Below are 72,089 nucleotides of genomic sequence, written 5' to 3'. Positions count from 1 at the left end.
CCAAGACATTCCTAGGTCATTACTGGACATACAAAGATAAAACCAAAAGAGTCCCTCTCCTGAAAGAACTTATATTCAGTTGGAGGCAGAAAGAATACTGAATCCAGAATCAAAAGACTCAGTTTCACATCTCCCTTTGGACACAAACTACCCGTGTGATCTTAAGTAAGTCAATTTCCTTACCTTAAAATGAAGATATTGAACTGTTGTCTCCTGATTCTCCTTCCAGATTCAGATCTGTAATTCTGTGCTCATATGCATGAAGTGACTGGAAAAAAAATAGGCAAAGTAAATACAGAACAGTTCTGAGAGGGATACAAGTAATTGGTGGAAGGAAGAAGTAGGTTGTGGGATGGCTTGGAATTCTTGAGCAGTCTTGAAGAAAGCTTGGAACTCTAAAAGGCAGAGGTAAGACAGGAGAGTTTTCTATATCTGAGAGCCATGCTTTACATTTCAGTCATTTCTGATAAAAAGTACATCCTAAACCTTCCATCAGCAAAAAAAGGTTGGAGCAAGACCTATTGGGCCTCAACTGATAGAAAGAAGGCCAGAGTTGCAATCATGATATCTGACAAAGCCAAAATAAAAATAGAACTGATTAAAAGGGATAGGGAAGGTAAATACATCCTGAAAAAAAGGCAGTATAGATAATGAGGAAATATCACTAATCGACATGTATGCACCAAATGGTATAGCACCCAAATTTCTAATGGAAAAACTAGTAGAATTGAAGGAGAAAATAGAGAGTAAAACTATACTAGTGGGAGACCTGAACCTACCACTATCAAATTTAGATAAATCAAATTAAAAAATAAATAATAAAGAGGTAAAAGAGGTGAATGAAATCTTAGAAAAATTTGAGTTAATAGATATATGGAGAAAAATAAATAGGGACAAAAAGTAATAGACCTTCTTTTCAGCGGCACATGGTGCATTCACAAAGATTGACCATATCCTAGGTCATAAAAACATGGCATACAAATGCAGAAAAGCAGAAATAATAAATGCAACCTTTTCAGATCACAAGGCAATAAAAATAATGATCAGTAAGGGTACATGGAGAGGCAAATCAAAAATTAATTGGAAATTAAACAATATGATTCTCCAAAATCAGATAGAGAACAAATCATAGAAACAATTAATAATTTCATTGAAGAAAATGACAATGATGAGATATCATGTCAAACTCTATGGGTTGCAGCCAAAGGAGTACTCAGGGGAAAATTTATATCCTTGAGTTCATATATTAACAAATTAGGGAGGGCAGAGGTCAATGATTTGGACATGCAAATCAAAAAACTTGAAAGCAAACAAATTAAAAATCCCCAGAAGAAAACCAAATTAGAGATCCTAACAATTTAGGGATAAATTATATAAAATCAAAAGTGATAGTACTATTGAACTAATAAATAAGACTAGAAGCTGGTATTTTGAAAAAACAAACAAAACAGACAAAGTACTGGTCAATCTAATAAAAAAAAGGAAAGAAGAAAATCAAATTAACAGTATCACAGATGAAAAGGGAGAACTCACCTCCAATGAAGAGGAAATTAAAGCAATCATTAAAACTATTTTGCCCAAATATATAACAATAAACATACCAATCTAGGTGATATGGATGAATATTAACAAAAATATAAATTGCTTAGATTAACAGAAGAAGAAATAGAATTCTTAAATAATTCCATATCAGAAAAAGAAATGGAACAGCCTATCAAAGGATTCCCTAAGAAAATATCCCCAGGGCCTGATAGATTCACAAGTGAATTCTATCAAACATTCAGAGGACAGTTAATCCCAATACTATACAAAATATTTGACATAATAGGCAAAGAGGGAGTTCTACCAAATTCCTTTTATGACACAAATATGGTACTGATTCCAAAGCCAGGCAGGTCAAAAATGGAGAAAGAAAACTACAGACCAATATCCTTAATGAACATAGATGCAAAAATCTTAAATAGGATACTAGCAAAAAGACTCCAGCAAGTGATCAGGAGAGTTATTCACTATGATTAGGTGGGGTTTATACTAGGAATGCAAGGATGGTTCAATATTAGGAAAACCATCCACATAATTGACCATATCAACAAGCAAACCAACAAAAATCACATGATTATCTCAATAGGCACAGAAAAAGCCTCTGACAAAATACTCATTCCTATTAAAAACACTAGAAAGTATAGGAATAGATGGATCTTTCCTAAAATAATGAACAGTATCTATCTAAAACCATCAGCCCAAATCATCTGCAATGGAGATAAACTATATGCCCAATGAGATCAGGAGTGAAACAAGGATGCCAATTATCACCTTTATTATTTAACATTGTACTAGAAACACCAGAAGTAGTGATTAGAGAAGAAAAAGAAATTAAAGTTATTAAAATTGCCAATGAAGAGACCAAGTTATCACACTTTGATGATGATATGATGGTCTACTTAAAAAATCCTAGAGAATCAACTAAAAAGCTAATCAAAATGATCAACAACTTTAGCAAAGTTGCAGGATACAAAATAAATCCACATAAGTCATCAGAATTTCTATTTATCTCCAACACATCTCAGCAGCAGGAATTAGAAAGAGAAATTCCATTCAAAATCAACCTAGACAATATAAAATACTTTGGAATCTATCTGCCAAGACAAATACAGGAACTATGTGAACACAACTACAAAACACTCTCCACACAACTAAAACTACATCTCAGCAATTGGAAAAACATTAACTGCTCATGGGTAGGATGAGATAATATAATAAAAATGACCATCCTACCCAAACTTATCTATTTATTTAGTGCCAAACCCATCAAGCTTCCAAAAATATTTTTTACTGAATTAGAAAAAATCAGAACAAAGTTCATTTGAAAGAACAAAAGATCAAGGATATCTAGGGAAATTATGAAAAAAAATGCAAAGGAAGGAGGAGTTGCAGTACCAGATCTCAAACTATACTATAAAGCAGTGGTCATCAAAACAATTTGGTACTGGCTAAGAGACAGAAAGGAGGATCAGTGGAATTGACCTGGTGTAAGTGACCTTAGAAAGAGAGTCTATGACAAACCCAAAGATCCCAGCTTTTGGGCCAAAAATCCACTATTTGCTAAAAACTGCTGGGAAAATTGGAAGACAGTGTGGGAGAGTTTAGGCTTGGATTAACACCTCACAGCCTACCCCAAGATAAACTCTGAATGGGCGAATGACTTGAACATAAAGAAGGAAACTATAAGCAAATTATGTGAACATTGAATAGTATACATGTCAAATCTTTGGGAATGGAAAAAATTTTAAACCAAGCAAGACTTAGAAAAAAATCACAAAATGTAAAATAAATAATTTTGACTACATCAAATTAAAAAGGTTTTGTACAAACAAAACCAATGTAACCAAAATCAGAAGGGAAATAACAAATTAGGAAACAATCTTCATAAAAACCTCTGACAAAGGTCTAATTACTCAAATTTATAAAGAACTAAATCAATTATACAAAAAATCAAGCCATTCTCCAATTGATAAATGGGCAAGGGACATGAATAGGCAGATTTTCAGACAAAGAAGTCAAAACCATTAATAAGCACATGAAAAAGTGCTCTAAATCTCTTCTAATCAGAGAGATGCAAATCAAAACAACTCTGAGGTATCACCTTCACACCTAACAGATTGGCTAACATGATAGCAAAGGAAAGTAATGAATGCTTGAGGGGATGTGGGAAAGTTGGGGCATTAAGGCATTGCTGTTGGAATTGTGAATTGATCCAACCAATATGGAGAGCAATTTGGAACTATGTCCAAAGGGAGCTAAAAGACTGTCAGACCTTTGATCCAGCCATAGCACTGCTGGGTTTGTACCCTAAAGAGATAATAAGGAAAAATACATGTACAAGAATATTCATAGCTGAGCTCTTTATGATGGCAAAAAATTGGAAAACGATGGGATGCCCTTTATTTGGAGAATGACTGAACAAATTGTGGTATATGTTAGTGATGGAATACTATTGCGCTCAAAGGAATAATAAAATGGAGGAATTCCATGAAGACTGGAACAACCTCCAGGAATTGATGCAGAGCAAAAGGAGCAGAACCAGGAGAACATTGTACACAGAGACTGATACACTGTGGTACAACTGAATGTAATGGACTTCTCTATTAGTAGCAATGCAGTGATCTTGAACAACTTGGAAGGATATATGAGAAAGAGCACTATCCACATTCAGAGGGAAAACTGTGGGAGTAGACAACTGCTTGATTGCATGGGTTGAGGGGGATAAGATTGGGGATGTAGACTCTGAATGAACATCCTAGTGCAAATACCAACAATATGGAAATAGATTTTGATCAAAGACACATATAATACCCAGTGGAATTGTGCATTGGCTATGGGAGGGGAAGGGCCGGGGGAGGTGAGGGAGGAATAGAAAATGATTTTTGTAACCAGGGAATAATGTTCGAAACTGACCAGATTAAAAAAATAATAATAAAAGCAAAGCCCTCTAGTAACAGTAAATAGTACATTTGTATGTAGACAGGTATTGTCGAAAGAGATAGAAAAGGCCATCCCAAGTTTTTCCTTCTTTTCTAGAAAATAATTAATTTCCTTTGACCAGAAAGAGTTATGTAAGACAATTAAACACAATAATATCCTGGCAAATTGAGTATCAGCTATAGAGAGAAGAAAGAACTGAACACTCATAACTTTCCTGGGAGGAACTCTTTGGTTAATGGAGGGTACTCAAGAAGGGAATTTTAACTTTCTCTTCCTAAGCACAGGCCATGGATATAATGATAGAGAATGAGGATCAACTATTCCCAAGATTCATCTCTCCTCCTTGAGTCTGAATTCATGAAGTGAACCCAATGCCTGCCTGTACCAGATAAGTTCCTCATGGCCTGAGTACTCAGCCATACAAAATAACTCAATACTGTCATCTTCACATAGAAGCAAAAAGTCCTCTGCCCTCAGAGAACTTGGGTTCAAATTTAACTTCTCTCCCTATTTTTGTCTCCTTAGACCAGTCATTTAATCCCCTTAAACTCCTTCCTCTTGTGGAAGGAGTGAGCTGGACCAGATGGCCAAAGATGTCTTTAGGCTCCAGATCAACAGTTGGTCAATCAATCAAAAACACCTACCTACCCATTTCTTAAAAAAAGATGAATGAACAAACATGATTTATGAATATATATCAAGCAGTGAGAGTCTTAATTCAGTTTTAAAATTTTAATATAAGAAAATCACACTAAGATTTTTGGGACACCCTGTACTTTCATCTATATTCTAATTAAACTCTCAATGACTTCCTTGTTTGGGAACATTACATTTTGATGTGCTGTTCATCAGATAGCTTATAAGAATTGCCCCTGTCTCCTCCCCCCACACCCACTGCACCAGAGATCCATCCCTGAGAGACCTAGGAGCCACCAATGCCAGTTTCTCACAAGCATACTGGCCCCAACCCTAACCACTGATTTAGCCCCAACTAGAACACATTCCTGTTGTTTTAGATTTAATTCCGTGAGTCACTCAACCTCAATGCACTTAAAACCGAAGAAAACTCCCGACCTCAGCCATGCCCCCAGTAGAGACTTGCTGGGGCTCCTTCCCTGCCATTATCAAAGCTTGGTAATTCCTGCCACGAGATGCTAAACCCAGGACCCTGGAAATGAAGGGCAACTACTGCTGAGCTCAATTGCACCTCAGGAGGGACCAGTGGTCATCTGAAAAGCTGGGACCAGTTGGCACATTGTTGTTTCCAAATAAACCCTTCAGGAAGCTGAGCTTCCTAAAATTCAGTTTAAAGCCCTCAGAACAGGAAACTATTTACCATGGATGTTAGATCTCTCTAATGACTGACTAACTGGAAACAGGCTATCTTAATTCTCTGCCCCAAGCAATTACAGACGGCTTTGTTTCCAGACTTCATTAGAATATTTACTGGGATTTGGATGGAAGACTTTTGACACTGCAGTCATAAACTTTACAGGGGACCTTCCCCTCCTCCTCCTCCCCCACCAACATTTTTGGGGAAAAAGTTTGATAGGAGACAGAATGTTGGGGGGAGGGAATCCCCCAACTCCCCCATGCCACAAAATCCATTCATTAGTGGTGTTAGTGCCTTTTGATGTTTCTGGATCACAAAATAAATAACGTTGGGACGTCCATTGAATTGCCTAAAATGGGGCTTCCCTGGGGATTTACCTCTTTTTGCAAGCTAAAATTATGTTTTGCTCCTTTCTAATATAGTACAACTGGAGGAATTGGACAGGACCTTGGGTGGGTGTATGAGTGGGGTAGAGATCAATTGATAAGGAAGTGTCTGGAGAGATTCTCTTCCCAAGTTGCCTTACAATCCTTAACATTGCCCATGGCTTTAATGAAGCCATACCGTAGAAAGATTCAAAGTCCTATGGTAGAGGAGCATTACCTCCCCTTTCCCCTGGCATTCTTTTTAATTGCATGAGAATGCCACTTGGGTGGTGAAATGAAAGAAGCTAACCAGACCCTTGGAGAAAGCTCAGATCAATGATCAGGGAAGACTATACTAGAATGAACCTAGACTGACCACATGGGGAGTCAAGGTGCTATGGACAGGCCAAATTCTAAAGGATTAGCAAAACTGAATTCTAGTCCTACCTTTATCACATAATGGGATTTTCATTGATTGATCCCTTTTGCTCCCATCTATAAGCTCTCTCTGTCTCTTTCTCTGTCTCTCTCTCTCTCTCTGCCTGTCTATCTGCATCTATCAATTTCTCTCTCTCTCTCTCTCTCTCTCTCTCTCTCTCTCTCTCTCTCTCTCTCTCTCTCTCTCTCTCTCTCTCTCTCTCTCTCTCTCTCTCTCTCTCTCTCCTCTCTCCCTCCCTCTCTCCCTTCCTCCCCCTCTCTCCTCTATTGATTATCTGAAACAAGACTTCTAAATTTCAACTTCTAAATTTCAAAGTCCAACAACTTCCAGAAAATCTTGGGCTGCTCTGATCTACATTGACTCCTTCCTTTTCAGAATTTCTAGGGCACTTGTGGTCTGCATCACACAATTCTCACACTTGATTATATATCAGTTTATACTGTTCTGTCTTTTATATATGGTAATTTTATCTCTTCCACAAGACCAGTAGTTTCTCAAGGGTATGAGCCTTGCCTCTTAACTTCAGAATTTCTATGCCTAAGACAATTCTGAACAAAGAATAATCATTCTCCAAACAATGCTTAATACTAAGATAATTTCATTTAAAGCTAGTAAGTGTACATATGCATGTTTATATATATATATATATATGTGTGTGTGTGTGTGTGTGTGTGTGTGTGTATATGTGACTATATATTTTATGGGTATGAATGTACCTATATATATTCCATATACCTGCCCCACAGTACAAGACTGAGTTGCATTTTACTGGAAAAATAAAGTAATACTATAACTGATAGCTTATAGTATGCAGATAAGTCCAAAAACATTTTATGTAAGAATACCATTGTCGTATGACATGTGGCACACTGTGAAAAGAAACTAGCATGTCATGTTGCAAACTGAAATTATTTTTTGCTCCCTTTCATCTCCCATGCCATGATCATGGGAGAGGGAGGAAAAAGCAATGACCTTGTATTCAGAAGATGTAAATCTGAACCCATTTTTTACTAGTGAGAAAGAAAAGGAGAAAAGAGAGAGGGAGGAAAATGAAGAGAAGGAGGAGGACGAGAAGGAGGGGAAGGAGGAAAAGAAGGACAAGAACAAAACTAACAATAATCCACAACTCTGTGTTGTGTGCCAGGCATTAGGCTAAGGACTAAAAAAAAGTCATTCTCTGCTCTCTAGGAACTTAAAATCCTGTGGAGGAGACCATATGCACATAAATATATATAGCACAGCCAAATATCAGATAAATAGGAAAGAATTGATAGACAGAAACACTGAAATTAAGAGAAGTGGAGGGAATCTTCTCGTAGGAGCTTGGATTTTAGCTGGGACTTAAAGGAAATCTGGGAGACTAAAAGTCTCAGTACTTCTTCACTAGCTGTGGACTCTTGAGAATAAAGTTTATCTTTTTTTCCCCTTTCTTTGTATCTTCCACATTTAGCACAGTGCCTGGCACAAAGCAGCTGCTAGTTGATGTTAGACTGACAGTTATATAATATTCTGTGGATTACAAAGTGTTCTATATAGATGATCTCCTTTGATCTTCTTCTTCATGACAAACTCTGGAAGTTGGTTGCTACAACTATAACAGAGGATTCTGAAATTGGAGAGGTTGTGCCTCCTCCATGGTAACAAAGATTGTAAACAGCAGACATGAAATCTGAACACAGGTCTTCCATACTGTTCACAACACTTTGAAACCCCCTAAACCCTCTACATAATTTTTGTACTTAATTTCCTGGTACCTCAGTTTCAATATCTGTAAAATCCCGCTTCCATTGTCTACCATGCAGGGTTGTTGTGAGGAAAGCAATTTGTAAACCACAACATCCTACAGAAATGTGAGTTGTTAAGTTCGTTTTCCTTCTCCCCTCCAGGAAATAACTTCATGTCTATTTTACATTTACTAATGTCTATCCATGACATTCCCCTCCAGTAGAATATAGTTTCCTAGAGGACAAAGACTGATTTGTTTGTGCCTTTATATCCCCCAGTCTCCAGTGTAAATTGAAAGGTCTGTACTGATGTAGATGAACACCTTGCTGAATTTAAATCCTTCTACATTTGTTAATCTTATCAAGTTTGTGTTTCACATGAAATATATTCTCTTTCTTAAAAAAAAAAACAACACAACAAAAATCAACCCTTACCTTCAGTCTTAGAATCAATATGATTCCAAGGCAGAAGAGCGGCAAGGGTGAGGCAATGGGGCTTAAGTGACTTGTCCAGGATCACACAGCTAAGAAGTGTCTGAAAGCCAAATTTGGACCTAGGACCTCCCTTCTCTAGGCCTGGCTCTCAATCCACTGAGTCACCTACCTAAAGATTAAACAAACAAAAAGAGTTCCTAGAGCACTGAGAGGTAAATGACTTGCCCAAGGGAACACTGACATTCGGTGTCAGGAGCTGACCTGGTCAACCCTCAAACAACTATCAAACACTGCTTCTCTCTCCATGGTTAATCTATTTCATTGTTCCTTGACAAAGTCACACTATGTTCCCTTGGTTGTACTCTGATACTTTCTATCCTTGTCCTCTGACTTGCTACATATCTCCTGGACTTGATCTGAACTCTATCCTAACCTTAAAGGAAGGAGAATAGGGATGATTGAAATAAAAATACAGGCTAGGGTACCCAATGCTGGGGTGATCCCTATCGTGGTCTTTTTAAAGTAGCTTTTATTTGTGTGATTTATTCTCTGGGAATAAAACTCAGCCAACAAATCTCTGATTCAGCAGACCTTCCTAGCTAACCTTATCTCTTGAAACCCTATTATCTCTGCAATGATTATTATGTTCTGACCCAGTGAGATTCTTTGCATCCAATGCTAGCATTAGCTAAGATCTCTTCAACTCCTGCTCTTTAGATCCAACAGGAAATCTTTCATTAAAGGTATCAAGCAATTCTTGTAACAGTTGGATCTTCCCTATCTCTGCTCCCTGGGTGGGGGGTTTTAGATCTTGATTGAATTTGCTTGGGGTTATTTAGGTCCAAAGTTTCAAGACTGGTAACTCTGATTCCTGTTTGTCATTTTCTTCAGAAATGTTTGATCCCTCTTACTCCTGTACTTTTGATAACAGACTCAATAACACTCTAAGCAAACAAACAAAACCAAAAATTCAATAAATCCCTTCAATTCTGAGTAATGTTAAAAATCCAAAATCCATGCCTTCTGACCCATTAATTGATGATACTCCCAGTGCTGCTCTCTGAAGGAAAAAAAAAAGACAAACAGAAACACCAGAAAGGAAAATTTGCAGCCAAAACCTGGGTTGTGCCCCTTTCTCTAAGCTAGGAAAGAAACTGTCTTCCCAAAGCTATGTTTGGAAATGGGCATGTATGGACAAGGATAGATCTATAAAGCAGCTGTGATGGCAGGCTCTTCTCTGGAACGTTAGGCCTTATCGCTTTTGCCCATTTGTTTTTGAAGCAAAAACTCAATCGATAAAAAAAGACTATTAAGTTGTTTTTTTTTTTTATTATTTCCTTTGCCTTTCTTCTAGGTCTTACCCAAAACTTGAATTTGATACTGGTCAGAAAAAAAGGGGAAAAAGTATACATTACATTATAGAAGTCATCTTCACACATATGTGATGCACATTGATTACCTGACTATAAATAAAAAGAACCTGATTCTCCACAGAGAATTCTATGCCAGACTCATTGAACCCCAGGATTTAGAGGTGGAAAGGACCCAAGGGGTAAATTAGTCTTTTAGGAGTAGAAAGTGAGGTCTGATCACATAGACAGTAGGCAACAGGCAGAATACGAACTCAGTCTTCTAACTTCAGATTCAGTGTGTACTCTTCCCCCTGAATCACAAGACCTCTTACTCAAGAGCCCTTGTTCTGAGGACATAGAAATGTATGTGCAAAGGAGCCTCTAGAAACTCCCTTCCCTAGTCAGATTCCTAAATTAGATGAGCCTCTATTTTCCATTCTATCATGATCTGCACTGTAGTAAACTTCAAGGTCCCCTTCAAGCCACAGATTTTCTCTTCTTAAATTTCACCAAGATTTATGATGGGATGTAGCATGATCAATGAGAGACATTAGCTACATTTTTTTCCTCTCTCCAGGACTAGAAAGAGCCCTGCAACCAAAACTCATTTCTGACTGTGAAGAGAAAACCTTACTTTTCCTCCTCAGATTTTTTACATGCTTCCTTTTCTCAAGTTCTTTTTTCCCTCTTGAATAGAATTCATTTCAATTCAATTCAACATTTATTAAATGCTAATTATGTGCACTGAGTTTACATTATACTCAGTGAATCTAATATATACATAGGTAAGGAAATACAATGTATATATAAAGTTGTAAGAAAAATCAGGGTTGGTGGTGGGGTTAGGGGAAAGTCTCAGATTGAAGGTGCCCCTAACATGTGCTTTGAAGGAAACTAATAGTTTTAAGAATCAAAGATGAGCTGAGAAATAGTCCAGGAGTAGGGGTGAGAGGGGGAGTGAAAGGTAAACAGCTTGTACAAAGGCACAGAGGTGGGGAATGGTCCATTATATGTAAGGAATTGTAAATAAGTCAGTTTTTTGACTTGCAAAAGTATATAAAAGAGAATTATATGAAAAAATGAAAGAAAGGTGGTGGGGATTCATATTATGGAGGGCCTTAAATGCCAGGCTGAGATTTTATATTTTATCTTGCAAACAATAGGAAACCACTGAATTTTTTTATATGTGAGGAAAATGTCATCGGACCATTATTCCTACCTTATTTGAATTCTACCCATCACTCAAGATCCAGCTCATCTCCCACCTCTTTTAGCTACCTTCCCAGTTTATTCCGGGCCACACTTACCCTTCTTCACTTTGATTTTTTTAATTTGAAAATTTTTATTTAATTAATTTAATTCCATGATTGGTCTTGATCAAAGACATTTTTTTTCCATGGTTACATGATTCATGTTCTTTCCCTTCCCTCCTCCCAACCCCCTCCCATAGCCAATGAACAATTCCACTGGGTTTTACATGTGTCATTGATGAAGAACTATTTCCATATTATTGATAATTGCACTAGGGTAATAATTTAGAGTCTACATCCCCAATCATATCCCCACTGAATCATGTGATCAAGCAGTTGTTTTTCTTCTGCGTTTCTGCTCCCACAGTTCTTTCTCTGGATGTGGATAGTGTTCTTTCTCATAAGTCCCTCAGAATTGTCCTGGATCATTGCATTGCTGCTAGTAGAGAATTCCATTATATTCGATTGTGCCACAGTGTATCAGTCTCTGTGCACAATGTTCTCCTGGTTCTGCTCCTCTCATTCTGCATCAATTCCTGGAGGTTGTTCCAGTTTCCATGGAATTCCTCCAGTTCATTATTCCTTTGAGCACAATAGTATTCCATCACCAACAGATACCACAATTTGTTCAGCCATTCCCCAATTGAAGGGCATCCCCTCATTTTCCAATTTTTTTGCCATTGAATTTTTGGTTTTGTTTGTTTAGAGCATGGCTATAAATATTTTTCCACAATTATTTTTCCTTATTATCTCTTTGGGGTATAAACCCAGCAGTGGTATGGCTGGATCAAAAGGCAGACACTAACTGATTTCTTGTAGTGTTTAATTCCTAGACTCAGGGATTCAGATTAAAATAAATATATGTATATATACATACAAATATATGTAAATATATTCATATTTTATATGTATACAATAGAAATATACAATATTTCTACATTTGCTTGTCTGTGTATTTTATAGTCTTTTCTCCTCAATGAGACATGAGGGAGAAAGTGTAGTTAGGTAGTAAGGGAGAAGGGAGAAAGTGTGGCTTGAGTTTGCATCTTGGGTCTACCAACCATTTGCTCTGTGACCTTGAGGCGAGTCATTTTACTTTTCCAAATTTGTTTCCTTATCTGAAAAATAAGCATGCAAATACTTGGTGTTGTGAGGAGAAACCTTAAAGCAAGGTCTCTTCCATAATTTCTATGATGTCTAATGCAGTAGTGAATCAACAATACTCATAAAGGAAACCAATATCTTATGATGTAAGGTTTCCAGAAGTAATAAATATTTTCAATATGTCTCCTAACTTGGGTAGGGGAAGGTGTATGCATGTTTGTGTGTGTGTGTGTGTGTGTGTGTGTGTGTAGGGATCAGAGGCTGATGGAGAAAATGTCCATTTCTTTTTCTCCAGTTTTATTCCCATGTCAAATGATTACATGCTTTTTCATGGAATCATAGGTGTACAGCTTATAGATAACTTATGGAATATCTGAAGCAACTATCACATTTTAAAAATGGAAATACTGAGGCTTAGAAAAGATAACTACCTTGTCCAAGAAAGGAAGGAAAACATTTATGAGCCCTTCTTACATTCCCAACACCATAGTAAGTGTTTTACAAACATCATTTCATTTACTCTTCATAACAACTCTTGGAGATAGTTGCTATTATTAATCTCCATTATACAATAGAGGACACTGAAACACATAGGGATTAAGTGACTTGCTTAGGATCACACATCTAGTAAGGGTCTAAGGCTGGATATGAATTCAAGATCTTCCTGTCTCCTGTCCCAGTTCTTAATAATAATAATAATAATAATTGTCATTATTATTATTATTAACATTTATAAAGGGCTTACTATGTGTCCAGAGCAGTGCTAAGCTCTTTACAGTTGTGATCTCATTTGATCCTCACAATAGCTCTAGAAGGTAGACACTATTATTATCACCATTTTATAGATGAGGAATTTGAGGTAAACAAGTAGTAGGTATCCGAGACTGGGGTAGAGCTTAAGTATTCCTGATTCAACCCAGGGCTCTATCCACAAGAAAAAGAGCTGGAATTTGAACCAAGACCTTCTGCCTCATAGACTAGCACTCCTTCCACTCTACACCTAACTGCTACATCATACTCTCATTACACTCCACTTCCTTCTACTCTTGTCCCTATTTTCTAGATAGGCTGGTAAGTCTCTCAAATCTTCTATTTACTGCATTATCCTTCCAGAATTCATTCATTCCCTTAAAGGAAGAAGGGAGAAAGGAGTAATGTTAATGACCAAATATAAAGCAAGGCTTCTGTTTTGATTTACTCTGTTTTTTTTTGGGGGGGGGGATGGGTAGAGTGGTGGCAAGTTTTTTACAGCAGTTACCATAATCTTTTGCTAAAAGAAACTACTAATTTTACTTGCCTCAAGTTAAATTCCAGTTAACTGGCCAGTGGGATTAAAAACATGCATATGTAGTGAGAATTTAATGGGCTCACACCTTACTTGCCATAAAGCCTTTACTCCATGCCTGTCTGTATCCTTTAAAATGTTTCAGAGCAATTTACTAATGTAACCAATTAGAGTACAAAAGAGATGAGATTTCAGGAACCTATTTAGAGTGATCCTCCTTTCTTTGGCCAACTACAGATACAATGACCAAGCTAAAATTTGCAAGAAGCACCCAAATACACACCTACAAGTACACATACAAACATATACACACATGACTGACCTTAATTCCATTAGGAACTTCCAAATGGTGAGTTTGAGCATCCACTAGCACTGAGAATGTTACCAGACTAGCATACCACCCAGCACCTTCCTCTACTTTTCTCATGTGTGTCTGGTTACCTTCAACAGAGCATGGGGCATTCACTGTTAAGCTATACATCTCTTGGCAGGGGCCAGGAGTGGCAAGCAACACAACGTTTCAAATGTTTTCTTTATAAATGAAAAGCAAACAACAACATGGTATTTAAGTGTTTCCCATTCTTCAGATCCATTAGTATTTTTAATTAAGGATAAAGACCTCAATCCTACTTTTATATGATTTAGCTTAGACATTTTCATTGCAAGTACCAATCAGGAAATGTATAAAATTCCTAACAGTTCTATCAAGGAGAAACTGTCAAATATTGTATTGACTGATCCCCCAGTAACTGCTCCCTACATACTATTTTTTTTTTTACATTTTAGGTCACTCTTTCCTGGGAGGTGGAGGATACTAGAGGACTATTGCAATAGCCTGATGGTTATTCTTCCTTCCTACCAGTCAGTCTATCCCATTCCACTCTATCCTCTACTCATCTGTCAAAGAGATATCTCTAAGGGGGCAGCTGGGTAGCTCAGTGGATTGAGAGCTATCCCAAGAGATGGGAGGTCCTAGGTTCAAATCTGGCCTCAGACACTTCCCAGCTGTGTGACCCTGGGCAAGTCACTTGACCCCCATTGCCTAGCCCTTACCACTCTTCTGCCTTGGAGCCAATACACAGTATTGACTCCAAGATGGAAGGTAAGGGTTTAAAAAAAAAAAGAGATATCTCTAAGAACAGAACTGATTGTATCCTCACCCTCTTTACCCTTTGCCCCACTATTCAATGAATTCCAGAGACTCCCTATCACCTCTGAGATCAACTACAAAATCCTCTGGCATTCAAAATCTTTCATAAGCTGACACCCACCCTACCTCCCATTTCTGATATAAAACATTCTGATTCAATGACAATAACATTCAATGGCATATTTTCTACTCTGCAAACAAGCCCCTGGATTACTTGGCTCCTGCCACCTTTTCTGACTGTTCCCCATGCTCAGAATGATCTCCCTCCTTATCTCTGCCTCCTGCCTTCCCTAGTTCCTTCAAATTCTAACTAAAATTCCCCCTTCTAGTGTCCATCAATTGGGCAATAGCTGAAAAAATTGTGGTAACTGATGGTGATGAAATGTTTTTGTGCTGAAAGGAATAATGAACTGGAGGAATTCCATGTGAACTGGAAAGACCTCCAGGAATTGATGCAGAGTGAAAGGAGCAGAATCAGTAAAACATTGTACACAGAAACTGATACATTATGGTATAATCGAATGTAACAGACTTCTTTACTAGTAGCAATGCAATGATCCAGGACAATCCAGAGGAAATTATGAGAAAGAACATTATCCGCATCCAGAGAAAGAACTGTGGAAACAGAAACAGAAACAGAAACAGAAATAGATGCTTACATATCGTCTCTTCCTTTAGACTGTGAGCACTTGAGATCTGGGACAATTTTTTGCCTTTATTTGTAGCTCCAGCACTTAGCACAGTGCCTGGTACATAGTAGCCACTTAATAGATGTGTACTATTGACTAGTTAGTTTGCTGTGGGTAGAAGCCAGTCAGTTGTTCATTAAGTATTTATTATGTTCCAGTCACCGTGCTAAGTACTGAGGCTACAAAGAAATAAAAAACCTATGCCAAATCATAAGAATCTCACATTCTGAAAGGAGAAATAATGCATAAACCACTACATGTATATGAAATACATACGGAGTATAAGGAAGTTAATCTTAAAGAGATGGCACCAGCAGTGAGCAGAGTGGAGGGGATTGGGAAAAGGCTATATAAAGTACCATTTGAACTCAATCAATTAACAAATATTTGCTAACTACTTACTATGTGCCAGACACTGTGGCAAGCCCCAGTGATACAAAAATAGGCAAAAGACATACCCTGCCCTCTAGGACCTTAAATCTAATAGAGGAGATAACATGTGAATATATATTATATATATATATATATATGGATATATTTGTTATTTTTGTTCAGTCATTTTAGTTATGTATGATTCTTTGTGATCCCATTTGGGGTTTCCTTAGAAAAGATTCTGAAACGATTAGACATTTTCTTCTCTAGCTCATTTTCTAGATGAGGAAACTCAGGAAAACAGGGTTAAGTGACTTACCCAGGGTCATACAACCAGTAAGTATCTGAGGCTGGATTTGAACTTGGGTTTTCCTGACTCAGGACATGGTACTCTATCTACTGTGCAACCTAGCTGCCCTTATACAGAAAATATTCCCTTATATAGAAAATGATTAATAGAGAAAAAGGCACCAAAACTAAGGGGGTTGGGGAAGACTTCCAGTAAAAGATGGGATTTTAGTTTTGACTTGAAGGCAAGGTCTGAAGGAGGGAGAACATTCCAGGAATGGGAAATGGCCAGAGAAAAATAACTGAAATTGAAAGATGGAGTATCTTGTTGGTGGAACAGAAAGAAGGCCACTGTCACTAGATTCTTCGAAGAGTGAGTCAGGGAGTAAAAAGAAAGAAGACTGGAATGATAGGAGAGGGATAGAAATGAATGAAGGGCTATGAATACAAAACAGAGCATTTTGTATTTAATCCTAAAGGCAAATAGTCATTGGAATTTATTGAATAAAGGGGTGGATGGGACCTATACTTTAAGATAATCACTTTAGTGGCTGATTTGAAGGATGAATTGGAATGGACAATGTTTTTTTAAAAAATCAACAGAGGAAGGGATGTACCCCGAGAGGGAGGTCTGAGCTTTTGGTATGGAGAGAGGGAAAGAAAGAAGAAAGAACCCCCCTTCCACAAAGTGGGGTTCAGGGGAGACAACAGCTATAACAAGTTAACTTGGAGAGAGGAGAGGGGGTTTGAAGATTTTCCCTCCTTCTGCCTTCCCTCCTTAGCTAAAGATGCTCTCCCCAATTTGCTCTTATCCCTCTTGTTCCCCCCACTACTCGAGACCCAAAAGGTCTCCCCTTGATACATTCACTCATACTCAGCTTGGAGAACAGATAACTTTAATGTTAATTCAATCAGATAATACAAAAGGAATTACAGGCAGGGAAGAATGGGAAAAGTAAAGTGGGAAAAAGGGGTCCCTGTCTCTATCTAAACCTTTTTCCTCCCTCCTTGAATCTGAGGGAACTCAGGCCTTGGCAGCCTGAGCCCCCCAAGAGAAAGTCAGGTTGACTCACCCCTGGGCAATAGGAGCTGAGGTAAAGTCTGTTCAAGTTTCTCTTCAGAAAGTCTCTTCACTTGGGAAGTGTTGGGGGGAAAGATTTCCAGTCACCAGCAGGAAAAATGGGTAACCCTCAGGAGAAAGTCTTTATCCACCTTCTCTTTTCGATGTCTCAAGACCAAGAGAGACCCTCACTGCTCTCCCATCCAGAGTCTTCTCTCCTCAGGAAATTCACTCCTGGGGCCCCTCCCCTGTTGAGGTGATCAATTTCACATACTCTTCAGTCTGGCACTTTTTCTCTAGTGCCAGCCTCTATCACAACAATGACTTGAGACAGGCAGACCCACCATTAGGCTACTGCAATAATCAAGGTTGGTGTCAACGGAGAGAAGGAAGAGTATTCAAGAGATGTTGAAAAGGTGAAATTTAAAGACCTTGGTAACAAATTGTATACGAAGGGTAGGAATTAGTGAGGGATCCCTACTGTTTCCTAGGTTATAAACCTGAGGGACTGGGAGGATGGTATTGACTTAGGATGTAGGGTGAAAGACAATTATTCTGCTTTGAACATAGTAAGCTGAAAATGTCTACTGGGCCATCCAGTTTGAGATGTCTGAAAGGCAGTTGGAGATGTAAGATTGAAGGTCAGTAGAGAGACTTGGGTAAGATAGTTAGATTTGAGAATTATCAACATAGTGGTGGTAATTAAATTCATTGGAGTTCATGAGATCACTAAGTAAAATAGTGAAGAAGAAAAGAAGGCCCAGGATCAAACCCTAAGGGTTTGTGGATATGATCTGGAGGATCCAACAGAGGTAACAGAGAAGAAATGGTCAGATAGATAAGAGGACAATCAAGACAGTGTAGAGTCTTGATTACTTAGAAAGAAAAGAATTATCAAGGAGAAAAAAAATGATAAATAGCATCAAAAACTGCAGAGAAGTAAAAGAGAATAAGGATGAGAAACAACAATTAGATCTGATGACTGAGAGACCTTTACTGATTTTTGAGCTGGGCATTGAAGAAAACTAGAGAAACGAAGAGGTCAAAAAGTCATCAAACATACTCTAGGAAAGGGAGAAGGTCCTTTTCAGATTAAGGTGATCCCTGATTTTTAGAGGTAGTGTGACATGAAAGAGGGAAAACTAAACTTAACAGCTAAAGCCCTGAATTCAAGCTCTACCTTTTCCATTTGATAATATTATGTCAGATAAGCCACCTACCCCTAGAAAGTCGTTTCCTACCCTATAAAATGAGGAAAATCAAATTACTGACCTCTTTCTCTTTCTCTTACTCTAAGACTGTTGTCCTTAGGCATATGCAACAAGGAGAAGAAAGATTTTTATAAATTTCCAAATACATCAAATATTGATACTGGCACTTTTTGTAACAGCAAAGAATTAGAAACAAAGAAAATATCCATCAGTTGGATTGATGACAAAACAAGACATATATGTTAGAATATTGTTGCACATAAGAAACAGCAAACATGATTAATACCAAAAAAAAACAGAGACATATGAAATAATACAAAAAAAGTCAGAAGAAAAATAAAAAATAATATGCACAATTCCTATAAAAAGGTAAATGGAAAGAATGAAATGAACAAAATCAAGGCTGTATACAGGGCAATAGAATTAGACTTGAGTCTAAGGAAGAGATATATGAATATACTTCTCCTCATTTCCTATTAGAGGAATGATGATTGCAAAAAATCCTACATTTACTATCAGACCTAACATGTTGATTAGTTTTGATGTACTGCCTTTTTCCCTCTCCTTTCAAAAATTCTCTTCTATAAGTGATGACAGTGGTGGTGGAGGGAGAAGAATATATTAGGAAATTAAAATCATGTAAAAACAAAATGCCTATAACATTTTTCCTATGTCTTATTCCTGATAGCTCTTACAGTTTCTCATTCTTAGGAGTTATTTTTAAAAAGTAGGTACATAAACATAGTTCTGTGATTCTCTAAAAGCATAAGTACTAATATTCTGTCAGAGCTAGTCATCCTTTTGACATCTCACATATATTTAATAATGAAAGAATATGTTCAATAAGGACAAGATGATAGAGTAGCAAAAAAAAAGTATACCCTTGCTTTTATATTACAATTCCTCCACAAAAATATAGGAAATTCAGCACCTCCTAATTAGGAAATTCAAGGAAAAAAATCACAGTGAGTCATTTTTTTTTCAGTCCAAGCTGATATAGGCAGACAAACAGAAAGTTCAGTGGACACTTAAGGATGGCAAATACAGGAGTGCCTAAGGACTGAAAAAAGGCGAAGGGTTTGCTCAAGGTCAAATCAATGTCACAAACCCATATCAGGTCACCAAAATCAGTGATGGGAGCAAAAACAGGTGCAAACCTACAGCTCTGTTACTTATTACCCTAGTGTTGGGTCTCAGATTCTGGTTAGATTACAGAGAGTACCTATGCCCAAAGTGTTGATATGTGGTAGAGAGTGATAGGGTTATGTACTGAGCAAGGAACAAGTTCCAAAACAAACAGCAGCTGTGAGGTTCTGATCCCAGGAGCAGAGTAGAGTCTCAGCTCTAGCCTTTAAATAATCCAAAGCCTTTGGTGAAATAACCAGGATCAAAATCCCAGAACAAAGTAGGACTTGTAATTCTGCTACTTTGAACATTCAGAACTTCCCAACTAATAACATTTCCAAACAGGAAGAGGACCATAGCATTCAGACTTAAATCTAGGTCAAGAACTTTCTGATCTCAGCCCAGAGGACAGAGATCAGACTTTCCCCAGATTACATAACTTTGGGAGTACTGAAAGCTAGGAGATAAATAGAATGAACTATTTCAAAGATCCTACCATAATACAATCCTTAATACTATAAGAAGATGGCAGAAGGATATAAAAGGACAAAAGTTCAGCCCAGACGTTGCTCCTAGAAGTATGCAGAGCCTAGCCCAACATAAATTCTAAAGAGTTAGGTTAGAAGGACAAGCAAATAAATAAGAATCTTAAAAAGAAGCTATTCATGATTGTAGACAGGCTCAAGATATAAAGCCAGAAGCAGAGAATGAGAACATAACATTCACAGGCAAAACCTCAAAGAAAAACACAGGTTGGGCATAAGCCCAACCAGAATCTTAGAAAGGATGAAACAAGAGTTTAAAAAATTAACTAAAATTTATTATAAAAACCAAGTATTAGTGCTACAGAAAATGAAAAAAGTAAAAACTATTTTCAAAATTGGAGATAGAATTAATTTAATATAATTTAAATATTGAAAGAATGCCTGCAACTCACTCACATACCCTCCAGAAACTCAAGTCATCTATGATGCTAATGGAAAGCCTTATGCAATACCATATCAACATCCATATCCAGGATCTTATGGACAGCAGCCTGCCAACCATGTCATCATTAGGGAGCGTTACCAGGACAACAATGGAGACTTGGCTCTGGGCATGCTGGCTGGAACAGCCACTGGCATAGCCTTGGGATCTTTGTTCTGAGCCTTCTAAGTTTCTCTAGATCTTTGTATTTGTAGATTCCAAAACCTTTGTTTATTTTCTGTATGCAACAATAATATATTTTGCAAGGTATTCCTGTTTTACTGTAAAGATTTCAAAGCCTTTACAATAGTACTTTTTAAATAGTACATGTTAATTATAATTAGTATAAATTTCACAAGGCAGGATTGAAAACATGCTATTCAATTGAAATGCAAAATTAAAAAGGTTATTTAATCATTCCAAGAGCTCTTTTATGGAACATAGTTGTATAAGAAGGACTTATATGAGCTCATTCATTTTGAAGAACATTATCACTGCAGTGTTAAATGCAGAGTATAAGAGATATAGCTTTGTCATCCATATTAGAAGCATGCTGCTCACATAATGACCCTCAAATAGGTGATTATTTCTGGCAGGGAAAAACCCAATTAATCCAGTTGCTAACTCAACTTAACTCAAGAATTAACCATGGAATAGTCTGGGTGTTGGTGTTGGCATGGCAGGTGGTAAACTATGCATGAGAAAGCAATATAGACTTTTTGCACTACACATTCCAAAGAATAGTTCCCAAGGCAGTGGTGACACTCCATATACCTCTGTAGTAGACCCTGTACTTATCCACTGGTACCTATTTTCTTTGCTGTGAATGGATTCATTGAATCTTAGAGATTGGAATTGGTAAAATTTTTTGTAGCCAACTGCCAGTCAGGGCAACTACTGTACACCATAGACCAAAATCCTATAGTTCTCTGAAATAGTTCTCAACCGTGGAGAGTTGTAAAAGGAGTTCAGAGGCTGAAGTGATTGGGGTTTTTGTTTTGTTTGTTTTTTTGTTTGTTTGTTTTTGGAAGTTGGTACTATCCATACATTTAGAAGATGACAGACATGACTTTTTCATTCTTAATTTTTATTTAACATGGTGAAAACAGATTCAAAGGTCAGACCTCCACTGAGTACAGTTTTATATTGTGTATCTGAACCATCTCCTCTTCTCTCACCTTGTTTTGAAAAATGAATACAAAATACCAGGTTATGAGCAGTGCCTTTGGTTTTATTTGGCTGGCCTGCTACAAAATATTATCGTAAGCATGGAATAGGCTGAAGGTATTTTTAGGCATTAAAAGTAAGGAGAAAGAATTAAGATAAAATTGAAAGTTATTAATATGAGTGTTGACATATTGATCATTTTGTAGAGTTTTGAGATAGGTGGGAGGGATGAGGCTAATGGGAAGAATTATTAATAGGAGAAAATGATTATAGAAATTAGTACAGGGGTCTGCTTGAGCACATATGCAGCAAAATCTATATATCTATATATTCAGTAAACTTATAATTGATTTAATCTATTTTGTGTAGCTTTCCACTATATAAAACCCTTAAAAAAAACCCTTTAAAAAACCCTTAAAACAAAAACCCTTAATATATGTATATATGTATATATATGTATGTATATATGTATATAAATATATGTATATATACATATAAGTCTATGTGTGTGTACATGTGTGTACGTGTGTGTATGTGTGTATAAATGTATGTACTCTTCAATTCCAGTTTAGTTTTTGTGATAAAACTGTTAGGAGAGTTAGTCTCATCCTCATGGAAAATATAATCTTTTTTCATGGACCAGTTGATAAAATTTGTTTTCCTTTACTTGAAAAACCAAAATGTTTTATCCTCCAAAACTATACTTATTCAAAGGGAGAAGGCAATCGTAGGTAAAGAAAGACCCAGGGAGAAAATGAAGTTTACATTTTTAGTGAGCATACATTCCAGAATTTGTAATAATGGTGGATTTGCCTTATACTTAGACTGTATCTGTTTTGTTTGTTTGTTAGTTAGTTTCTTGTGTTTTCTATAGTTCGGGCATTTTTGCTGCTTCCTATTGTTTTAGCTGCATTTTACTTGAAGTCTACTAGTTAAGAAAACTATATTTAAGGAGTCAGGGAAATAGGATGAGAGCCATGTTTTTATTATTTAATTAACTTAAGATTGTCTTAGGTTTTTTAAAAGGTCGCTCTGTGCAAATGATGCTATTATCCATTTCTCTGAAAGACACAAAAAGTTGATGATTATTACCTCTGATGACTAAGCAAATTATGTTAAGTGTATGTAAGGTAATTTAATATACATATAGATATCAATTGTATTGGACCAAATAGACAGACACATTTGTTTTCATTAATTCTCTCCCAAAGCTAACAATGTGTGGAAAAAATGAAAACATGCTTCTTGTAACTCAGAGAAATTATATAGAAGAATAAATAAAACAAGCAAAGTCTAAAAGGTAAACCCTAAACACAGTAGGCAGCTAACACTATATAGTGATTTAATCTTTAATTCATTAAACAAATATTTATGGAATGCCTGCCATTTGCAAGACAAATCTGTAGTCTTGTATTATTTCCTAATTTATATAACTTTCCCTTTTTCTATGATGTATGATTTTTAATGAGTTTTGGAATTTGATATTTTCCCCTGTCATGGTGTAGTAATAATACCCATAAAGTCCATTCTTTGTCATATTAATTCTGTTTTGTGTTTTGGATGACTAATTATATATCAATTTTTTCTCCCAGTAACTAGTTCTTTGGTGAAATTTAACACTCCATGCCAAATTGAAAGCCAAACCAGCTTTATAATGACCCCTTGGATTTTTGGCAGTTTCTATAGTCTTTTTCTCACTGGAAATATCTGCTTTATTAGACAGGAAATATTACATGAGTGCCATTTCAATTGATATTTGACAGTTTGGGGAAAAAATAATCACATAAGGTCTGACTATATAATGTCAGTGCTTTAAAAGCATTGCTGTTAAAACTTTGAATCTTTTGTAATAAGAATATGTTAAAATTATAATGATTTAGAAAATGTAGTTTATGTGAATCCTCTAGCACTGTGAATTGAAGGGATATAGTTGCAATAAAACAATAAATTTTGCAGTAGGTTGCTAATATTAAACTCAATGAAAGCAAAAAATAAAAAATAAAAATAAATAAATATTGAAAGAAGAAAGACAAAAATTTACCCAAATGGGAAAAAAGTAACTGAAAATTAGAATTGATCAAACATTGCAAATGACTTTATTAAGCAATTAGAAATGTTAAAACAAAATCAAAAGATGAAAAACAGAGACTACAATATATTTCATAACAAAAACAATTGAGCCATAAAAGAGATAGAAGACAGAGGGCATTTGTTATGGTTTTATGATAGAAAAGAAAAATGGAAATGGAAATGAAGATGAATACACTGTGGGAGAGAAAAAATAGATGGACACAGAAATACATTTGACTTAATAGGGAAAAAGGAGGGTAAGGAGAGAAGGGAGAAGTGGTAATTAAAGAGAGGGTAGACTAAGGAAAGGATTAATCCTAAGGAAAACAAAGGGTATAAAAATGTATGTCTCTTTTTGAGATGAGAAAAATAGGAATCTGAGGGTGATGCCCACCTATTAGGGAATGGCTGAACAAGTTATAGTTTATGAATATTTTGGAATAAGAAGAAGATGTAAGAAACGATTATGGGAAAGTTTAGGAAAAAACTAGGAAAACTTGTATGTCCTGATACAGAGTGAAGTAAACAGAATTAGGAAAACAATTCAATTCAGGACAACAATGTAGTAAAGACAAGAAATGTTGAAACACCAAGAAGCTGTGATCAACAAGAAGAAACAGAATAATTTCTTCTGGTAGAGATGATAGATACAGAGAATGGATTGAATTTTTTTTTAGTCATACTCTAAACTGTGCTTTGCTCTTTGCTTGATTATATATGTTTGTGAGTGAAGAGAAAAGATAGGGCAGGGGAGGTATATAATGTAGGTCTAAAAATAAAATATTTAATTTTAAAACAAGCATTATAAAACATATGTGTAATATTATTAGAATACAATTATGTACATACATATAATTTAAATACACACACACACATACACACACACACATACACACACACACATACACACACACACACACACACACACACACACACACATATATATATATATATATATATATATATATATATATATATATATATCCTCAATGGAGCCAGGTAACTCTACATAAGTTGCCAAACAGCTACTAGTCTACATTGTTGGCTAAGTTTTCTCATTGGCAAATGTCTATATCAATGAAATTATGGGTCTGATTAAAAATAACAACATATACCTATCAAAATTATAATTATTAAATTACTAGTCCTCAGTCTATGTATTCACTGCCAAAAAAGAATTCCATTACTGCATCACCTATTGCCTATTGACCAACTCTAACTGGATGATCCAAAGGCATCTCAAACTCAATACATTCAAAATAAATTATTTTCTTCTTCCTCTCCACAGCACATTCCTCCTCTTCCATTGTTTTGGTTCTCTTTTTTGTTGAAGGCACCACCATCTTTCCAGTAACCCAGCAATATAACCCCACTTTTCACATTCTCCCCAGTATGCACTCTATAGCAGGGACAAAGATTGGACCTATGACTACTAATTAAATATGAAGTGGAATGAATGGATTGGATTAAAAACAAAATTCATCACTATTGATGAAGACACAAGGAACAGAAAGAGCAGAGGCTAGACTAGGCTGTAGGGAACCAAATTTTGGCTAGAGGAAAGAAAAGTCCTCTGAACCATCAGAGTTGTCTAAAAACAGAATGAGTTGCTTCAGGACATAGAAATCATTACTAGAATACTTTAAGTAAAGTTTGTATGACATCTTAGGTTCATAGGAGTATAGAATCAAGAGACTGGTGTTCAAGAGGATTTGGACTAGGTGCCCTTTGGTTTCATTCCCAACTCTGAAGTTCTCTGTTTCAATCATCTCATGACTATGAAGTGATATTATGTGAAATGAGACCTGCTCTCAAAGTCAGAAGACCTGGGTGGTTGTATAACCCTGATAAATCATTTAATATCTCAGTCTAGGAATTTATTAAGATTATAAATTGCAGAGAAGGTGATGACCATTGACAGTAAGAGTTTCCTCATTCAGAACATTCCTATATCAATGAAGCCACAGTTCCTATCTCTATTCTCTCTATTGAACAAACGTGTACTTGTACATATTGTCTCCTCTGGTAGAATGTAAGGACCTGGAGGGTTTGGACTGTATCATCTTTGACGCTGGGTCCCCAGTACTTAACATAGTACCTGGCACATAATAGGCATTTAAGTTCATGCTAATTAGCTGATGGAAATAGTCACTTATAGGTACCTTAAGTAGTTAAAAGAGGTTTGTACCTTGTGAAATCACTGTTCTCTCAAGAACCCTATTTATTAACATTCTACAGAAATAACATAGCAAACTTTTTCAGAGATAATAATTAAATAAAATAAGGGCCTAACCCATGCCTCACTTCAGGAAATTATGTAACTTATAGAAAACATTTCACAAACTGGAATCAGCAATACTATAATTCTTGGTATGACTGCAAGCAAAAACATCTCAAAAATGTTTCACATATAGAACAGATTTGCAGAAAGGGATTTAAGCTGGTCAATTATCTTTTATTTTTGGTTGTTTTTGTTTGCTTGTGAAAAATGAAAACTCAGTATTAGTTGCACTTAAGCTGACTTCAGTATTATATCCCCCAGAAGAATTTTGAAGATTAACATTAAAAAAAGATCTTTTACACACCCTTTCAAAATGTCCTGGGAAAAGAAAATAAATGCAGGTGACGTGCTGATCGGATTTCACTGTCCTATTGAGAACTATCGAAAATTATACTATGTAGAAAATAGTTTTCCATAAAGAGAATTCTGAACAAATTTGAGCATCTAATTATATATGAAAACAAATTAATTTGGACTGCTGCTCTATGAGTCTGGGTAATCTGAATCATTTCTCATCTTGTTTATTCTATTCTGGCACTTTGAGAAAATACACACACACATGTACACACAAGAATGCTCATTGCCTTACCTTGAAACTCTGGGGGCTTGTGGGAAATTCCAGCAATGGCATAATTTTTCAATATTGACATTAACCTCATAAGTTGGTATAACATAGTTGGAAATTTGATACTGTACTAGGCTCTACTAAATAACAAAGTAATAGTTAGGTTAGTAAAGGGAGTATGAGGTTGAAAGGACATATGGGACTAGTGGGATTTGTTTTCATATATAAAGGGCATAGTCAAAAAGGACTGAGTAGTTTTTTAGGGGCCCAAGTATCAGAAAGACCTTTGGTAAAATAAGGAATAGAAAAATGACAAAATGATTAAAGAATGAAATTAGATGTTGGTTGTTAAAAATAAAAATATGTAACTATAATTAATTTTAAGAGAAAAAATATGGAGATGTAGCCTTCTAAAGATAAGTTGTATAACATTTATTACTTAAGCTATATTTATATCTTTAAAAGTGGTTATAAAAATTACACATATCATTTTATCTTCCATTCATTATAGAGCTCTGGACTTAAATATATCAGCTTAATCTTGGAGTATTATAATTACCTCTTTGGATCATGCTGCCACCTAAGGATTCCCCTAGGAATATCAGAATTTGGCAACTTTCAAATTCTCTTATAAGGATCTATACTTCCTTTACAAGTACTACACTAATTATACATGGAACAAGATTGTTATACATAACAAAGAATAGAGAAAAGCACTTAGGTCTGAGGCCATAGAAAAAACTCCTTTCCGCTAAGTCTCAACTTCCTCAGAGAATTAAATGGTTACTTCAAGTTGAAAGTACTACTCTGGGCCTAGTACTACTTCCCTACCTTTTTACCTGACTTTTGCCCCAAAAGATAGAAGTTGCTAGACTCAAACCATTCATATATTTTAGTGAGACCCACTTTCTCTAGAAATCTATATAGTAATGAAAGATGTTGCACCATCCATGGGTTAAATGACACTACCTTCAATCCCTCCAAGAAGAGAAAGAAATGAAGAGTATTAGAAGAGCTGTTACTAGAAATCTTGCTGCAACAACAAATGTATGTTATAGTCATGTCTTGGCTGTGATGAAAGTAGTGTTAAGTACTATTATTTGCTATTATTTCCATTTTGCAGAGAAGAAAAGTGAAACTTTAAAAGGTTAAATGATTTCCCAAGGTCATCCATTTTCTAAGTATCTGTGATTAAAATCAAATTCAGCTTTTCTAATTTCAAGTTCAGTCCTCTTTCCACTATAATTGGAATTCAAGCTCAGCCAAAACTATCATTTGCCAAATTTGTAATGCAGTCAAAATATCTTTCATAAGCTAATACCTGGTAATCCTTCATATAAAATGTTAACTATAGAGACAACAGAGATGAATTGTAGGAAGTTTTTTTGCCCTTCTAATACCTCCCCACAAACAACAGAATCAAAACACATGAGTGGAAAAAACAGACAGGATTTGGGAGTGAAGCTGAACAGCCTGAGATAATTAGGAAGGAAGCTCTCTGACTTCCTTAACCTCAGTCTCACCACTGTAGGCTCTGGGAATAGGAACAGAGCAAACAGAATTGAATCAACAAGGTAACCCCCTGGGAGCAAGATTAGCAACCTTACCTGGTTTGTTGCTCTCCAGAGCCTATATTCCAGAAGATACCACTGCAAAGCAATAATAAAGGCAACCTGAGGAAGGAATAAGCACCTATGAGTGATTACTGAGGGACTGGGGTTCCATCAGCAACAGTCCTTTCCAGGAGAGTGGAGTCCCTGGTTTCTGCTATAGGAGATGGTAGATTGGCTACTTGTAATAGCAATGGCATAACTGCCCCTGGGTTCTGGTCAGAACACCTGAGGTCAATCATGAATTGGAGTATGAGGGGAGACCCAGGATTACATCAGACTCTGGATTATAAAAACTGCAATAAGGACTCAGGTAGAAAAAAACAAAAACAAAAAATTCTGAAACCTGAGGTAACATACCCAGCACACTAGGAAGCCTGGGAGTCCAGTAAAAAAACAATAATTAAATCTATTGACCTGGCTTCTAAAGTTAAATGAATAAATGAAATAAAAAATGAGCAAGCAAAGGAGAAAGAACCCAACTATTGATAACTATGATGGGAACAGGGAAGACCTCAGCTCAAACTCAGAGGACAGTGAATTATAAACACCTACTTCAGAAACAGCAAAGAAATACAACAAATGGCCAAGAGCTCAAAACAAGCTTTTGGGAGAACTTTAAAAAAGATCCTAAAAACTAAAAGAGAAAGGTGAAAAAATTTTGGGAAAAAAAGGAATGCAAGAAAATAAAAAAAAAATTATGAGAGATCACCCAAATGGAAAATAGAGATCCAGAAAGTCATAGAAGGAAATATTGTATTAAAAACTATAATTGGACAAGGAGAAGATAATGATTTCCTAAGGCAATAAGAAATAATAAATCAAAATCGAAAGAATAAAATAATATAAGAGATATGAAATATCTTCTCATAAAAACATCTGACCTGGAAAATAAATCAAGGAGAGACAGTATAAAAACAGTTGGACTCTCAGACAGTTATTTAAAAAAAAAGTTTAAATACAAGACTCTAAGAAATCATTAAAGAACACTGCTTAAAACTTTTAGAATCCAAGGATAACATAGAAATTGAGAGGATCCACCAATTACTACTTCAAAGAGAAACTGCACAGTAATATCATTGCTAAAATCCTTAGCTCTCAGGTTAAGAAGAAAATACTACAAACAAGAGAAAAAACCCTTAAATACTGTGGAGATATAGTCAGAATAATCACAACGCTCAGCAGCCACAACATTAAAAGAATGCAGGACATGGAATACCACATTTCATAGAGCAAAAGAACTGGAATTGCAACCAAGAATAACATATCCAGCAAAGATGAACACAATTATAAAAGGTAAAGATTGGATATTAATGAACTAAAGAAGTTTCAGCTATTCCTGAAGGAAAACCTAGAACTCAGCAGAAAATTTGCTTTATAAGAAATATACAAAGATAATGAAAGACTAATCACAAGCAACCAAAAAGGTCATTGTTTCAACCCTGTATGGAAAAAAATATCATCTATGGCCCTTGGGAATGCTATCATTGCCTTAGTATTTTGAAGGGGCATGTAGGGAAGACTTGAGAACCAGGTGAATACAATGGAATGAGCAAAATGATAGTGGAATAGAGTAGGAAGAGGGAGGGTAGGATGACTGTCTCATATAGAGGAGGAATGGGTACAGAAACTGCTATAGGAAAAGGGAAGAAGGTATGGAGGGCTGGTAATACTACAACTCTCTTCTGATCAGAGCTGGGATAAAGAAAGAACAATACACATAATTAGAAGAGTAAACATTTTTTAATAAGCAGAGATACAGGAAGAACAAGAAACAGGGACAAGAGAGGGACAGAGAGGGGTGTATGTGTGAAGACGTAGGGAGATAAGGTGAAGGGATAGAAAAACACTATCTATCTAAAATTGAACTCATATCAAGAAGCAAGAGAGCATGGTTATGGGGACAAGGAAGGGACTTTTGGAAAGGTGGATAGACCAAGAATTAAAAGGGAAGGAGGAAGAGATAAGGGAGATATCTTTGGAAAGAAGGGGCAATTTGTAAATAGAAGGGCAAAAGGGAAGAATGTGGGAGGATTTTTGAGAAGGGGTGTGAATTGGAGAGGTATTATTTAAAGGCAATTGGACACATGAGGAGAGATATGTTAGAAAGGAAGAGTGGAAAAACAGTGAGAAAGAACAGAGTATATGGAAATGCATATCTATTAACTATGATATTGAATGTAATTGTTTTCAAGAAACACACCGAAAATGAGAAACATACATAGAGTAAAGGTGAGGGGCCAGAACAGACTGATGATGTAGCAGTCAGGTTTTCTCTGACAGAGTTGAGGCTAAAATGGATATAATTGGAAGGGATGAACAGGGTAATTACATTATATTGTGTGTGGGGGGGTAGTAATTATGATGAAACATTACCAATATTGATCTGTATACATCAAGAGTTATAGTATCCAGATTTTAAGAGGAAAAACTAAATGTGATAGATATTGAAATAGATAAAATAATAATAGCAAGGACTTTAATTTTCTCCTCTCAGAAATAGGCAAATCTAGTCAAAAAATAAATAAGAATTTAAGATGTATAGAACCTTAGATAAGTTAAAGGGAATTCAAAAGCAGAGAATATATGTTAGTAAGTATATAATTTACATATTTTAAATGAATTATAAACAATGTGAAGTTTATGGTTTTGCACATAATTTAATTTGTTTATTGAGTTAAATGTTTTTTGGGTGGTGGTGGTTATTAAATATATAATTAATAAATTCTTAAATTAAAAAAAATATCAATCTGAAAAAATCTGTAGTAGCAACTTGGTGGCTCAGTGGAAAAGACTCAGGCCTAGGAACAGGAAGTTCTGGGTTCAAATATTGCCTCAGACACTACCTTGCTTGTTGACCCTGGGCAAGTCACTTGATCCTGATTTATAATGAATTCTCAATTCAAGAAAATTTTTGCCTATACTTCCCAGCTATTTATATTCCATATTGTGTCAACAAATATTTATTAAGTACTTACTGAGTTCTAGGCAATATGCTAAGTACTGGGAATACAAATAAAGGAAAAAACAATTCCTGCTCTCAGGAAGTTTACAGGGAGAGTCAACATGCTAACTAACACATGTATAAGCTAATTATATTATGATTTTGATAGAAATGAATAATAAAATAAATTTGAAATAATCAACAGAGAGAAGGAACTAGCATTGAAGGGGATTGGGAAAGGCTTCTTCTAAAAGGTGGGATTTTAGCTAAGAGTGGAAGCCAGGAAGAGAAGATGTGAAAAAAAAGCATTCTAGACTTCAGTGACAGCCAGTAAAAATTTACAAAGGTAAGAGATATAGTACCCTCTTTGGGAAACATCCAGGAGATGAAAGTCATTGGATCATAGGATGTATGGAAGGCAGTTAAGGATAAGAAAACTAGACAGCTAATATATGTGCCTGAGTGTGTTCATGAAAAGGCATGTATATCTTTACATGTATCATTTTATCTATCCATCTGTCTATATTGGTCTATATTTACTTCAAAGGAGCTTGATCTCACCAATATGTATACTCCTTCTAGTGGCACAGATTACAACCCATTAATTGAAATAAATATCTGCAAGATCTATGGATATTTTAGTCATGTTATTCCATAAACTGTAGACAGGAATTTCACCCAATATTTTGGGTGTTAGATTTCTTGACATTTCAAGGAGATCAATGGAATATGTGGACTGGTCTTCCATTATCCCTCAATCTTGTTGCATATGGCTGTATGGCAGTCATACACTTCTCTTTCCAGCTTGAGCATATCTAGTGGCATTTTTATTCTAATGACTCAGAAATAAAGGATTACCTCCACAGTATGATGAGTGTTAAAGAAAGGCTTTTGCAAGAATTTATATTCTCTAAACCATTGTTGTCAAACTAGAAATATGTTTGGATTATGTGTTTGCTCAGACTTAGGCCTACTACTAACTAAAGGCAGGTATGTGGGTACTCTCTTGATATCTATCATATTTAAATTATCTAAGGTTCTATTCAGCTCCTTAACTTATTTATTTATTTCTTGGTTAGATTTATCTAGTTCTGAGAGGAGAAAAGTAAAGTCCACTATCATTATTTCGTTATCTATTTCCATCTCTATTTCATTTAGTTAGCCAAGATATGGGAAGAGATGGACCACGTCTCTGTGTTGTCCTTCCAAATGGTTATAATCTGAATAGGTATTCCTCACCCACTTCCCTTCTCTTAGGCTTATTAATTATGGATTTCACTTAGGAATCTCCCCAAAGTTCCAGGTTTTGATGCAATCAGAACAATGTCACCTGCAAATTAAAGTATCAAGAAAGCCTCACCATCTACAAGGATTCACCCTTCCATTTAGATTATATTCTAGTCATTCTACAGGAGAGAAAAAAATTACTTTTTTAATGTTTTTTTTTTTAAGTTTGGCTGTCTTCATCTCAAGCAAGGACTCCCTAGGGTCCAAATTCTATTAATGATTGTCATGATCTTTTACTTTCATTTCCAAGCTGGTTTGGCTCACTCCTCCTTAGGTAGCCTGGTCCTGATGGCCCCATAAGTCCCAGGAACTCAACATATGTATGTCAAACAATGCAAATACATGATCAATTTAATCCAGAGAAACTCAGAACTCCTGAGCTCAAGCTGAGCTTCCTCATTAGGAAGGATTATACAGTTGTATATCACACCACTACACTCAGTCAAATCACCTTTGATAAACTTACAACTCTGTTTTATGACTCACATTTAACTGAAATTCTTTATATCTTTTGCCCATATTAGTTCTAATCTTCCATCATCACTACAGAGGTGGAAATGAGCAGCATAGACTATAAACTTCTGTTGGATTTTGTTTGAGAGCTTGGCATATCTTCAAGTGGCCAAACTTTTGATAATGCACCTCTACTCTGTTAAGCTTGCTCACCAACTAAACAGACCTGATCTTTTGCTAGAAATACACACTTAGTATTCAGGGATTTTCTAGCTTCTTCAGAGAGGAATTGAAGCATGTCTCTTCTCTTTTCTCCTTTTCTTTCCTTCTTTCCTCTTCTTTTTCTTCTTCTGTTTTCCTTCCTCCTTTCTTCCTTTCTCTTATCTTGTCCCTTTTCCTCTCCTTTCCCTTCTTCTCATCCATTCCCTTTCCCCCCTTTCATTCTCTCCTCTTTTCTCCCCTTATTTCTCCTCCTCTATTGTCACATTCTTCAAGAAACCCAGCTCACCCACATGCCACAGTGAGGCATTCAAATAAGAAGTTAGACATAGACTCAGATATATAGACATTGACATAAATGTAAACATAAGTATAGATGTATAGGGGTAGATAGATGAGAGACAGAGACAGAGATGATAGAGATATGGATATAGATATAGATAGATATTTTAGATATAGATGCCATATAGAGATGGTTATGAGCATAGATACACACAAACATACGCACACATATAGACAATTTGTATAATAATTGCTCAAAAGAAGAAATGAAGCATATAACCAGAGTCAAAGAAATGGCAATATCATTTAGGAGATGTGAAGTTTTTTAAGTAGAAACATACTATTATAATAAAGATACTAAGTATAATAATAATAGTAATATGGCATTAATATGTAGTAATAAGAAGCATCCTTGATATAATTTTAACTTTCAAAGCACTTTTATATGCAATATATTTGTGCTCCTGACACAACCCTAGAAATATATGATAGATATTAAATCTATTTTGCAGATGGGGAAACTGAACCTCAGAAAAGTTAAATGAGTTGCCCATTGATAAAAAAAGTTAACATTGAATCCAATGCTGCAACCAAGGTTTTATAATTAGATAATATTCTAAGAGAAGCTATGTAGAAGTGATTATTAGACTGTTATTTTTCTACTTTGAAAAGAACATGTTAAAACAGCTTCCCAAAGTATAAGCAGATTCTAAAGCTAGGGAGGCACTTACGAATTATATTAGCAAAGGGTTCATGAAAGAATGGCATGGATCATTGGTTAAACTTTTCCCAATTATAAGCAATTTAACTTACCCTTGCATCTATAATTAGGAGATTTTTATAAACTCAATAGATAGATTGTTGATTTCTAACCACATGCATATTTCTGAAAATACCAGCCTGGAGGAAAATGATCTCCTTTTTAAACCTTTAAAGGATTATTCCTTAGTCTTTTGTGCATGAAGATATACCCAAATATTAGTGGGATTTCATCAGAACATCAGGACGTTCATGAGTTCCTTTTTCCCCTTGCTTGGTGTAGATTGCAAGCCTTCAAAGCCTCCTTAGGAGGGATGACTCCTGTTTATATACTGGGTATTAAAATAGGAAAGGAGAGGGGGAGAGAGAGAGAGAGAGAGAGAGAGAGAGAGAGAGAGAGAGAGAGAGAGAGAGAGAGAGAGAGAGAGAGAGAGAGAGAGAGAGAGGAAGGAGGGAAGAAGGAGGAGAAAATTATTTAAACTTTTTTTTCTGGCTCTACTAGTATCAAAATTATTTGCAGCTTCTGTAGATAAACAATGGCATATGAGTTTTCTCATATTTAATGAATTATCCCTCAAACACTGTGTGCTTTAAGTCACTGAGTGGAATTAAATTTTATCTCTTCTACTTAAAAGACAACACTTCATACCTTGAGTTGTTAAGGTGGATTCAGAGCACTAGACCTGAAATCAGGAAGACCTATGTTCAAATCCAGCCTCAGATAATTAGTAGTTGCCACCCTGAGTAAGTCCTTTAACCTCTCTGAGTTTCTGCTTCATCATCTGTAAAATGAGGTAATAATAGAACCTACCTTTCAGAGTTGTTATGAAGATCAAAGGAGATAAATGTAAAAATTGTAAAGTTCTTTGCAAACCTTTTAGTAATCGATAAATGTCAGCTATTATTATTTTGAATATTAGTTGGAGCTTATCCAAAAGATGGAAACCTTCTGGCTAGAAAAATGGGAACAAATTCAGAAAGAGGTCTTCAGCCTGACAGACAAAAACTCAAAGTGGGGAAAGAGCTGGAAGCCTCTAAGAGAAGGGCAGACCAAACTGAAAAGCAAAACCAATCCTTAAAGGCCAGAATTAAGCAACTGGAAGACAGTGATCTTGCAAAACTGCAAGAATTAATAAAGCAAAGTAAAAAAATTAATGAATTAGAAGAAAACATAAAATATCTCACTGACAAGGTGACAGACCAGGAAAACAAAGGAAGGAGAGACAATTTGAGAATCATTGGTCTACCTGAAAAACCAGAGATTAACAAAAACCTCGATGCCATACTACAAAAAATCATCAAAGAGAATTTCCCTGATGTTCTCAAACAAAGCGGCAAAATAGAAATCAAAAGAGTTCATAGAACACCCTCTATACTAAATCCCCAAAAGACAACTCCCAGGAATATAAACACCAAATTCAAGAACTTCCAAGCTTTTACAAGAAGCTAGGAAGAGAAACTTCAGATACAGAGGCGCATCAATAAGGATCACACATGACCTAGCAGCAAACATGCTAAAAGACCATAAAGCCTGGAACATGATATTCAGAAAGGTAAGAGAACTGGGTCTTCAACCAAGAATCAGCTACCCATCAAAACTGACTATATACTTTCAGGGGAAAGTGTGGGCATTCAACAAAATAGAAGATTTCCAAATTTTCATAAAGAAAAGACCAGAATTCAGTGGAAAGTTTGACATCCAAACACAAAGAGCAAGAGAAACATGAAAAGGTAAATATGAAAAAAAGGGAAAAGGAGAAAAGTGCTTTTTTCCCCCTTTTATTCAAACTCTCTTCTATAAGGGCCACAATTAGAGCAAATTATATATACTAACATATGGGGGAAATGTTATGTGTGACTTTCAAAAATTGTATGCCTTAATAGAGTAATCAGAAGAATCACTCATAGGGAAAGATTGGGGCATTAACATGATTTGGAGGGGAGGGAGAAAAAAAGAAAGAAAAAGGAAGGGGGAATCAATAATGGTACTAAGATATACTTGAAGAAATAGAAATAAATTAAATAGAACAATCTTTGTCACACAAAGATATACACGGGGAAGGGAGGGGAAGAATTCTCTTATAAGAAGGAGAGGAAGAGAGATAATTGGTATTACTTAAACCTTACTCTCAGTGAAACCAACTCTGATAGGGAACAGCATCTAGATCCATTGGGATCCTGAATTCTACTTTATCCAACAGGATAAGGGAGAAGGGAAAACCAAGGGGGGACGGGGGAAGGGAACACAAAAAGGGAGGGAAGGAGAGGGGGGAGAGGAAGGGAACAAAAAGGGAAGGGCTAGAAAGGGAAGCATAACAAGGGAGGGGACTAGGGGGACTGATTTAAAATAAACCACAGGTTTCAAAGGTAATAGAAAAAGAAGAAAGGTCAGAATTAGAGGAGGATATCAAAATGCTGGGGAATTCACAAATGACAATCATAACATTGAACATAAATGGGATGAACACACCCATAAAACGTAGACAAATAGCAGAATGGATTAGAATCCCAAACCCTACCATATGTTGTCTTCAGGAAACACACATGAGGCGGGTAGATACTCACAAGGTCAGAATTGAAGGTTGGAGTATGACCTATTGGGCCTCAATTGACAGAAAGAAGGCAGGAGTAGCAATCATGATATCTGACAAAGCCAAAGCAAAAATAGACCTGATTAAAAGGGATAGGGAAGTTAAATACATCCTGAAAAAAAGGCAGTATAGATAATGAGGAAATATCACTAAACAACATGTATGCACCAAATGGTATAGCACCCAAATTTCTAATGGAAAAACTAGTAGAATTGAAGGAGGAAATAGATAACAAAACTATACTAGTGGAAGATCTGAACAAACCACTATCAAATTTAGATAAATCAAACCAAAAATAAATAAAAAAGAGGTAAAAGAGGTGAATGAAATCTTAGAAACATTAGAGTTGACAGATATATGGAGAAAAATAAATAGGGACAGAAAGGAATACACCTTCTTTTCAGCAGCACATGGCACATTCACAAAGATTGACCATACACTAGGTCATAAAAACATGGCATACAAATGTAGAAAAGCAGAAATAATTAATGCAAACTTTTCAGATCATAAGGCAATAAAAATAATGATCAGTAAGGGTACATAGAGAGCAAAATGAAAAATCAATTGGAAATTAAAATCGGTTAGTTAGAGAACAAATCAGAGAAAAAATTAATAATTTCATTGAAAAAAATGACAATGGTGAGACATTCTTTCAAACCTTATGGGATGCAACCAAAGCAGTACTCAGAGGAAAATTCATATCCCTGAGTGCATATATTAACAAATTTGGGAGGGCAGAGGCCAATGATTTAGACATACAAATCAAAAAACTTGAAAGTGAACAAATTAAAAATCCCCAGAAGAAAACCAAATTAGAGATCCTAAAAATTAAGGGAGAAATTAATAAAATCAAAAGTGATAGTACTATTGAACTAATAAATAAGACTAGAAGCTGGTATTTTGAAAAAACAAACAAAACAGACAAAGTAATGGTCAATTTAATAAAAAAAGGCAAGAAGAAAATCAAATTAACAGTATGACAGATAAAAAGGGAGAACTCACCTCCAATGAAGAGGAAATTAAGGCAATCATTAAAACTATTTTGCCCAATTATATGACAATAAACATGCCAATCTAGGTGATATGGATGAATATTTACAAAAAAACATAAATTGCCTGGATTAACAGAAGAAGAAATGGTATTCTTAAATAATCCCATATCAGAAAAAGAAATGGAACAGGCTATCAAAGGACTCCCTAAGAAAATATCCCCAGGGCCTGATGGATTCACAAGTGAATTATATCAAACATTCAAAGAACAGCTAAACCAAATACTGTACAAACTTTTTGACATAATAAGTATAGAGGGAGTGCTACCAAACTCCTTTTATGACACAAATATGGTACTGATTCCAAAGCCAGGTAGATAAAAAATGGAGAAAGAAAACTATAGACCAATCTCCCTAATGAACATAGATGCAAAAATATTAAACAGAGTACTAACCAAAAGACTTCAGCAAGTGATTAGGAGAGTCATTCACTATGATCAAGTAGGATTCATACCAGGAATGCAGGGTTGGTGCAATATTAGAAAAAACTATCCATATAATTGACCATATCAACAAGCAAAGCAACAAAAACCACATGATTATCTCAATAGACACAGAAAAAGGCTTTGATAAAATACAACACCCATTCCTGGAAAAGTATAGGAATAGAAGGATGGAAATGGAAAGTATAGGAATAGAAGAGTCTTTCCTAAAAATAATAAACAGTATCTATCTAAACCCATCAGCTAACATCATCTGCAATGGGGATAAACTAGATGCATTCCCAATAAGATCAGGAGTGAAACAAAGATGCCCATTATCACCTCTATTATTTGACATTGTACAAGAAACACTAGCAGTAGCAATTGGAGAAGGAAAAAGAAATTGAAGGCATTAAAATAAGCAAGGAGGAGACCAAGTTATCACTCTTTGCGGATGATATGATGGTCTACTTAAAGAATCCTAGAGAATCAACTAAAAGCTAATCGAAATAAACAACTTTAGCAAAGTTGCAGGATACAAAATAAATCCACATAAGTCATCAGCATTCCTATATATTTCCAAAGCATCTCAGCAGCAAGAATTAGACAGAGAAATTCCATTCAAAATCACCTTAGACAAAATAAAATACTTAGGAATCTATCTCCCTAGAAAAACACAGGAACTATATGAACACAACTACAAAAGACTCTCACACAATTAAAACTAGACTTGAGCAATTGGAAAAAACATTAACTGTTCATGGGTAGGATGAGCCAATATAATAAAAATGAACATCCTACCCAAACTTATCTATTTAGCGCCATACCCATTGAACTTCCAAAAAAAATTTTTTTTTACTGAATTAGAAAAAACCATAACAAAGTTCATTTGGAAGGACAAAAGATCAAGGATATACAGGGAAATAATGGAAAAAATACAATGGAAGGTGGCTTTGCAGTCCCAGATCTCAAACTATACTATAAAGTAGTAGTCATCAAAACAATTTGGTGCTGGCTAAGAGACAGAAAGGAAGATTAGTAGAATAGACTTGGGGTAAGTGACCTCAGCAAGACAGTCTATGACAAACCCAAAGATCCCAGCTTTTGGGACAAAAGTCCACTATTTGACAAAAACTGCTGGGAAAACTGGAAGACAGTGTGGGAGCGATTAGGTCTGGATCAACACCTCACACCCTACACCAATATAAACTCAAAATGGGTGAATGACTTGAACATAAAGAAGGAAACTATAAGTAAATTAGGTGAACACAGAATAGTATACATGTCAGACCTTTGGGAAGGGAAAGACTTTAAAACCAAGCAAGACATAGAAAGAGTATCAAAATGTAAAATAAATAATTTTGATTACATTAAATTAAAAAGTTTTTGTACAAACAAAACCAATGTAACCAAAATCAGAAGGGAAACAACAAATTGGGAAACAATCTTCATAACAAAAACCTCTGACAAAGGTCTAATTACTCAAATTTATAGAGCTAAAGTAATTGTACAAAAAATCAAGCCATTCTCTAATTTATAAATGAGCAAGGGACATGAATAGGCAGTTTTCAGCCAAAGAAATCAAAACTATTAATAAGCACATGAAAAAGTGCTCTAAATCTCTGATAATCAGAGATGCAAATCAAAACAACTCTGAGGAATCACCTCACACCTAACAGATTGGCTAACATGACAGCAATGGAAACTAATGAATGCTGGAGGGGATGTGGCAAAGTGGGGACACTAATTCATTGCTGGTGGAGTTGTGAATTGATCCAACCATTCTGGAGGGCAATTTGGAACTATGTCCAAAGGGTGATAAAAGACTGCCTTCCCTTTGATCCAGCCATAGCACTACTGGTTTTGTACCCCAAAGAGTTAATAAGTAAAAAGACTTGTATAAGAATATTCATAGCTGCACTCTTTGTGGTGGCAAAAAACTGGAAAATGAGGGGATGCCCTTCAATTGGGGAATGGCTGAACAAATTGTGGTATATGTTGGTGATGGAATACTATTGTGCTCAAAGGAATAACAAAGTAGAGGAATTCCATGAAATCTGGAAGGACCTCCAGGAAGTGATGCAGAGTGAGAGGAGCAGAACCAGGAAAACATTGTACACAGAGACTAGAACACTGGTACAATCAAAAGTAATGGACTTCTCCATTAGTCTCAATGCAATGTCCCTGAACAACCTGCAGGGATCATGGAGAAAAGAAAAAAAAAAAACATTACCCACAAGCAGAGGACATAAGGTGGGAGTAAAAATAATTAGGAAGGACAACATCTTGACTACAGCCATGGATGGGGATGTGATTGAGGAGAGACTCTGAATGAACACCTTCTATGGAAACCATTAGCATGGAAATGGGCTGGGGTTGAGAATGCATGTGACACCCAGAGGAATCAAGCATCCCCAATGGGAGGGGTGGGGTTGGGGGAAGGAAAAAAAAGGTGATCTTTGTTTCTAATGAATAACTTTTGAAAATGACCAAATAAAATAATGTTTAAACCAAAAAAAAAAAAGATTTTACCTGTTTTCTGAAAGCCTCAAAAGGTCATTGTAAGCAAATGAATCAACATATATACATTGTTTTGTAATTCTTAAGGCACTCTAGAAATGTGAGGTATTGTTTTTGTTGCAACATAATATGAGAACATTCCAGAGTTCCCTTTAGGATCAAGGGCCACCATCTCCTTTGAGTCAGACCTGATTTCCCCAATTTAAATTGTTGCCTCCCTCTTAAAATGTTCCTAAAGAACTTTATTTAATCTCTCTTTTTCACTTAAGCTGTGCTACTTTGAGCCACTCTGGTTTATGCATGTCTCTCATCTCATTCCACTCTTTGAGAGTAAACTTTGTGTCACTTGCTATAGTTATCTCCACTACCACCACCAAGCACAGCTGTGTCTTGCACAGAGTATGTACTTAATACAAGTTTGCTAAATTGGATTAAATTGAATGAACTAAATCAAATGACTAGGTGTTTGGTCCTATATCACATATGACTAATGATCGACATTACACCTGTTCCCTTTGGGTTTAAAGGGCTATGGGACAAATTAAGTGTAAGGTTCACAGGAACTAAAGCACTAACTTTGGCTCTTGGTAAAAAGGAAGATGATTCAAATAGTCCAACTGACTCCTTAAGAAAAGCTAGTCAGCTAGCCTAGTGAACAGTTCTTAATCTGATGCATCTTGGGGCTTATGCCAGGAAAGAATATGAATGTACTATGTTGATGTTAGCAACTGTGGAGGGTGGTTCCCCTACAGCCAGGAAATTCTGAAGTATTTAAGTAGAAGGGTTTGGGGAGGATGCTTCACAACTCATGTTTTGTTTTGTTTTTTTTTTCTTCCCATTGAATCAGAAACCAATCGTCTAACACCCATAAATGGCAGAGCTCTCAAAATTAAAGGATGTCTCTGAGGGTTGTTATAAGATTTTAGATTTATAGTTGGAAGGGACCTTAAAGATAGTGAGTCCAAATATTTAATTTAAGAGATTAGGTGGGATTTGAACCCAGGTCTCCTTAATTCCAAATGCAGTGCTCTATTCACTCCTCTAAGCTGCCTCTCTTTTATGCCCCAGAAGCTGTGATTCAACACCACATTTTTCCTCTCCTTTCCAAACAGCCTCCATTTCTCATGACAGATTTAATGGTGTGATTTACAGCACTAAGAGACCTTTGTCAGGGCCAGAAAAATGACAAACAATAAATATATGGAGCATTATGTTAACAGCCGCCACACAATACCTTGTCAGTTACAGCTTGATAGCGATACATTTTAATTTTGTCTTTCATAAAAATCTTGGCATGTATACCTCATTTGAACACAGGCTTGGAAGTCAAGTGTGTCATCGAAGCATGCAGTTTATCACCCTCTATATTTTCTGTCCTTTTCATTTAATGTCATTCCTATGGCAACAGACATCGCCCTGGAAATCATTTTCAAAACAGCTTATTTGTTGAAAGGGACTGGGTGAGGCTAAAATATGTGTTTGGCTGAGAAGAATGTCAGAGTGTGAATATAGCTTAGTTACATTAATAATATTCCTCAAGAAGTTTGTGTAACCAGATATTGAATTAGAAGGAGGGGTATTGTTGAGATTTCTCTCCATATTGGAACTTGACATCACCCCCTCCCCCTTCACCTTCCAGTAAAACACATATATAGATACACACACACACACACACACACACACACACACACACACACTTTATGTATCTCTGCATTTCATAAAGATAGAAATAGCAGTAACCCCCATTTCTGGGTATTGGAGACCAGGTATAGATCTGACTGAAAGGGAAGATGAGCACACAGTCGAAACTTGTATGTCATTCAGTGCCCTACATGTATAGTACTATGGCCACTTTGGGGCACCATGTTTTAAGAGGGATATTGACATTAGAGGACATTAAGAAGGAGGTAATCATGATGGTGAAGGGGTCTCAGAACCATATTATTTGAGGATTTATTTATGGAACTACTCATAGAAGCTTTGGGAGGGGATTTCATAGTTGTCTTCAAATATTTGAAGACTTGTCATGTGGATGGGGGAATTAGATTTACTCTGTGCAGTGTAGAAGGGAGAAATATAGCCAATGGGAATAAGCTACTGGGAGGCATATATTGGGCCAATCTAGGGCAAAACTGAATAAGAATTAAAAATTTCTTGTGTGGTAACGAGTTCCCTGTAACTTTCAGTTTTCAATCAGAAGCCTTCTTAGACTCTGACTTGTCAGGAAAACAGAGAATAATTATGTTTGTAGTAAAGATGAGGTGATATATCATTCTATCTAATTTTATCATTCTCTAAAATACAGTCTGTCAGTATATACTCATTTAGTACTGGTAATATGACAGGTCCAATGTTATTCTATCAATAATGCTTCACTGCTTGTCATATATGAAGATGGCATGGCACTTTGAGGTATTTTTTCAGTGGATATGCATCAAATCATCTATACTCTCTTATCTCTTGCCCTTTCTAACCAATGACACACATTTGCAATTTGGCTGCCAGGAGTTCAGATATTCACATCATGTGCACATGTGCACACATATATACATTTATGTATTCATACATAGCCTTATATGGAGTGTGCACGCATGTATATTGTGTATATACATGGTGTTGGCATTGTGTGTATATGTGTGTAAACATAAAAATGCCTACATAGTAATCAATTCCTTCATGTATACCTGTATGTGCATATATACATGTAAAATATGTACGTGCATACACATCCTCTAGGCAGCTAACTACTGCCAAATAATATCTTGTCAGTTAAGTTCGACATTTGTATCATGTGTTTCCTAAAAACCTGGGCATGTATACCTCATTTGAACAGTCTTAGACATCAAAATAATAATAATAATTCATATGTATGTAATATTTAAAATATATTAAGTACTTTCCTCCTAAACATAGGTGGTACAAGTGTTATAATCTGCATGATACAGAAGAAGAAACTGCAGCCTGGAGAGGTGCCCTGACTAGTCCAAGCTCACATAGCTTGTAAGTTGCGGAAGAGACTTGAACCCAGCTCTCCCCACATGAGGGCCAAGGCTACATATCTGCACTCTTGGTTATCTAAGAGCACTTCCTAGTTTGTCCAGTAAGAGAAGCTCCTTTCTATGCCAGTCTCTGGAGGATTGGAGATTTGCTGTCTCCATTGCCATGTCTGAAATAGACACACTGTTTGAGTCCCTGAGTAACCATTTGTTTGAAAAAACAACAACAACAACAACAACAAAACTCTCTACACTGAAAACAAATTCGTCTGAAGTCAAACCACAAATATCCAGAGTGCCACAGGGTTCCAGAGGTTCTTGCTAAACCCTGGCTCTCTATCAAGTTTCAGTTATAGTCATCCCCCTCCATATACTCTACAAACTGGGTCTGTTATCAAAAAGTCCGATTGACAAGACTGACTTCCTTTTGAAATACAAAGTCTGCTTTTATCGCTGTGTTTTGGTGCTCATTCTAACTTTAGCCCCTTGGAAGTTCGATCTGGAGAGGGAAGGTTGGTAAATGATAGAAAGAATAAAGAAGGAAGGGAGGGAGGGAAGGGGGAAGGAGGAAGGAGAGAGGGAGAAAGAGAAGGATGAAGGGAAAAGGGGAGGGAAGAGAGTGGAAGTGAGGGGAGGGGAAGGGAAGAAAGGGGAAGGAAAGGATGGGAAGGAAAGGGAAGGGAAGTGGAGAGTAGGAAAGGTAATGAATAGGAGGGAAAGGACAGGGAAGATAGGGAAGGGGAGGGAAGGGAAGGCCCTCTATCCATTGAACCACCTAGCTATTTCAGGAAGGAAGGAAGGAAGGAAGGAAGGAAGGAAGGAAGGAAGGAAGGAAGGAAGGAAGGAAGGAAGGAAGGAAGGAAGGAAGGAAGGAAGGAAGGAAGGAAGGAAGGAAGGAAATATATGACTGTGAAAGAAAGACAAAGAGACAGAGACAGAGGCAGAGAGACAGGGAGACCTTGAATTGTGGGAGGTGGGGCGGGGCGTGAGTTTCCTTTGTTTTTCTTTCCATTTAAGAAAGTGATTTTGCAGTCTGGAGCAGCAACCTTTCTGTAGATCGTCCCAACAGAAGAGGTGGCAGCCATCTGTAATCAGGTGCTACAATCTTGTAAAGTATCAGACTTGCACAAACATGGATTATAAGCCCCCATAATAACCATTAAACCAGTTCCCAAACTTCTAAATGTTATCTTTGCAAAAACAAATTTCATCAAAGAAATGCCCTGGAGGTCTCTTTGATTGTTTCCCTTCATCAAATGCCTATAGCCTACTGACTAGTGTGACTCTAGTAGTGAGGAGCATGAGAAATGTGTGCTTCTTTTACCAATTAATTAGTGGCCAGGCTGCCGAAAGAATTAAGGGGAACTAAAGGGCTCTTGCCAAAGGCAGTGGGCAGACCTCTCCTATTGAGTACATCAACACTAAGTTTCCATTTCTCCACAGCACCTGATGAAAGGAACTTGCCTCCAAACCATATAGCACATGAATGTGGCAAACAACAGATGAAAGGAATTACAGTAATTTTCCACCATCGTCTGGACTGATGGCTGGCGTCACATTGGCTCTCCTATGGGGTACTTCAGTACAAGTGAGTTAGGTAGAACAAAAAGATAAATGGTGAAGTCAATGGAAGGTGTATCAGTCCATTGAGCTATACTTTTTGGTTCCTTAACATTATTCTCTCATTGTCAATCTTCTTGGACATACACCCCCACCTTCACCTTGAGCCACATCACACCCACATTAAGACTCAGTAACTTTCTTTGGAGAAAATAGAGGTTGCAATGTTTGGCATATTAACTCAGAGCATATGGTCAAAAATATTATTTGCAATGGCTTGTGGGCTTATGATATTTAATTTAAAATAGATTTTCCTAAATAAAAATGAGACTTTAGAGCAGACGACCATTAAAACTGTACCATTCTGTTCCTTAACATTGTTAAAACTTAATGTTTCTAAGTGTTTTATACCACCTTGAATTTTGGCAGGCTTTCATCCCTTCATCAAATCTGAGACTTGGCACATTGACCAGGAAGCAAAAGATGACACCAGTGGGACAGACGACAATTCTATTGCAAAGAGATTGTGGGTGGGGATGGGGAGGAAGAATGTCATCACTATAATATCATTTAAAATATGGGACATATTTTGAATTTCTTTTTTGAATCATAAGGTCTCAGTTTAATCCTGAGTAAGTCCAACTCTTGAGATCAATGAGTTGAAGTGATGGCAGTGAATGCTTTATGATGTCAACTCTCATAAAATGGGAACAGATTGTTTCCACAGCAAACATCTAGCAAATACAAGTCCAGGTGCTCTCTCGTTTTCCAATTCTCTATTCCTATTAGAGAACTTTGTGGGAGGAGGGCAATGGTTTTATTTTGTTTTGCTGCTCTTCTCCTTCAAACTAAAAATATTTTCTGTTTTAACAACTAGAAGACCTCCATGCACTGTGCTGATGGAATTGACTCAAATCTTTAAAAGAACTCTAAACACAATGCAAGAACAGGATATTGCTCTTCTTGTATACTGTTATGCATTGTGACAGAAGTTACTCAGAAATACTGTAAAATTATATCTCCATTGAGGTAGTTAAATGGAGCCACAAATAGAGTGCCAGACCAGGACTCAGGAAGACCTGAGTTAAAATCCAGTCTCAAAATACTTGCTTTTGAATGAAACTGGGCAAGTCACTTAGCAACAATTTGTCTCAGTTTCCTCATCTATAAAATGGATATAATAAAGGTATTTATCTCTCAGGTCAATGTGATGATTAAATGAGATAATATTTTAAGCATTTAACATAGTACTAACCTCCAAATAAATATTATATAAATGGTATTATTAAAATTATTATTATTATAAAGCCAAGATTTTATTTATTTATTTATTTTTATTTAGAATATTTTTCCATGATGACTTGATTCATGTTCCCCACCTCCCCACTCTCTGCTTCCCCCCCTCCTGAAACTGACAAGCAGTTCAACTGGGTTATACATGTATCATTATTCAAAACAGATTTCCAAATTAATCATAGTTGCAATAAAGTGATCTTATAACATCAAAACCCTAATCATATCCATATCAAGCTATGTGATTGATCACATGTTTTTCTTCTGTGTTCCTGCTCCCACAGTTCTTTCTCTGAATGTGAATATCATTCTTTCTCATAATTTCCTTTTGATTGTCCTGGATCATTGCATTGCTGCTAGTAGAAAAGTCTGTTATATTCATTTGCAACATAATGTATCAGTCTCTGTGTACAATGTTCTCCTGGTTCTGCTCCTTTCACTCTGCATCAATTCCTGGAGGTCTTTCCAGTTCACATAGAATTCATCCAGTTCATTATTTCTTAAAACACAATAATATTCCATTACCATCATATACCACAATTTATTCAACTATTCCCAATCAATGGACACTCCCTCACTTTCCTTTTTTTTTTTTGGAAAGAGCAGAGTTATAAATATTCTTGTACAAGTCTTTTTCTTTATTATCTCTTTGGAGTATCAACCCAGCAGTGCTATGGCTGGGTCATAGTTCCAAATTGCCCAACAGAATGGTTGGACCAATTCACAACTCCACCAACAGTGTATTAGTGTCCCAATTTTGCCACATCCCCTCCAACATTTATTACTTTCCTTTGCTGCCATATTGTCCAGTCTGCTAGGTGTGAGGTGATACCTCAGAGTTGTTTTAATTTGCGTTTTTCTAATCAGGAGGGATTTAGAATACTTTTTCATGTGCTTATTGATAGTTTTTTATTTCATCCTGTGAAAACTAGAAGGCCAAGATTTTAATTGCATCAGTCTTCTCTAGTCCATCCCATCTTAATCATAAAATAAATTTTAAACATATAAAAATTGATTCTAGATAATAATAGCTCATATAGTATTCCAAGATGATGAGTGGAAACACATATAATTACTGATTTCACTCATGACTTTTTAAGAAACTACTGAGGGATTTGTAAATGTTTTGCATCCATTTTTTATAAAGGAAAAATTGTGTATCAACTGTGCACCTTAATGTTTCTATAGCAGAAAATCAAATAATCTAATGTGATCCACCTTAAAAAAAGTTGAGTTCACAATGTTGCATATCTGGTGAAGAAAAATAGGAATATAGGAATTAAAACTGGAAAGGAAAGGAAGGAAGGAAGGAAGCATATTTATTAAGTATTTACTATGTGCCAAGCATTGTGCTAAGTGCTGGAGATACAAATATAAGTGAAAGGAAAGATAGCCCTTGCCTTCAATGAGTTCACATTCTAATGAGGGGACATAACATGAAAGGAAAACTGATGGAGCTAAGGAGAGGATGAGGAGGAAAGCATTGAGAGCAAAGACATTTTTTTTTAATGACCAGAAAGTCAGGCACAGGGTCAAGAAAAAATGAAGGAAGGTTGATCTGGACCATTCTACAAAATGGAGAAGGGGAGCTTTTTGGGTGGAATATTCCAGACACAGAGATGGTAAGCTGTTCTAGGAAAGGAGACCCCTGATGATAAGGGATATTTTAGAATGAACCAGAAACAAAGAAGTTATAATATTGAAGTCCAGAATAAGGGCCAGGAAAAAAATGAACCTTAGAGATCCCCTATTCCTTTTGAATTAAGGCATGAAGAAATGAAATTTTTGCCCTAGGTTTTGGGCAGTTAAGTGTCAGGATCAGACTCTCTGGAACCATATCCAATGCTTGTTCCACTGCACCATTCTCTATCGTAGCTAGAAGGAGGAGTTGGATAATATGGTATTACCTTGTGGGGCCCTTAAACAGAACAAGAATATTTTGAATAAATCTGAGGCCCCAACATTTACAAACCTTTCTTTGGTACCATGAACAGCTGATACTCTTTGGTGGAACCTGATCAGAAGAGAGAGTACATACCTTGTGGTCAAGGCCGTGAGTTTGTTTTTATGATGCAATGGTAGTAGTTAATAACTTTTGTTGGAAAACCTGATACTTGAGAAATGGTTTTGTCTCAGTTCAGAGCAGAGAAGAAAGTTGAGAGCAGTTTCTAGCTTGTCAGTAATCCTTTCATATGAGTGACCAAAGAAAAACCATTCCACTTCCTGATGGTGGCTTAGAAACAAGAAGGCATAAAAACAATTGTCCCAGAATGCACTCACGCCTGTAATGAGGAATGCAAAAACCATAGCAGGGTTTGTTTTTCTAGTTCAGTGACCTTTAACAACACTTGTGATCAATTTGGTTTAAAAAGTAATCATAAAGATGGAAAAAAAAATGAGTTTCATTACACTTGAGTGCTTCAGAGTTCCAACGTTCCTAAAGGACAGATATGGCTATACAAACACAATTCAGTGCCTCAGTTGGCTATTTGGTATCTTTATTAATAGGTAGGAAAACAAAATTTAGGTAAATGGAGAAAGGGCTAAAATTCCCTGGAGAAGTTGTACAAGAACAAAATTGTTTTTGTTCCTCTGATGAATGATTGAGTTGGTAAGTAAAGCAGGAGGTGGTGGTACAACTTAGATGGCAGCTCCACATTTAAAAAGATTTCTGGGACAGTACTTATCTTTACAACTGGTTATCTGTTTCTAGAATATGTAACAGCCCAGGGCTAACAAAATTTTCAAAATGTATGCATCAATATGGCATGGATCACTGACCATTTATCCAGCTTTAACTTAAGAGATAAAGTTTAGAATGTGACCTAAGACTCAAATGACTTGGCTATGAACATATAGCTGTTACCTAGTAAGACTTTCATTGTAGCCCCAGAACTAAGTAGATTACCTGGTACATTGTAAATATACAGTATCAATGGGACAGTGGATAGAGTGCAAATCCCGGAGTCAGGAAGACTCATTTTCTTGAATTTGATTTGACCACTGACACTTACTAGCTGTTGTGACTGTGACCAAGTCACTTCACTTGTTTGCCTCAATTTCCTAATTTAAAAAATGAGCTGGAGAAGGAAATGGCGAATCACTCCAGTATCTTTACCAAGAAAACCCCAAATAGGGGCATAATGAGTTGGGCATGACTGAAAAATGATAGAACAACAACAAAGTAATAAATGCTGTTTGGTTGATTGACTGACTTGAGGTCATAGAATTTGTACTCAAGTCTTCCCAGCTCTGTATGCACTATACAATACTGCCTTTCTGAATAACTGAATGTATAAGCAGAATAAATTAAAATGGTCAAAAGTAATCATAATGAACATTTCTATAACATTTAAGGTTTCCAGGATACTCTAATTTGTTACTTCATGTGATAGAATGATTTTTATTTGGAATCAGAGGGACTGTTGATTTAGATCTGGAAGAGATTTCAGAGATAATTTAGTCCAAATCTCTCATTTTGCAGAGAAGAAACTAAAGTCCAAAGAGGTGTAATGATTTCCCCAAGGTAAGAAGCAGAAAAGCAACAGCTGGCAACCAGGTCCTCTAACTTTCAATCCAATTTCCTTTCTCTTAGGCCATCACTAAAATGATCAAGAATCTGTTAAGATTTTCCTAATTCAGGACTTCCGGTTAAGATGGCGGCTTAGAGAAAGCTGAAGTTCAGATCTCCGGAAAACCCTTCCCGACCGATCTCAAACTAGAAGCTCCTAAGGCGCCGAAATTCAAAACGATCAACAGCACAGACCCTGGGAACCCTCCTCCTGGACCTGGACCCGGTTCAAAAGGTACGGCTCCCCTTAAAAGCCAGAACCCGAGATCCCTCGGACCTCAGGGGTAGGAGCGCAGAGTCCAAGGCTCCCGGAAGCGGCAGCCGTGCCGGGCTCAGAGAGCAGGGTCTGAGGAACAACAACCCTCAGGGTCTTCTACCCAAGTCCCAGTCCGGGTGAAAGTTACTGCCTGGGGCTTCCGCTGCAGAGAGCCGGTTGGTCCGGGTGAAAGTTACTGCCTGGGGCCTCCGCTGCAAAGAGCTGGTCGGTCCGGGTGAAAGTTACTGCCTGGGGCCTCCGCTGCAAAGAGCTGGTCAAAACAACAGCAACCCTCAGGGCGGGCAAGACAGCCTCACGGGCTGGATCTTGCTATCCAAGTCTCAGTGAAAGTCTGTGCTCTCGGAGCTTGGGGAAGCGGCAGCCCATCCCCCCCGCAGGCCGAGGAAACAGCCTCACGGCCAGGGATTCTGAAGGCAACTTCCGGAAATCGAGCCAGGGGGAGAGTGTGGCCTCGTGGTCCGACCCTTCCATTCCAGTTCCAGTGAGGCATATTCAGTTTAACCCAGGGAAAGCTCATAGAACCATCTGCCCAGGACTGCCTCTGAACACCAGACAAAGACAAGAAAAGCCAATCCTCCACGTTCAGAGATGACAAACTCCACAGAAGCACAGAAGCCCCAAAATACCAAGAAAAATAAGAAGAAAGGGGCGACTCTGGACACATTCTATGGAGCCAAAATACAAAATACAGAGCAGATAGAAGAAGATATACAAGAAAATTCTCCAAAATCTTCCAAAGGAAATAGAAACTCTCCACAAACCCATGAAGAATTTGAATCAGAAAGGACCAAAAAGATGGAAGCCCTCTGGGAGGAAAAGTGGGAAATGATGCAAAAGAAATTCACGCATCTACAAAACCAGTTTGACCAAACTGTAAAAGAAAACCAGGCTTTAAAGCAAGAACTAATAAAGCAAAGCCAAAACACCAAGAAATTAGAAGAGAACATAAAATATCTCACCGACAAGGTGATAGATCTGGAAAACAGGGGGAGAAGAGAAAATTTAAGAATAATTGGACTCCCAGAAAAGCCAGAAATAAACACCAAACTGGACATGGTGATACAAGATATAATCAAAGAAAATTGCCCAGAGATTCTAGAACAAGGGGGCAATACAGCCACTGACAGAGCTCACAGAACACCTTCTACACTAAACCCCCAAAAGACAACTCCCAGGAATGTAATTGCCAAATTCCAAAGCTATCAAACAAAAGAAAAATCCTACAGGAAGCCAGAAAAAGACAATTTAGATATAAAGGAATGCCAATCAGGGTCACACAAGACCTTGCAAGTTCTACGCTGAATGATCGTAAGGCATGGAACATGATCTTCAGAAAGGCAAGAGAGCTGGGTCTCCAACCAAGAATCAGCTACCCAGCAAAACTGACTATATACTTCCAAGGGAAAGTATGGGCATTCAACAAAATAGAAGACTTCCAACTTTTTGCAAAGAAAAGACCAGAGCTCTGTGGAAAGTTTGATACCGAAAATCAAAGAGCAAGGAATACCTGAAAAGGTAAATATTAAGGAAAGGGGAAAAATGTTATCTTCTTTTACTCAAACTCTCTTCTATAAGGACTACATTTATATCAACCTATGTATACTAATATGTGGGGAAAATGTAATGTATAAATAGGGGGTAAAGAAAGACCAAATAGAATAATGGTTCTCACACAAAGATTCACAGGGGAAGGGGAGGGGAAGAAAACTCCTATAAGAAGGAGAGGAAGAGAGGGGGGGGGGTTTACTTAAACCTCAATCTCAGGGAAATCAACTCTGAGAGGGAAAAACATCCAGATCCATTGGGATCTTGAATTCTATCTTACCCAACAAGGGTAAGGAGAAGGGAAAACCAAGGGGGGGAGGGGGAGAGGGAGAACAAAAAGGGAGGGAAAGAGAGGGGGGAGGGGGAGGGAACAAAAAGGGAGGGACTAAAAAGGGAAACATCAAGGGAGGGGACAAGGGGGACTGATTCAAAGTAAATCACTGGACTAAAAGGTAGAGCCGAAGAAGAAAAGGTTAGAATTAGGGAAGGCAATCAAAATGCCAGGGAGTCCACAAATGACAATCATAACTTTGAACGTGAATGGGATGAACTCACCCATAAAACGTAGACGAATAGCAGAATGGATTAGAATCCAAAACCCTACCATATGTTGTCTTCAAGAAACACACATGAGGCGGGTTGACACCCACAAGGTCAGAATTAAAGGATGGAGTAAGACCTTCTGGGCCTCAACTGATAGAAAGAAGGCAGGAGTGGTAATCATGATATCTGATAAAGCCAATGCAAAAATAGACCTGATCAAAAGGGATAGGGAAGGTAATTATATTTTGTTAAAAGGGACTCTAGACAATGAGGAAATATCATTAATCAACATGTATGCACCAAATAATATAGCACCCAAATTTCTAATGGAGAAACTAGGAGAATTGAAGGAAGAAATAGACAATAAAACCATACTAGTGGGAGACTTAAACCAACCATTATCAAATTTAGATAAATCAAATCAAAAAATAAATAAGAAAGAGGTAAAAGAAGTGAATGAAATCTTAGAAAAATTAGAATTAATAGACATATGGAGAAAAATAAATAGGGATAAAAAGGAATACACCTTCTTCTCAGCACCACATGGCACATTCACAAAAATTGACCATACATTAGGTCACAGAAACATAGCACACAAATGCAAAAAAGCAGAAATAATGAATGCAGCCTTCTCAGATCACAAGGCAATAAAAATAATGATTAGTAATGGTACATGGAAAACCAAATCTAAAACCAATTGGAAATTAAACAATATGATACTCCAAAACCGTTTAGCTAAAGAAGAAATCATAGAAACAATTAATAATTTCATCAAGGAAAATGACAATGGCGAAACATCCTTTCAAACCTTTTGGGATGCAGCCAAAGCGGTAATCAGAGGCAAATTCATATCCCTGAAAGCTCATATTAACAAACAAGGGAGAGCAGAGATCAATCAATTGGAAATGCAATTGAAAAAACTCGAAAGCGATCAAATTAAAAACCCCCAGCAGAAAACCAAATTAGAAATCCTAAAAATTAAGGGAGAAATTAATAAAATCGAAACTGATAGAACTATTGATTTAATAAATAAGACAAGAAGCTGGTACTTTGAAAAAACAAACAAAATAGACAAAGTACTGGTCAATCTAATTAAAAAAAGGAAGGAAGAAAAGCAAATTCACAGCATTAAAGATGAAAAGGGGGACAGCACCTCCAATGAGGAGGAAATTAAGGCAATCATTAGAAATTACTTTGCCCAATTATATGGCAATAAATACACCAATTTAGGAGAAATGGATGAATATATACAAAAATACAAACTGCCTAGACTAACAGAAGAGGAAATAGAATTCTTAAATAATCCCATATCAGAAATTGAAATCCATCAAGCCATCAAAGAACTTCCTAAGAAAAAATCCCCAGGGCCTGATGGATTCACCTGTGAATTCTATCAAACATTCAGAGAACAGTTAACCCCAATACTATACAAACTATTTGACATAATAAGCAAAGAGGGAGTTCTACCAAACTCCTTTTACGACACAAACATGGTACTGATTCCAAAACCAGGCAGGTCAAAAACAGAGAAAGAAAACTATAGACCAATCTCCCTAATGAATATAGATGCAAAAATTTTAAATAGGATACTAGCAAAAAGACTCCAGCAAGTGATCAGAAGGATCATTCACCATGATCAAGTAGGATTCATACCAGGGATGCAGGGCTGGTTCAACATTAGGAAAACCATCCACATAATTGACCACATCAACAAGCAAACTAGCAAGAACCACATGATTATCTCAATAGATGCAGAAAAAGCCTTTGATAAAATACAACACCCATTCCTATTAAAAACACTAGAAAGCATAGGAATAGAAGGGTCATTCCTAAAAATAATAAACAGTATATATCTAAAACCAACAGCTAATATCATCTGCAATGGGGATAAACTAGATGCATTCCCAATAAGATCAGGAGCGAAACAAGGATGCCCATTATCACCTCTACTATTTGACATTGTACTAGAAACACTAGCAGTAGCAATTAGAGAAGATAAAGAAATTGAAGGCATCAGAATAGGCAAGGAGGAGACCAAGTTATCACTCTTTGCGGATGACATGATGGTCTACTTAAAGAATCCTAGAGATTCAACCAAAAAGCTAATTGAAATAATCAACAACTTTAGCAAAGTTGCAGGATACAAAATAAACCCACATAAATCATCAGCTTTTCTATATATCTCCAACACAGCTCAGCAGCAAGAACTAGAAAGAGAAATCCCATTCAAAATCACCTTAGACAAAATAAAATACCTAGGAATCTATCTCCCAAGACAAACACAGGAACTATATGAACACAACTACAAAACACTCGCCACACAACTAAAACTAGACTTGAACAATTGGAAAAACATTAACTGCTCATGGATAGGACGAGCCAATATAATAAAAATGACCATCCTACCCAAACTTATTTATCTATTTAGTGCCATACCCATGGAACTACCAAAATACTTCTTCACTGATTTAGAAAAAACCATAACAAAGTTCATTTGGAAGAATAAAAGATCAAGGATATCCAGGGAAATAATGAAAAAAAACACATATGATGGGGGCCTTGCAGTCCCAGACCTCAAACTATATTACAAAGCAGCAGTCATCAAAACAATTTGGTACTGGCTAAGAAACAGAAAGGAAGATCAGTGGAATAGACTGGGGGAAAACGACCTCAGCAAGACAGTATACGATAAACCCAAAGATCCCAGCTTTTGGGACAAAAATCCACTATTCGATAAAAACTGCTGGGAAAATTGGAAGACAGTGTGGGAGAGACTAGGAATAGATCAACACCTCACACCCTACACCAAGATAAATTCAAAATGGATGAGTGACTTAAACATAAAGAAGGAAACCATAAGTAAATTGGGTAAACACAGAATAGTATACATGTCAGACCTTTGGGAGGGGAAAGGCTTTAAAACCAAGCAAGATATAGAAAGAATCACAAAATGTAAAATAAATAATTTTGACTACATCAAACTAAAAAGCTTTTGTACAAACAAAACCAATATAACTAAAATCAGAAGGGAAACAACAAATTGGGAAAAAATCTTCATAGAAACCTCTGACAAAGGTTTAATTACTCATATTTATAATGAGCTAAATCAATTGTACAAAAAATCAAGCCATTCTCCAATTGATAAATGGGCAAGGGAAATGGATAGGCAGTTCTCAGATAAAGAAATCAAAACTATTAACAAGCACATGAAGAAGTGTTCTACATCTCTTATAATCAGAGAGATGCAAATCAAAACAACTCTGAGGTATCACCTCACACCTAGCAGATTGGCTAACATAACAGCAAAGGAAAGTAATGAATGCTGGAGGGGATGTGGCAAAGTAGGGACATTAATTCATTGCTGGTGGAGTTGTGAACTGATCCAACCATTCTGGAGGGCAATTTGGAGCTATGCCCAAAGGGCGACAAAAGAATATCTACCCTTTGACCCAGCCATAGCACTGCTGGGTCTGTACCCCAAAGAGATAATGGACACAAAGACTTGTACAAAAATATTCATAGCTGCGCTCTTTGTGGTGGCCCAAAACTGGAAAACGAGGGGATGCCCATCAATTGGGGAATGGCTGAACAAACTGTGGTATATGTTGGTGATGGAATACTATTGTGCTCAAAGGAATAATAAAGTGGAGAAGTTCCATGGAGACTGGAACAACCTCCAGGAAGTGATGCAGAGCGAGAGGAGCAGAACCAGGAGAACATTGTACACAGAGACTAATACACTGTGGTATAATCGAACGTAATGGACTTCTCCATTAGGGGCGGTGTAATGTCCCTGAACAACTTGCAGGGATCCAGGAGAAAAAAAACACCATTCATAAGCAAAGGATAAACTATGGGAGTGGAAACACCGAGAAAAAGCAACTGCCTGAATACAGAGGTTGAGGGGACATGACAGAGGATAGACTTTAAATGAACACTCTAATGCAAATACTATCAACAAAGCAATGGGTTCAAATCAAGAAAACATCTAATGCCCAGTGGACTTACGCGTCGGCTATGGGGGGTGGGGGGGAGGAAAAGAAAATGATCTATGTCTTTAACGAATAATGCTTGGAAATGATCAAATAAAATATATTTAAAAAAAAAAAAAAGATTTTCCTAATTCAAACTTGATCAAGGCAGGTTACCATCTCTGGTACCAGTTTCTTCATCTGTAAAATGAAGGAGCTGAACTCAAATGTCACTTCTAGGTTTAAATCTTATGATCATCTGAAAACCAGAACTTACTTCAGAGCCTAGTCTATGAATTCATGCTGCCAAATTCAGAAACAGAGTTCTAATTAGCATCATTTTCACCAATGGCAAGCCAGTGGGAGTTGAAGTAGAATGGAAAACATTAGGCATGGACTAGAGGTATCACTCCCAATGTGGAAAAAAAAAACGCCTCCATTACAGTGACTTAAGATAGAACCAAAGAAGGGAAGAAGGACATCAGTAAAGGTTTTGTTTCTAAATTTTCTCCCCTAAAGCTGAGACCTATCTGCCTGCTTTTTAACTATCCAATTCCAACTCTGTAGAAGGAAGATTTTTGTTTGTAAAAAATGTCTACTTCCCCAGGAATAAGTAAATTTAGGTGTAGCATGAGCTACAGAATAAGGAGATAAAGATGTGCTCATGTTTTTTTTTTCCTTTGTTAAAAAAAAGAAGAAGAAGAAGTACCTGGGATGGTAGAAAGGATAATTTGGAAAAGTTTAAGACAATCAAGATGTTGATTCTAAGGTAGTTCTCAGATGAAGAAATCAAAATTATCAATAATCACATGAAAAAGCATTCTAGGGGGCAGCTGGGTAGCTCAGTGGATTGAGAGCCAGCCCTAGAGATGGGAGGTCCTAGGTTCAAATCTGACCTCAGACACTTCCCAGCTGTGTGACCCTGGGCAAGTCACTTGACCCCCATTGCCTAGCCCTTACCACTCTTCTGCCTTGGAGCCAATACACAGTATTGACTCCAAGATGGAAGGTAAGGGTTTAAAAAAAAGCGTTCTAAATCACTCCTGATTAGAGAAATCTAAATAAAAACAATTGTGAGGTACCACCTGACCCCAGTATATCAGCCAGTATGACAGCAAAGGAGAATGATAATGTTGGAGGGGATATGGAAAAATTGGGACACTAATACACTGTTGGGTGGAGCTGTGAATTCATCCAACTATTATGGAGGACAATTTGGAACTATGCCAAAAGGGCTTTAAAAGAATGCTTGCCCTTTGATCCAGCACTGCTGGGTTTGCACCCCAAAGAGAAAATAAGGAAAAAGACTTGTACAAGAATATTCATAGCTGCACTCTTTGTGGTGGCAAAAAATTGGAAAATGTGGGGGTGTCCCTTGATTGGGGAAGGGCTGAACAAATTGTGGTATATGTTGGTGATGGAATACTATTGCACTGAAAGGAATAATGAACTGGAGGAATTCCATATGAACTGGAATGACCACCAAGATGCGATGCAAAGTGAAAGGAGAAGAACCAGGAGAACATTGTACACAGAGACAGATACACTGTGGCACAAATGATTGCAATGGACTTCTCTACCAGCAGCAATTCAATGGGGACATGGTATAAGTCACATTCCTAATTTGACCTTCACCTTTCTTGTCTATAAAATGAGGGAATTAGAAGAGATGATTTCTAAGTTGCTTTCCAGTTCTGATGGTCTGTATTCAGTTTTCTAAAAATCATTTGAGCTTAGACATTCGACTTTTCCAAGTCCAGATTAAGTTCTTATCCCCTTACCCCTCAAATGTTCTCTATTCTGAGATCTCTTCCAGTTGTGATATTCCAAGATTCTATGATCCTATGAACTTGTTGACCTAGGAGCAAACAGGAAATGGGAAAGGGAAACAGGTCATTTAAGCAAGTGGAGAACTGTTCACCAGGTGTTTGAAAGTCACCAGTTTAACATATATTTTCCTGGATATTGTTGAAAGCAGTAGATTTCAACCTCATATCTTCTCTAATCACAATGGAATGGGTTTAATCACTGCTGCCCCATTGCAAGTTGGAGGGTCCTGGGGACAGCTATAATCATGGCAAGTTGTGAGTGCTCATTATTTCTTGGTGTGAATCACTTCCTTCCTTTTAATTCCCATGAGGCAACATGAAAACTTATTCTAAGGTTCACTTTGTGGATGAAATAACCCACAACAGCCTGGCCTCTCTGTCTTCCAGCCTGAGACAACATTTGTCACAGTCGCAACTCACCCTTTCCCATCCCTGTGACACGCTCATTAGTCCTGAGTGCACACTCTGTGTGAGGCCCGGATCAGTGCAGATTCTGCCCTCAGGGAAAAGACAGCACAGCAATTTTTAGGAATCAGCCCCTCTAAGCCTGACTTTGGTGAGTCATGCACCAGAGCTTCACAAAGAGAGAAAGGAGGCCATCTGCCTGTTTTCTGGAAAAGGAAACAAATTCACAGGGATGCTAGGGCCCTTTCCACCACAGGGAGAGACTTAGGAGCAAGCAGGGAAACTGAGGGATAATAATAATCATGTCCATTGTAAGAGCCCTTTAAGGCTTACAAAGGATTTCTGTTGATGACATGCCTGCAAAGTTAAGAAAGGCAAATATTATCACTCCCACTTTATAAATGAGAAAAATGACAGTCAGAGAAGTGATACACTAACTGTTAGTAAGCAGAATCCAAGGGGTTTAAGTAGAATATGAGGAGCAGCAAGTCAGCAGGGTATAGAGCATCAGGACTGGATTCAGAAAGACCTGAGTTCAAATATGGTCTCAGGCACTTAGAAGCTATGTGACCCTGGGCAAGTCAGTTAACTATCTTTGCCTCAGTTTCCTCATTTGTAAAGTGAACAACTAGAGAAAGAAATGGCAAACCCATTTCTTTGCCAAAGAAACCACAAATGGGGTTGTAAAGAGTTGGATACAATTGATACAAATGAACAAGAAATTAGTAGAAAGATTATTAGATTTGGCAGCAAGAACTTTTCACTTATTTCCTGTGTGACTTTGGACAAATTAACTTTTCTGGGCCTCAGGCTCTTCCTCTATAAAATGAGACAATGTCCTTTCATATATTCAATCTTAGGATTCTACAAGAGGCACAGTTTAAATTCAAACTATTTTTAATTACAAGTCCCCTTTTCTATTCTATGTCATTAACAAGGGATGTCAATGCCTCATGATGATTGGCCAAAAGATATCATAAACTTAGTATGGGTAAAGGGATTCAGTTCTTCTATACCAACTTATTCACTTTCCCTATTCCCCTTTTCCAACTTTCTATGTTGATCCACAAAATGAAAGCTTGTGAGATCTCACCCAGTTTTGATTTCTGCTAGAGAAAAATGTAGTCAAATTACTTAAAAGAACATTAAACTTGCAATTCTGGACCTAACTCTATTAGTAACTAGTGATGTGACCTTGTACAAGTCCTTTTGCCTGCTTAAGCCTCATTTTCCTCATCTCTCCACTACAGAGAGGGAATAGAGTAGACTTCTAAAGATGTCTAAGTCTTTTCTGGCCCCCGAATTTGTGATTCCTATGTTTCTTTCCACAACCATTCTATTTCCTCCTTCTTTGGACTGACTTATGGGGTGGTGTGGTGGAAAGAGCTCTGGGTTTGGCATTGAGGGACCCCGGCTTGATCCTAACTTTGCTCTATAGCCTCCAGCAAATTCCTGAATATCTCTAGGCCAACACAATTTAGGATGTGGGGCCAGATGATCTTCAAGGTTCCTTCTAACTCTAAATCTATGATCCCCTGACAATGGCAGGACTTCCAAATCCAATTCTGTTAATCAAATGTCTCTTTTGAGTTACTACAAGAAATGTGCTATTCACTAAGTGGGTTACTATAATCATAGCTCCGGTCTTGAATTTGAGTGATTTTTGTGTAGCATTAGTTTTGGCTTCTAAAGTTAAGGACCAAAAGCACTTTGAATGGAGGCATCAATGTAAGAGTCCGCACCCTTTCTAACAATCCAGAAGTTTTTCAAGTGGGGAGTGTTCTCTGCTTCACACATTGTATCAATCAAGAATGATAAAACAGCAAACGATATGTATGACAAGAGTACAGAGAGCAGAGAACACCAACAATCAAAAGACCATGAGTTATCATCCTGTGCCTGAGGCAAGCAGAACAAACCATGCCTTGGGCAAACAGTAAATGGGGTATCCTCACACAACTATAGGCTACACTGAGATGCCCAGATGTGGGACCCTATGGACCTTGGGATACAGTGAGATTTGCCTTTGGGAAGAAGGGCTCTGGGGGTGGTGATAAAAGTGGGAATGTATATTAGAATTAATTACTCTTGTTAATTAAGTACTAAGGTCTGTTCTTTTTATGTTGCTAATGACAGAATGGTACAATGGAAAGGGTCCTGAATTTGGAATCAGAAGGTCCAAAGCCTGGCTATTATACTGAGTACCTGTGTGCTCTTGGTAGATCACTGCAGGTATCTATCTGGACCTCAGTTTTCATTTGTGTAAGATGAGTGTTTTAGACAAGAAAACATCTAAGATTCCTTAATATTCCAAATCTTTCATCCTATGATCTATGATCTTATTACTTCATCTGCTGCCAGCATCCTCTTATTTCAGAGTTCTGGGATCAAGAACCAATAATTCTACCCTAATTATATCTCTGACAAATTTTTCTAAACTTCAGGAATGTGGAGACTGACAATGATGTCAGCTGAAAGAGCCAGTTGGGCAGTCCAGATCAGAAATGACAATCATGCTCCCTGAGTTACCCATTCTCTAACCAGGCTTCTTGGCAGACACATCCATCTTTTGCCAAATAAACTCACAAAATAGACACCAGTTTTATGTGTTTTCATCCTTCCCCACCAAATTCATTATTCAAGTTAAAGTCTTCATCAGAATCAAGCAAGTTAGGTCTTAAATTGAAGATTAATTTGTTAGACACTCATTATCATTAATGTTCACAGATGTGATTTTACAGCAGGGGGATCTTGGAACTAAGAATGCCCACCCGAAACCCTATAGGCAAGATTAAAGCATTAAAGAGAATTGACTATTGTTTGTCTTTCAAAAGAAAATTAGTCATTTTCATCAAGTAGAAATTACCCTTCATCATGGTCAGTTAACTTGCAAGAAATATTATTTCTGCCCCTGCTGGTGTCCTCTATTTAGGAGTGACTTACTTTAATAATGACACTCAGAATGGTCCTCAGACTAGTCTTCCCACCCATTTCCAGGAAAAAGCAGGGGAAAGAAGAGACTTGACTGGGCTGCAACTCAGTTCTTGACTTGCAGAATTTCTTTTAAAAGGCTTCTTGAGGGTGAGTTTGTGTCTACTTTGATGTAGTTTCCCAGATGTGATCCCCTTCTCACAAAGAAATTGGTTTGTAAAGGACTCATAGGATAATAGTATTGGGGGATCCCACTTCATAAAGTAATTACAGGATTGCAGAATTTTTGAGCTGGAAGAGACCTTTGAAACCACCTGATCCCTCTCGTTTTGCAGAGGAGGAAACTAAGACCCACAAAGGTAAAGTGGAAAGCCAGTCATGTAGCTAGAAAGGGGCAAGGGCGAGGATGTGAATTCAAATCTCTTTTAATTCTCAACCCCACTCTCTTAAAGCTCCATATAAATGCTAGCTATTACTTTTATCATTGCCATCATCGTCACCATCTTTATTTGAGACAATCTCAACAGTAAGGAAATAGAATATGCTCACAAAACCCTGAAAGTTTGAATTAAAATACTTTAGAATTAGGGAGTCTATATAATATGAAAAACATTTTACTATAATTGTCTATCCTGCCAAATGATAACTGAGATTGGAACTTCACCTGGTGCCCAATCATGAAGAACTGAGACAATAGTTTTCAAAACTCTGAGCATCCTTAGCTTTAAAATGGTAGGTGTTGGGGGCAGCTGGGTAACTCAGTGGATTGAGAGTCAGGCCTAGAGAAGGGTGGTCCTAGGTTCAAATTTGGCCTCAGACACTTCCCAGTTGTTTGACCCTGGGCAAGTCACTTAACCTCCATTGCCTAGCCCTAACTGCTTTTCTGCCTTGGAACCAATACACAGTATTGACTCCAAGGCGGAAGGTATGGGTTTTTAAAAAAATAAATAAAATAAAATAAAATGGTAGGTGTTAAGATCTATGACAAAGCCTAACAGTGGTGAATTCTGATTGTGTCTGCATGACCACACTAGAAGAAGAATGAGTCAAAAGGTCTGTACCATGGTATTTATCTCAAAAAGTTGTAGAGAATCAAATGGCCTTGTTTCTTAGTTATATTCATTTCAGGACTTGGAATATTTGGGGCTCAAGCCCACTTTTTCTTTGCTGAGGAACACCTGATGTATAGATGGGTTGGAAGAAAAATGGATAAAGTGATGAATGCAAAAAATAATGATGGAATAACAGTGTATTTAAATCATAGCACATTTAAAACATGACAGGTTTTATATGAAAATATAAATGAATTGCCAAAACGAATGGCATACATAGTTCTCTCTCTTTGGCCTATATCTAATTAAAATTAGACACATTTCAGGAGTGGGGCAAGGGGATTGTAGGAGGGGGAGAATTGGAAAGTGGCTGCAGTTTCTTATTTCAATGGGATTGTCAAATCCCAATGATGACTAGAGCAGATAGGAGTTCTTTTATTTTCCTTTTGAATTAAAATTGTATATAAAAATGTATTAGGAATTTGTTTCTTTTTGAAGAAAAATTGTTTTTCACTAACTATTGTCTCGCCCTTCTATGAGGATTCTTCAGTGTTCAGAAATCGTATAGTACTACTATGAAGGTATAATTCATGTACTAAGGTAGGAACTCATTGTACTCTGTCTGTATAAGCTATTTTTTACTTTGAAATATCTGTAATAAACATATTCAGATTTCAAACTCTTGGTACTATTGAATCCAAGGAAAAAAAAAGATGTATTTCATTTTTTTTAAATGATTCATCAATTCCAACCCTCCCGCCTACAGATGTCTAAATTTCAGTTTTCTGAGAAGCTGCAGAGCATGAACTGGCATAAATACATCGAGTCAGAGTAGGCCAAACTGCTCAAATGTAATCCTGCCAACAGTTCAGTGTCAACACTCTTAACCTTCTTTCCGCTGAGGGTGTCATTAACAGCTGCTCTTTGCCCTTGGGTACTAAAGGAAAAGGCTCTCGTAACCAAACACCACCAGTTCCACTTAAGCAACTACCTGTTGCTTAGTTATCTTTCCAAGTGCTCCAGTGAAGGGAGCAGAAACATTTCCTTCTGTAGACACTAGCAAGCTGGTGAATGAATGTCTGTCAAAGCAAATGATCAGATACACCCTATGCTGAGTCCGTCCCTGATGGGAATTTGCTGTACACACAGTAATCACGTAATTCCACAGATTTGTGCCCTTCAAATGGATTGAGGGAATGAAAGGTAAAGCAAAACAATGCTAGTAATATTTCTCATTTTTATATTATATAATATATATATATATACAATATATATAAGATAGAGAGATAGTGACAGAGGGGAAAGGTATGAGTTGACTGATGGGATGATATCCAAAAAACTAAAATGAAGGGCTGAGAAAGAAAGGTGACTTGGGAAAATTGGGAAGGGAATGGTAGAATGTAGTAAATTATCTCACATAACAGAGGCAAAAAAAACCTTTTACAGTTGAGGGGAAGATGGGGGTGGTGGCAGGCAATTCTTGAACCTTGCTCTCATAGAAATTTGTTCAAAGAGGGAATAACATGTACACTGTTGGATATAAGAATCTATCTTACCCTACAGGAAAGTAGGAGGGAATGGGGAAAAGAGATGGGGGTGGGGGGCTATGAGAATTCCAGAATGGATTAGAGAAAGCAGTTGTCAGAAGCAAAACTATTTTGAGGACAGACAGGGTGAAGGGGAGAGAGAGAGAAAGATAAATGGGAGGAAATGAGGTGGAAGGAAATACACATAATCATAACTGTAAAAAATTTTTACAGAAAATGTCTCTGATAAAGGCCTCATTTCTTAAATATACACAGAACTGTGTCAAATTTAAAAGAATACAAGTTATAACCCAATTAATAAATGGTCAAAGGATATGAACAGAAAGTTTTCATAGAAGAAATCAAAGCTATCTATAATTATATGGATAAAATGCTCCAAATCACTATTGATTAGGAAAATGATAAAAACAGCTCTGAGGTACTACCTCATACCTAATTGGCTAATAAAACAGAAAAGGAAAATGATAAATGTTGGTAGGAACATGGACAAATTAGAATGCTAAGACACTAATGACAGAGTTCTGAAGTGATCCAATCATTTTGAAGAGCAGTTAGAAATTATGCCCAAAGGCTACAAAACTGTGCATACTCTTTGACTCAGCAGTACCACTACTAAGTCTGTATCCCAGAGATTTTTTTAAAGGAAAAGGATTTATATGTACAGAAACACTTACAGAAGCTTTTTTTGTGATGGCAACAAATTGGAAACTGAGGAAATGTTCACCAATTGAAGAATAAATGAACAAATTGTGATATATGATTAGAATAGAATATTATTGTGCTATAGGGAATAATGAACAGAATAATTTCAGAAAAACTTAGAAAGACAAACTGAAGAGATGAGAACCAGGAGAACATTTAATACAGTAATAGAAAAATTTTATGATTTAACTATTCTCAGCAATACAGTGATCCAAGACAATTCTGAAGGACTCATGAAGACAAATGGTATCCACTTCCAGAGAAAGAATTGATATAGTCTGAATGCAGATTAAAGCATACTTTTTAAACTCTTCTTATTTTTCTTGTGATTTTTTTGGTTTGTGTTTTCCAATATAACTAATATGGGAATTGTTTTGCATGACTGCATGTGTATAATCTATATCAAATTTCCTCCCTTTCAATGAGGAAGAAAGATGTTAAATGTCAAAAGATTTCAAAAATGTTAAAGATGAGTGTTAAAAATGTTTCAAATATAATTGGAAAACATTTTTTAAGTTTCAATGAAACAAAAACTAATATGATGATAACCCATACCATCCCTTTCTGGCAAATGGTGGGAGAAGAAATGGAAACAGTGTCAGACTTTATATTCTTGGACTTAAAGATCACTGCAGATAGTGACTACAGTCATGAAATGAAAAGATGTACATTCCTTATAAGGAAAACTATGGCAAATCTGAATGGCATACTAAAAACCAGAGACATCACATTGTCAACAAAGTTTTATATAGGCAAAGCTATTGTTGTTCTAATAGAAATGAACAGCTATGAAAGTTGGACTATAAGGAAAGCTGATCACCTCAAAATCAACATTTTTTAATTAAGGTACTGGAAAAAGACTGTTGAGTATTCCTTGGAGATCAATGAGATCAAATTAAAAATACTTAAAGTAATTTAGACAATTCTTTGGAAGAACAAATACTAAAGATGAACCTTAAATACCTTGACCACATTAATAAGAAGACAGAACTCATTGTAAAATACCTTGATGGTGGAAAAGACTGGAGGCAAAGGGAAGGGTTTGATAGGGGATGAGATAGAGAGCTAATATCATGGAATCAATGAACATGAACTTAGACTTCAGGAGACAATGGAAGACATAAAGGATTAATATGCAATGGCCTTTGGGGTCATGAATAATAGGATATGACCAACTTAAAAAAAAAACAACCTACAAATGAATTCTGGGTAGATCTTTTTGCTTACATAAAACTACACCAGTGTCTCTGCTAGAAAATGTCTTTCATCACCATCAAATGGAAAATCATCCATCTCCCCATTTTTGAAAGGAGGGAGCATAGCATAGTTCAGTTTTGTCTTGACACAGAAACAAGCAAAGAAGTTGATTTTGGATGTTTCTTTCCTTTCTTGGTTTTCTTTTTTGTAATTTATGAGTGAAAGAATCTAGACAAGCATCCAAGAGCCTAGACTGTCCAGAATCACTTGACTTTTTCCTAGGCCTCAGTTTCATCATCTGAAAAATGAAAAGGTTGGATTATTATGTGTATGGGGTGCTCAGGGAGGAGTTGTACCTCCGGTATGGAGGGCTTGTCATGCCCTCCTAGGGTAGCTCTCCAACCTCTGACCCTTACCTGACACCCAGCTCTCACTTGTGGCTCCCAGTAGCTACTAGCATGCAGCAGCGGCCACACCCTGGGCAATGGCTTCAACAGGCTGGCTAAACCTTGTGAGGGTAGCCATCGGGTCGTAGACCCCTGGTGAACTAAGGCTTTGCTCACCCAGCATGTGAAGACTGCTTCAGCGGAACAGGCAGAAGAAACCAATAAGAAGGTTCAACGGCTGAGAGGGCGATGCAGCAAAGCACTGTGGAGTGCTTAGGGCGTGTTGGAGCACAAAAGACAACACGGCCATCCAATGCAGCTGAGGAAGTCTCCAGGTGTAATGACTTTTCATGCCAATGGACCCAGGCTTCCAACGCCGACAGAGTGGGACTGTCTCTGTGCATCGACTCTTCCACTTAAATCTCCTTCATGCACAAGTGTCTTTGTGCACACTCATCTACATCACAGATGAAAGCGTACAAAGACAATCGTCATCCTCGGTTACCGAGAGACTACTACTATACTATTTTCCCTTTTACTCTAGAGCTCAGAATATTCCCATTTCAGAAGGAACCATCCCCTTTCACTAAAGACAACCAATGTGCTTCATCTCTTCAAATATTACTTCAGTAGGGTGGGGCATGATCTCTTACAGTTTAATGCAGAGGTCATACCTTCCAATAGAGTTTTCATTGCCTCAAATCACAGCTGCTTCTCACTAATGGAAGATAGGAAAGAATACAAACTAGCCCATATTAATAAGGCGAAATGTTTGCCTGGTTTCTGGGACCAATGAAAGAAAGAGAGTATAGGTAAAGTCATTAATAAGAAAAAATGCTTTCCTGGCTTGGGGGATCTTACACTATGCTTAGAAAATGCTACTGGCATTACACCTCTGCCATCCACTATCTAAAGATCTTCCTCCTATTCAATCTGAGTTTCAGATACCTCAAGACATATTGACATACATGCATAAAAGATGCATAAAGGGGCTTCATACTGAGCATTGTCCTGCTATATTGGGCCAGAAATATATTGGGCCAAAACATTCTGGGTCCATAATCATCTTCCCCAAATAAAATTTGTATCTTATTCTTCTGCTTAAGAATCTGTTTCTTAAAACTGATGTTCACTTTGACAAATTCACACCGTCTGCTCTTTTTGCAAACTCCTCCATATTCTTACCCAATTCAATACAAAATTCCCATTAAGCCTAGTATGACACTTTAATTCCAGCCACACCTGTCTTCTCACTTTCTTCCAATATACATAAAAATATGCTCACTTCTGCTTCTGTACATGCTATTGATCCTTCAAAATATACCTCAAGAAGTACCCTTATCTCCAATTTCCCATCACCATCACAGGGTTCATAGTGATCTGGCTCTTGTTTAAATTCTTGGCCATACATGATCTAACCCTCTAGTACATACTGTTTTATTGTTTATTGGTTGTTTTATGTGGATGTTTTCTTTTTCAGACTCAACTGTTAGATTCTTGAGAACAAGAGCAGCTTCTCATATTTTTTTGTATAAAGTTTAACAAATAACAGACTTATGAGTTAGGTTAGAGAAGTTGACCTGGAAACACAAGACCCTGGGTGAAAATTTAACCTCAGACAACATCCTAGCTGTGTGATGATCCTAGGCAAGTTACTTAAACCCAATCTTCTTAACACTCTTCTGCCTTGGCATTGATACTTAGTATCAATTCTAAGAAAGAAAGAGTTTAAAAAAGAAACAAATAATGGACACATACTTGGCACTCAATCAATGCTTATTTAATGTCACCCTAATAAGTGTAATATATACTATTTGAGGGTGTATATTGATGGATTCTCTAGATGACTAATGGATCAAGGTTTGCCTACCCTCCTCCCTTTTCCTCCCATTTCCTCCCTTTCTTCAGAAACCTTTCAGCTTCCCCTGCCCCTTCTTTCTCCTTCAAGTCACTCAGGGTGAACTATGATGCTTTAGAGAAAATATTCTTTTCTCTTCTTTTCCCAAGTAACGATTTATTGGGGAAGACAGGAAAGGATGGAGGATAAGGTAAGAGAGATAGGATATCCCTATTATCCTCAGGGAGCCTTGGTTTGGAGGATATTGGGAGAAATAGCAATCCTGTTACAATTGTGACACAAAGTCAGTCAGAGAGATATGAGGACAACTGTCTTTCTTCTTCTTCTTCTTCCAATCAGCCAGCCAGCCCCAGAGATACAAATAGCTTCTTCTCCACCTCTGTCAAAAGCCAAAAAGTCCCGAGCCCAGTTCAGCCATTGGCTTAACTCCAACTGCTTTTCCTGGTAACATTCCAAAAGGAATCTTCCTTTTGACTGACAGCTTCTTGTCTTGCTGCGTGCCTTGTATATTCTATTATAACTTCTCTCTTCTTTGCATTTCCTCCCTTTTTTGACTTAAAAAATTTGCCCCCAGCAAATTGTAATGATATTCACCCTTTAGATATACCTACCTCTCTAATTCTTACCTTATACTATCTTAAATATTCCTTTACCCTCCCAAAATAACAAATTCTAAACTTATCTTTGCTATTCTTGTCTAACTAGTTCAAAGTTAAGTTTAGGTATAGGAAAATGGTTTAGGTAATAGGGATTTACATGAAATATAGTTGTGACATAATAAAAAATCATGTAGCAATTTTCAAACCATTCCAACAATTTCAATAACATTTTGAATATAAGTAACTGTATTATCTCCTAATGTCTATAAATTCAACAAAGTAAAATTTTCTATCACTAACAACTGCTAACCAAAAATCATAATGCAATCTAACTTCTATACTTAAGTCGTCCTATGTCTATCTCTACTTCCCTAAGACTTGAACAAAATCTCTAAGCTGTCTCTATAGTTTAGTTATTAGAACATTAATAAATTATTCTAATAGTTAGTTTGTTAGTACATTAGTATCTACATGTGTACATAAGTTGTATTTATATAGATTTACATATGTACATCCATATATATTGTTCTAGATTTCTGTGCAAACTCATGCAGATAAGAAATATCTTTGTTTGAAATTTCCACAGAAATCGATATCAGTGTGACTTTCGTGTTATGCAGCTATGCTGTACATTGTATACTTACCCATTCCATGAGATATCTTCCTTTTCTATGTAGGATGTGTATATATATGTGATGTTAACATGCATGATGCATTCTTACATATCCTCATGATCACAAGTCCAAACTTTCAAAGTCCTTTTATATTGATTGCATAAACTCTGTGTCCTTTGTCTCTAGTCATCTGGTCAGCATGCCACTCTCACTCTTGATTGTAGTCCTGGGTTCTTCAATTCAGGAACAACCAGAACAATCAGGAATATGCATGCATGTAAGGTTTTTTACATGTGCAGGTATGTTAGATAGAAATTTTCATTGTGCATGGAAGTAAGCTGAGCTCTTCATTAATGCTTGTCAAAATTCCTCAGGTATTCTTCATGTGTGGAAGTAAGCATTACCTATGTACATCTTCAGACAGGGAAGTAAGCTTTACTTATGTTAATCTTCATGGGTAGGTGTAAGCACATTGTGCATAAGTTCTTAGGATTTTGTTATGAATATTGATTTGAAGTTCTCTAATCTTTTTGATGTTTGACTTATTTTAACAAGGAGGTTTATAGTATGTTCACTTTAGTTATTTCTTGGAGATAGAAATTGAACATAATGCATTTCATTTGATCATGGAGTTACATTTTCATTTGAGATAACATTGTTTCTTTCTTTTCTGTTACTATGGCTGGTGGATAATTTGTATAGAATATGTAGAGATTTTTTTTGTCTGCTAATCTTTTAAATGCATATTTTTTCTCTGTTTTACTGGGTTTTGCAGTGCTTTCCTTTGTTTTCATCCATTGGCTTTCATTCTTAGGGACTGTTATTGATTTCTTCTAAGGCTATTCATGTTTCTGCTCATGACTATGACTTTATTTTTTCAGAAGTCTGTATGTCTTCACTGATGACATGATCATATTGTTGTGTCTAGTGAGGTATCTGAAACCATGAGGTAATATCTTCATGGTATACCCTCCTTCACCTCCTTCCCCCGGTAGAGATTGTTTTAGGATGAAGGTTGAGAGGATATGGATGACCTGTTTCAGTTCTCAACTATAACTTGAAGTTAAAGTCTTTGATAACAAATTTATCCAATGTGAATCTATGTTTCCATAGCATTCCAGGTGTTTCTGTCTGTCTTAGTTATGAAGTTTGAGTTTTCTGCTACAAGTTTAGGAGTGTTCTTATTGTTGAATTACTTTCACTGGAATATTTTCTTTTCTACCTAAGTCTAGTCTTCATTCTCATAAGGTTTTGGGTAGTATGTTACCCTATGGAGCTCCAACTAATCTTGGTTCCACTGTTACAGAATGAATGGTATTTGTCATGTTTTTGAAGTTAGAAAATAGAAGTGAAGTTGTGTATCTCTCTTCCTCCATTTCTTAATATGTTCCTTGATATCCACCTTCCCATTCAAAATCTGTATCTGTACAAGCCATGTAATTCAACTTCTCTATAAAGTCATCTTTATTATCAACCCCTAATCTTTCATAAAGTTCTTCTAATGGTATACAACTTATTCTATGCCCAAAGAACATCTCTTCATCATAATCTTGGTGAGATTTTGATTGTACTGGTTTCAGGTATTCAGTTTTCTCACTTGTGTCCCACACATCTTCTTCTTCATCTGCCTCTTCATAAAGCTTATAAAATTGATAAGGCATTTGTTCTAAATCATCTTGATCCATTATTGTTACACCCTCTGAATTCCTTCTGATTCTATATCTGAATCTGACTCACTGAATCCAATCATTATGTTCTTTGGAAATTGGCTCAGTGCCATGTAAACTTGTGTCAAATTTTGCTAACTCTGGCTTTGTATGTGGATCTAAGCCTATGTCACCAGCTTTTATCTTTCCCAAATCAGTTTTCTGGTTGTTTCTCACTACTAAGCTTTAGATTTTTATTTTGAATTGGTAAACTTGATGATATGGGGTTAGCTTCTTCTTGCAGATATTCAATATTGTTATTAATAATATTTATAGATCCTACTCTATCACCAGTCTGAGGTTTAGATTCATCTTCACTCCCTTTTGACTGCTTTTCCCAGTTATATTCCAAAAGGAATCTTCCTTTAGACTGGCAGCTTCTTGTCTTTCTGCATGCCTTGTAAATTCTCTTATAACTTCTCTCTTCTCCACAGAAACCCAAATGGCTTTATTATTTTTTCTATGGAAACTCAATATTTTCCTTAGAAATATATGCTCACCTAGGAATGACAGCAAAGGTCTGTAATCTCTCCTGAAGGTAGGAGGATCTTTTGAGCTCAGGAATTCCAAAGTGTAGTGAGTTAATTCACAAATGGAGTAGGTCCAAGCTCCCATACTGATCAATAGTAATATCAGACCTGTGAATGTCCATTGCACT

The sequence above is a fragment of the Monodelphis domestica genome, chromosome 1 (assembly GCF_027887165.1).
Source record: "Monodelphis domestica isolate mMonDom1 chromosome 1, mMonDom1.pri, whole genome shotgun sequence".
In the NCBI taxonomy this organism is placed as follows: domain Eukaryota; kingdom Metazoa; phylum Chordata; class Mammalia; order Didelphimorphia; family Didelphidae; genus Monodelphis; species Monodelphis domestica.
This window is presented reverse-complemented; position numbering follows the sequence as displayed.